This window comes from Capsicum annuum, chromosome 3 (assembly GCF_002878395.1).
Source record: "Capsicum annuum cultivar UCD-10X-F1 chromosome 3, UCD10Xv1.1, whole genome shotgun sequence".
NCBI classification, from domain to species: Eukaryota; Viridiplantae; Streptophyta; class Magnoliopsida; order Solanales; family Solanaceae; genus Capsicum; species Capsicum annuum.
The window spans coordinates 195,636,753-195,708,841 of NC_061113.1; positions in this window are offsets into that span (position 1 = coordinate 195,636,753).

Sequence of the window (72,089 nt, forward strand, 5' to 3'; positions counted from 1 at the left end):
ACAACACGCATAAAATAGCATAAGATTTTCCTTATTTTCTATACCACAATTTTTTGACCAGTTGGACTGGAATCACTATAGGACTTTCTATGCTTGTAATGTAGGCTTGGCGGTAGGTATGGTACATATGAGAAATAGTGACTCACCCTCCTTGACACTACACTTATATTATTGGCTCTACTACTTAACTATGTTTTTTATCATCCTTTTTGCTCCTTTATTACTTATTAGGGTTAGGTTTGGTTTCCTTCATTCATTGCATTTATTTTGTTCTTTTTTTCATTTTTTCTCACTTTTCTACCATATCCAACCCTACTTTCTTTTCTTTTCTTCAATTCTTTTCTTTATACGCATCTTGAACTATGTACCTCTATAATAGCCACCCTCAACTTAAAAAATTTTCTTGAGTTGAGGTATACATTGTCCAAGGAGTGACAAGGTCCAAAATAGATATAATGAATGACTTTGTACTTCACATGCTTTATTAATCCACTGGGGTTCCCACAATCCTAGTTATGGGGTTTAGCTAATCCTGTTTGTAAGTAAACATACATAATTCATTGATGAAAACATAAGTATAAACTTACGAAGAATAACAATGAAAACCCAAAATCGTAACTTAACTACAAATCCTAAAAATTAGGAATAATAATTACAAGATTAATAATGTATCTCAAAACTCAAAATCATGTCAAACGATATAAAGTGTGTAAACTATTGCAAAAAAAGTCCAAAAAGATCATAAAAACCTCAAGTATTTATAGACACAAAATAAAACATATCCTAACAGTTTGGAAATTTGGGTCGACCACAACCTACCATTGGTAGGTTGGGTTATAGGTACAACCTACCAATCGTGGGTTGACCCATGGAAATCTGAGTTGGCTTAAATAATTTAGAATATCAACCTATTAGAAAACTTAACACCTTTAGCTGGTACCTACCCCCTATAGGTTGACTAATAGAAACAAAAATTAGCTTGAAATATAAAGAACTCAATCTCTAGTCTACCTTCTATGGCTACCTATGATTGGTAGGTTATACATACCATCCGTAGTAGGCTAGTAGGTAGACTAGCATGTAGCCTTTTTAGCAACTCTTCATACCTTTTTTTGTCTTGAAAGAGAACCCTATTTTCCTTAAAAAAATCACTACAAACACACATTATTTTTAGTAAGAACATTTGCATTTCCTCAGTCAACTAACACAAGACAAACAAACACGATGCTTAACTAAAAGAAACCTAAAGCACCTAGTGCAGTCAACTCATTTCAGCTCAAATTTCTTACCCCCTCCAATTCATAACTTTCAAAACCACTGTGTGGATCAATGTAGCACAACAACATGACTAAAATAAATACATTAATAGAATTAAATTAAAAACAAATAAGTAGTTAATAATATATTCCATCTAACCTCACAGCAACAAAGACACAACTCTCGTATCATCATAATGCATTTCAATGTAGGGTTTACATCAAAACACTCACACTCTCAATGAAGTTCAAATAATGTGAATAAAATACCATAAGCTTGCCCTTATTTTCTATACCTCATTTTTGACCAGTTAGATTAGAATCACTATAGGACTTTTCTACGCTTGTAATGTAGGCTTGGGGTAGGTATGGTACATATGGGAAATAGTGACTTACCCTCCTTGACACTACACTTAAATTATTAGATCCACTACTTAACCATGCTTATTATCATCCATTTTTCTCCTTTATTACTTAGTAGGGTCAGGTTTGGTTTCCTTCATTCATTGATATATTTCTTTATTTTTTTCATTTTTTCTTTTTTTTCTACAATATCCAACCCTACTTTCTTTTCTTTTATTCAACACCTTTATTCATACCCATCTTGAACCATGCACCTCTATGATAGCCACCCTCAACTTAAAAAATTTGCCTGAGTTAAGGTACACAATGTCCAAGGAGGGACTAGGGCCAAATAGATTCATTGTAATCAAATGAGAAGGTGAAAAGGTTAAAACAAGAAAATAGGTCAAAGGTAGGCTCAAGGGATTAAGATATACATATTCTTATTTAGTCAGTCTTTTAGGCTAAGAGTGGACATATTCAAACATGGACTATGATTATGTCCCAACCAACTATCTTACTAGCTAGGCAAGACTAACCAGGTAAGTTGTAGATTAATAACACAAAGTGAACTAGGTAAATGCTTCACACACATAGTACATGATTACATTGTCAACTACTACCTATCCAGTTCATACAATGCTAAGCTAATGGTTATTTTGTCCCTAATACAAATGCCATACAAAGATTGAACAATGGTCACACATATATTCACAAAACACAGTTCAAAAAAATTTAGGAGGGGTATCATATTTTTCTAAAGCATAAAAACACTAAACATTTTTATTGAACCTAGGTTGATTATTTTGTTTCTAATTAAACAAAAAAAACATAAAATATATTCTACACAAAAAACAATACCTAAATATGTCATCTATACTATAATAACACACTCTAGGGAAAAGAGACACAATAATCGAAGCCCCAAGAGGACATCTAGACCCACAAGTAGCCCTACCCCCATCAAATAATCATGCATTATCATCGATGTATTAGGCCACCATAAATCAATGAAGTTAGGAACATCCCTGTGGCAACATAGGAGCATAAATATGATGTCAATCATAATTACACAATTTATCACAAATGAATAAATAACAAGACACCTTGGGTTAACACTCAAGAAGTTCCTGTCAAGTTATCCATAAGGTTGGCTTCCAAGTTCATCAAAACTATTTATTGCTAAAACCACCCTCATATCTATTGGCTGATTCATAGTTCTGCAAATATTTGAATGTGACTTTCTCATTATTCAGCTTGAATGTAATCTCACATCTTTCTATATCCACTAATTCTATACCCTTAGTTGAAAATAGTCTCCTAAAATTATGTACATCTCAAAATCAACCTTATAATCAAAGACAACAAACTTGTCAAGAAAGATAAATTTATCCACCATGACCAAAACATTAAATGGTATGCCCATGGGCTTTTTAACCATATGATCTGCCTTCAATAACTACATCATTGTTGGTTTGGGGGGTCTCAAGCCATTGTTTGAACACTAATAGCTACATCAAGGTAATTTTTACACTTTGTTCACTCAAATCCTAGGCAACCAGATGACTTAATTATATAAGGAATTGTGATGGCACCGAGCACATCTTTTTTTAACAGCAGACTGAGATAGAATCGCACTATAATTATGCAAATAACCAACATCCTCATAACTTATAGTTCTCTTCTTTGCCACTAAATCTTTCTTAAATTTTTCTTATCTAGACATCTATCTAGAGCTTCAAGAATTGGGATGTTCACGATCAACTCTTTTCGTATCAAAATAAACTTCTTACAATTGCCTTCATTGGCTTTCTCCTTTAATCTTTGGGGAGAAGGAAGAGGAGGTTGGGGAATAAGCTTCAATGGTAGTGTGACCTCCTCACCCTTTCCTTTATTTTAAAATCCTTTCTCTTCAACTGTAGGCTTCTAAGTTATCTCACCATTGATCACTAATTTCCTATTTTCATCTTTATCTGTATTACTAGGTGCTGTCGTAATCCACAGAAGTATCTTCAATCGAAGGTTGTGCAATTGCAAAGCCAACACAAGATTAGGGCCATCCTCTTCATTCTATGCTCACCCCAATTTGCACAAGCACCTTTCTCAAATGGTTAACCACAGGCATAGGTAGGTCAACAGTGGCCTTACAGCTTTGAGTAGTAATATCTAAACAATGATTATTATTCTTCAAATTTTGATTAATATTACTATTAAAATTGTTTTGTTGATATTGATTCAATATAGTCGACATCTACCTAAATTACTAATTAAGTTGATTAATCGCAATTGCATATGATTCTAATTCTTAGCTCAACCCTGATATATATGCGTTAATCTCCTTAAGGCAACTCTCTTATCTCTCTAAACCCTGAAAAAGATTAGAAAGCCATGGTTCTATTCTCAAAATTTTATTCTCAGCACAAAGATTCCCTGGTTTACATAAAGACCACTCTTCTCCTTGTAGGTATTCTTTCTTCTGTAGTCACTATCATGCTCTCTATTCCTATCTCTATATCTATCTCGTAGTAGTTTGAAACTTAATTTCCTTGCCTCAAGTTCCAAGTGTCTAGGTTATACCCTCAGCTCTTGGCTCAAAAACCTGTTATCTCTCTATCCAAGTACTTTTTTTCCTCCTCAAAATTACACTTATCATATCTAAAATATTTCCCTTATTCTTCCACTATATTTACCTTTTCTACTCTGATGGTTGCAAAATCTTAGTAAATAATCCATTATCAGTCCCCAGTTGAGCTACTTCTTTATCCAGTGTCTCATCTAGGGCTGTACGCTTACAAGAAGAACTAATAGCATAAGTATCAGTTGCCCTATCTATCTCTTGAGTATTCTACCTTCAATTGGTTTTAGTGATTCAGTGTAAAAGTTTGAAATCCTAGTCCCATTGAAGACACGTGAATTCTCTACCCATAATAGTAGCAGCCACAACCTTAGTATTTGCATTCAAAGATCTATAGAATATCGCTAACAAGTTCCTTCTAGTGATTCTGTAGTTTGGAATATTTATCAACTTATTCTTGAACCTCATCTATGTCTAGTATACTTCCATAGAACGTAACTATCTAAAATTATGGATCTCATCCTTCAATTGTATCATTCTAAAAGGTAGGAAAAATTAGCCCAAGAACTGTGTCCCTAACTCATTCCAAGTCGTAATGGACATATAGTCAGCACTCCTAACTATAGAGTAGCTTCTCTTGCAAGAGAGAATAGGAACTTCCTAAGCCATATGGCTTCCTGACGCACCCTAGAAAGATTGTACGAAGTGCAAATCCTAAAAAAGTTCATAAGATTCACGTTTACATCATCAATAGGCAAATCAGCAAATGGTCTCTTCAAATTTAGCAATCAGATCATTACGGTTGTAATATGAAATTTCATTCCTTAAGAAAACTATGGAGGAATGATAGAACCCGTATCAATTAGTTTAACATATCCCAAATCTTCTTTTGAATCATCATAAACTGGAAAGTACTAATAAGCATATAGTTGACCTGTATTCCTTTTAAGTTTATCTTTCTTAAATTCTGCTCAGTGATCTTCTTTCTCCTGTCTATCTCTCTCTTCATCGTGCTAAGAATGTGATAACCTAGTATTTTTTCAATCACTAAGTAGGTACTGATTTTCTCAGTAGTTTCTTGAATACCATGTAGAGGTGGTCGATTCAATGTGGCTAGGTCTTCACGAACCCCTTCATGTCGAGCTTATTGATCCTACTCTTCATCTTATGATTCAATTGTAAGATCTATTCAAGCTCAGGATCAAATAGAATTAAGAGATTTCCTTGAATTTGAGTGGTGGACATACACTGGCGTGTGCCATAGAATTAGTAGAAAACCAAAAACCAACAATCAAAACCAATAACTTTAACAACCTCAATCAATCATAAATTATTGTTTTTATTAGAAAAAGCACCAAAATTTAATGTTTCCCAAATTAAACCTCCAATAAAGTATAAAGTAGTCCCTTGTCAAACATGGAACCCAACCAACTTGGGATTAATCCCACTAGGAATAAGTCAGAAATATCTCACGAGCTTGTTGATGTAATTTGAAATTATAAAAATTAAAAAGGAGAGGTTTGTGAATGTAAATGTGACAGTTACAGTTTTGGGTAATTAAGGTTGTTATTGATATGAAATGATCACTAGGATTGTGTTAGACCTGACTTTATAACTCTGCAGACTTGTCGTGCTTGTCAAACTATCTTGATGCCTTATATGTAAAATCTAACAAGTTATGATCACCTAACCATCTCTTGACCTTAGTTTGGTGAATTTCACTCATCTTCTCTCAGACTCAAACTGTCGTATTACTAACCTTTATTTTATGAACTCAAATTAAATATCTCTTCTCTGTCTCAAATTTATTAGATGAAAGTTGATGGCTTCCAATTATTGTTGTGATCTCCTTTTCCTATTCTGTACCTCTATGTCAAGTAAGTATTGAATATGGGTGAGTTCCTAATGTTTGCAACCATTATGAAAGCAATTAAAGAGAAAAAATTCTAATACATGCAAGAACACCAATCAAGAATGACTTTGCACTTCACCTGCTTTGTGAATCCATTAGGGTTCCCATAATACTAGTTATGGGCTTTAGCTACTCATGTTTGTAAGAACATGAATAGATTTAATAGATGAAAGCACAAGGATGAACTTACGAATAAAAAGAATGAAAAACCAAAATCTTAAATTAATTGCAAAACCTAAAAAACAAGAACATTAATTCCAAGATTAATAATGTATCGCATCACTCAAAATAGTGTCAAAAGTGTATAAAGTTCATAAAATATTGTAAAAGAGTCCAAAAAAACATAAAACCCTCTAGGAGTATTTATAGATACAAAATAAAACATATCCTAAACAGTGTAGGAAAGTTGGGTCGGCCTCATCCTACCATTAGTAGGTTGTGCTGTAGGCGCAACCTACAAACGTAGGTTAACTCATTAAAATTAGAGTGGTCTTAAATCTTTTTGAATCTCAACCTACTGGTCAACTTACCACCCATAGATTTACTAGAAGGCTACCTACGATTGGTCGGTTGTATTATCATCTGTAGGTAGACTAGTAGGTAGCTTTTTCGGCTGCTCTTCATCCCTCTTTTTGTCTTTGCTCCAAAACATGTTTTCCTAAAAAATAAACACAAACACACATCATATCCAATAATAATACCTCAGTACTTGTATTATTTTCTTGTTCTAAGCATCAAAAGTGTCATGAAATCATGGCACATCATGTGTAATAACCTATTTCATCAGTATTAAAAGTCACCTCGAATAGAATTGGATTGCAAAAAAATTGAAACTATGATCTCAAATTAATAAAGGGTAATGCAACTGAAGATTTCAAAATTTAAAATTTTAGGTCGGATGGACATCATCCCACTATAGCAAAAAATTTTCTACAATAGTAACACTGCCATAGTTACTAGAAGGATACTATAAAGGGATGACTAGACCAGAGCCAAAGGTCTAATTTTTGTATTTTTCTTTCTTCTTATTTAGTTGTTAAAAGGATGAGGTTTTATCTAAGACACTACTAAGGTTGCCTCATAGCCTGAGAGTAATAAAGTAGTGATTCCATATTAATAAGGTAAAAATTCACTTTTATGGATTCTAAAGCTTGTGTTCATGCCTGCATAGTAGTTTTTTGGCATTCAGGTAGGCTAGGTCTAACTGAGTAGTTTAGACCCAGTTTAGAAAGCATAAGCATGACATACATTAATAGGCCATTGCATGCTTAGGCCTTTGGTCATAGTGTTAGGATGGATAAAATATTTAAAAACCTAGGTAATTAGGTGGTAATTTTTCATTGTTTAGGTATTGAATTTTTCCATTAAGTTATGTGCTTACAATGTTATTGTTCAACCAAGAATAATTTTAATAATAATGATGCACATGGAAAATAGGTTAAGCCTATTAGATACCTGAATTAGAGGTGGTTAGTGTTGGTTGATTCTGAAGAATCTATGATAGTAACCATAGGAATTTGAAATTAATAATGTATCAAATGCTAGGATAAATTGTTAAGGGGATGTTTTGCCACAGGTTATATGTGTAGATTGTTGGAGGCGGTTTTGCATAGTTGACTCCATCTTGAGTTCTACATGGTTGCTCATTATTCTCTGTATTACTTGATGGAATACATGTTTAAAAAAGGGTAAATTCTTAATTGGTATCCTGATTGATAATTACTATAATGAGTTGTTATGAAATCTTATTAGTTATACAATTATACTTATTGAATACTTATTGTTGTTGTGATCTTTGTGTTATCTTGATTATTCGTGAGATGTACCTATATTTTGACATCTTTATGGGATTTGTGATATGTGAGCAGATGCTAACACATTTGAGACTTTTAACTGAGAATAATTGCAAAGTCTTAAGCATCTTTTGTTGTTTTTGATTATTTTCTCTTTGATATTGCAATAAAAGTCAAAATGCATGAAAATACGTGAAATCTCCATCAAGAAGGATGATTTTTGGTGAAAGATGCAAAAAATTAAGTTCTGAAGATTTCTTCAAATGACTTGGTCTTATAAGCTGTTAGATCTGTGATAAGCTATCAGACCATGTCATCACACATAGGCAGAGAATAAGAAAATTAAAGATTTTCTGACAACATATCCTGATAAGCTATCAGATCTCTAATAAGTCATCAGGAATGTCGTCACTTAGAAGCAGAAGATAGAAATTGGAAGTAAGGTCTGACAACAAGTTTGATAACTTATCAGACTTGTAATAAGATGTCACACGGGTCATTAGACAGATGAAAAGGACCTGACGACATTCTCTGATAACTTATTAGATTTGTGATAAGTTACTAGACATGTCGTCATCTAAAAGAAAAATTCTGAATTTTTTAATTTTGGATTTTTCTTAAGTCACGAATATAAATAGCAGCTTTTAGGGTTCTTTGAGGGGCCGCATCATCTTTATCATATTGAAATGGCTGGAACTCATTCCAAAGGCCAGTTTATCTCTTTTTGGTCTCTTAACTTAGAATTCAATTTTTAATTCTTTGATTTAGTTGTGGGATATTCTTCTTAAATTTGGGAAGAGAATCAATTTTGGACTACATCTATTGTAAGTTTAATCACTTTGAATTGTGAATTCAGTTATTGTTATCGCGTTCTCTTTCATGTGGAACTAAAACCCATAACAAGGGACAGGGATCTATGATTATTACTCCATGGATTTAATAGTTGGCTAGGGTTTGAGTGATTGTGAGAACATTTTGATAATTTCTTTGTTATGATTGTTATTTATTGGTTGCAAACAATAGATCCCTCCTTATGTTGATTTGCTCGAACTGAGAAATAAACTAAAGGTAGCGAATTACCAATAAGGATTTGGGAAGGTTAAGTTCTTATCTAATGATTAATGTTACAAAAAAATTGATCAACTCAAGATAAAATTAGTATGAATAGAATGTTTTCCTAAGTTCGAGAGAATTAGGGAGTTCAACATCTAGGTAGGTTGAGAAGCACTTAGATAGACTGTCCAAACTGATAATTTGGTGTTTCCCATAAGTCACGAGAATCCAATATTGCAACTATTATTCTATGGAGGATTACTAATCATAGTGATCATAACCCTAGCTCCTCTCTATCATTGATTTGAACAATAGAAATTTTAGTTTTGAGATCTGAAGCAAATTTAAACTTTAACATTTTTTTGATCATTGAAAACCCCCATTTTATATTTTTGTATCATTTGTTTGAATTTAACTGGTAGCTTTAGTTTCAAACTAGTTTAATCGCCACTTACATTTTTCCCTGTGGATTAGACACTGACTCGAAAGTTGGGTAAATTTATTGATGACGACTGCTTTGTACCAAATTGACGTGTAAGTTGAGTGTTATCAATTGGTTATCATAAGGTTTTTATGCACTTTATATTTTGGGATTTAGTACAGAGATAAGAGATCGTACATTGCAGTTCATGTATAGTGAGTAACCATAACACCTTTAGAATAGTTGTACGGGTATTAGTGAGATTGATAATTCCTTAAGTAAACCGATCGATTTGTTTATTCGTCGTATATTATTCTATATTTGGTTTATTGAGTGAATCCAGGATTATATGTTAATTTTCTTTATTTGGTTTCTGGAGTAAACCAGGCTTATATGTTGAATTGCTATAGTTGGTTTCTTGAGTAAATGTAACACCCCAATTTTCTGAACCAGAATGCTACACGGTGATTATGACCCCGAAGGACCACAAGCTATTCCATGACTAATATCTATACCTATACACTACACAATATACATGTAAAATGTGGAAAACCTGAACAATAGGCCATATGGTTTAACTAAATAGAATATCGGATAAATAATAACATCCATATAGGGTAACAAATACCCAGAACATTTAAAGTCTAGATAAAAAATCTGAACTAAATCTGAAAGCCTCAAAATACTGTCTGAAATAAGGAGTTGAAAGAACATGTCTCTAACTAACTCCGTCTAACAAAATTGAACTGAAATAATGAATGAAATAAAATAATATCGTCCTCAAATGGATGAGGACTCACTACAACTCTGTGACTGGAATGCTACTGCTGATCTGGAACTCATGTCTCTGAACCTATGGTGTAATATGAAAGAAAGAACCATTAGTGAAAATGTGTCAGTATGACGGGGAGTACTGAGTATACAAGTGAGGGAGGCTAAATGCAAAAGGGTTTAAATGCATGAACAATGCTAACTGACTGACTGATATGAACGTAAGAGTACAAATATGCATACATACTAACTAACATCATGAATACATGATATCTAGATCTGCATGCTAATACATGGTTTACTGTTATCTAACATGACTAATACTGAAATTTTGATAACATGGATGACTGTGTCTGACATTCCAAAATCTGATGGAACTACCTGAGTTTCGTACTGTAACTGAATTGACTGTAACTGCCAATCTTGGTATATTGAAATCTAAAGAACTATTTGAGTTCTTTAACTGAGACTGGGACTAAAACTGTGGGAGCTAGTTTCTTAACGGACATGCCCCAATAACGCATATAGCTAGATTGGGGTCCAATCTCTTCCCCGACTGGAAGGGTGTTAATACCGCATCACTGGTAAGAAAAGTTGTAAGTGACCCTTAGATGGCAGGTACTAGAATAAGAATGGTGGGAACCCTAAACTGACAGGTTAAGCCACCTCATCAACCCTAATCTGCCAGGTTAAGATGTGTCAACCTATGCTGGCTACGAAGTTCTGGAACACAAGCTTGACTACTAAGAATCACACCCTAAACTAGCAGGTAAGTTCCCATCCCTGGGTTCACTCGGTGCTAACTTCTACTCCCATATGAAGAGAATAAACATGATTTAACTATCTGTACATGGACTGAGTAACTGACTTCCGTTGAATGATGAAATAGTACTACTATCTGAGAATTTATTAAGATCATGAGATTTCTGAGGTTTCCTGAGTCACATGACTGACTGGGTTCTATAGATCAGAGCTTGACTATGATTATCATGATAATGTCACATGGCTCTAGGCACACAGCTATATTTTTTGGGTAGTAGTACCCCCAGGACTCGATGGAAGAAAACTGACACACATAACTGACTTGATCATAAAATGGAGTCCACAATTCACCATATCATAAGTAGGGGATTTCTCATGAAGCATAGTTCTCAATATCTTACGTATGGAAGGTAAATTCATACAATATGTGTATACTTGCATAGATTCAATATCATGCTCAATCCATATCACAACAACGACGCATATCAATCACGTGGAATTCATGTGAAATCATAAAGCATAGAGCATCGACTTATCATTTAAGCACTATAAAATCAAGGGGCATGAATTCTATCATCCTAGGTCTTTTATCAAACACTTTGTAGGCATTATTTTAGCTTAGGTGTGTTCTTGAATCTCACCATATTAAACCACATAAATATCATGGCTTTCAACTAACAAACACATATACTTCATGCAAACACCTTTAGATATCATCTCGAAACTTAAACAACATTCATCAATATGTACATGGTCATATCACAACAAGAAAATCACAATATAATATTTAAAACATGGTCTTGAGCTCTATGAACGAAATGGATCCATAGATGAACACTACGCATACCTTAGATGGAAGATTCTTGATGATTGACGGAGAAATTTGCTTGAACTTGAATCCCCAATTAAAAACCCTAATGTGTTCTTGAGAGGATTTTGAGAAAAAGGGTGTGTTTTGGTGAAATAAGGGCTTAATTCTGTGTTTATGGAATATATATAGGGGTGGAAAAATGACCCAAATACCCTCTAGATGCGTCATTTAATTTCTATGAAAATTATCTGATTTGGATCCCCAAAGCGATGCGGAGATATCGTGTTGCCCCCCGTTTTTGACCTGGAAAATCACCGCGATGTGGTGGAATCATAGAGAGACACTGGAAATATACAAAAATAATTTTGCCTTACGGCGCAATGCGCCACTGGCTGAAATAACGCTGCTGAAACTTTAAATTCCCATAACTTCTTCACCGGGTGTCGGTTTTAGGGGAATCTGCTATCGAAGGAAAGCTTATTCAATTATATAAAATTTTGAGGGTATAAATCTTCAAAAATTCAACTTATAAAACAAGTTATGCTCGGTCAAAGATGACCTATGTGAAATCACACACGAAAACTTATAAAAAGTTCTTAGCTTGGCTTACTCTAAGTGACTCTTATGAACATGCTTAACACATCATAAGCTCTATTATCACTAGGATACTCATCCTAATTCATGTACTAAAATCTGAATCATAGGATTAGAGGTTTCATGTGTAGGAATAACGGTTCATTGTCTAGCTTAGAAATATACGGGGTATTACAATATCTGCCCCTTGAAAATATTCATCCTCGAATGAGACTGACTAAAATGGGGATAGACGATAAACTAAAGTACGTGCAAGACATAAACTACTTGAAAATGATCTCATAATTGACATGACTAATAAGCTAAACATAATGAGTAACTGATTCATGAATGCATTATTAAAATTTCTGATAATTGAGTTCTCCAACTGATAATGCATATTTGATGCATGATTATACACTAGCCTAATACATGAATTCCTGAATAAATATGCAATGGTACTTTATACTAGATTTGTGATGAAACATGAGAATAAACTGAATACCAAGTTGTATAGAATACTGAACGAGAAACTAAATAAGCTTAAGGAGAACTGTTACCTAGAGCTTGATCTGGATCGGCGGAGAAGAGGTAGGGATACTTGGTACGCATATCTGCTTCTGCTTCCCAAGTAGCTCCCTCAACAGAGTGATTTCGCTAAAGAACTTTGACTAGAGGGACTTCTTTGTTACTCAGTCTATGAGTCTGATAGTCTAAAATTTCGACTGGAATTTTCTCATAGAAGAGACTATTCAGACTATCAATGCTCTAAATAAGGACTACGACTGATGGATTACCTATACACTTTTTGAGCAAAGAGAAATGAACGAATGGATGAATTGAGTCAAGATCTGAAGACAATTCGAGCTCATAATCTACCTTGCCTAAGCGACTGAAAATCTTGAAGGGACCGACATATCGGGGACTGATCTTTTCCTTCTTGCCGAACCGCTTCACTCCCTTCATGGGAGATATCTTTAGATAGACATAGTCATCAACCTCTAACTCAAGATCCTTTTTATAAATATCAGCATATGACTTCTGTTGGCTCTGAGTATCCCAGATTCTTTCTCTGATTAATTGGACTTTCTCTAAGGCGTCGAATACTAGGTCAGGCCCTATAACTGAGGCTTACAAACTTTGAACCACCCGATTAGAGATCTGAAAGTCCTACCATAAAGAGCTTTGAACGAATCCATTTTAATACTGGAATGATTGCTATTGTTGTATGCAAACTCAATCAAAGGCAAGTGGTCATACCAACTTTCCTTGAAATCAATTGCACATGCCCTTAGCATATATTTAAGAGTCTAAATGGTCATTTCTGCTTGACCATCTGTCTGACGATAAAAAGTTGTACTGAGATGAACTTGGGTACCAAGACCCATTTAGAATGGTTTCCAGAAGTGCGAGGTGAACTGGGTACCTCTTTCTGAGATGATTGATAATGGAACATCATGTAATCTGCCCAACTCCCTGATATAGAGTTTGGCATAATCCTCATCTGAATAAGAGGTATGGACTAGAAGAAAATGGGCTAACTTGGTTATTCTTTTTACAATGACCCAAACTGAATTATGCTGATGATGAGTTCAAGGTAAACCCATCACGAAGTCCATGTTCACTTTTTCCCACTTCCAAGTAGGAATAGTGAACTCCTGCATAGAACCACTAGGTTTCTGATGCTTTATCTTAACTTGCTAATATGTAGGTCACTTATCCATAAATTGTGCAACATCTCTATTTATCCCACTCCACCAATAGATCTCCCGTAGGTCGCGGTACATCTTAGTGTCCCCTGGATGAATAGAGTACTGTGCACTATGTGCTTCTGTAAGAATTCTTTGCTTTAAATCATCTATACCTAGAACATAGAGATGCCCCTGAAAATGAATGACACCATCTCCCCCTTGGGAGAAAATCTCTACTTTCTAATTCTAAACTGACTCTTTTAGCTTGATAAGGATAGGAGCCCTATCATTCTTTCTTTTAACCTCGGAAACTAGAGATGACTCTGAACTATCCTGAACACATACACCACCCTCTAAAGAATTGACTAAGCGAACACCTAGTGTAGCAAGCTGATGGATTTCCTGAGCTATTTTCTTCTTGCTATCCTCAATGTGAGAAACACTATCCATGGAGAGTCTACTAAGAGAATCGTCCATAACATTAGCGTTGGCCAAATGATAAAGGACACTTATGTCATAATCTTTCAAGAGCTCTAACCACCTTCTCTGATAAATATTGAGTTCTTTCTGAGAAAAGATATATTGGAGACTCTTATGATCTGTGAAGACATCTACATGAACACCATATAGATAATGTCTCAAAATCATCAGGCAAATACTACGGCTGCTAACTCAAAATCATGAATAAGATAATTATTCTTATGGGGATTTAACTTCTTGGAGGCGTAGGCTATGACCTTACCATACTACATGAGGACCCAACCTAAACCTGCTCTAGATGCATCACAGTACACTATGAACCCATCTGAACCATCTGGAAGAGCTAAGACTAAAGCTGAGGTGAGTCGAGTCTTTAATTCCTGAAAACTCTTATCGCAAGGATCTGACCACTGAAACTTAACCTTCTTCTGAGTCAATATGGACATGGGGGGTGTAATAGAAGAAAATTCCTCAACAAACCGCCTGTAATACCCAGCCAAACTTAAGAAACTCCTGATATCTAATGGAGAGATAGGGAGAGGCTAATTTCTTACCATTTTGGTCTTCTGAGTATCTACTCTAATGCCATCACCGAAATTAATATGGCAAAGAAATGCTCCCGACCTTAGCTAAAACTCGCACTTACTAAATTTAGCGAATAGCTGGTGATCTCTAAGATTCTGACGAATAACTCTGAGGTAGTCTGAATGATCATGCTCTATGGGGAATAGACCAAGATATCATCTATGAATACTATGACAAACATGTCCAAGTAATCCTTAAACACATGGTTCATCAAGTCCATGAAAGCGGTTGGGGCATTGGTAAGACCAAAGGACATAACTAGAAATTCAAAGTAACCATACCGAGTATGGAAAACTGTCTTTGGGATGTCACATTCTCTAACTCTGAGTTGATGATAGCCTGATCTGAGTCTATCTTGGAGAAATAACTGGCACCCTAAAGTTTGTCAAATAAGTCATCTATTCTGCGAAGAGAATACTTGTTCTTGATCGTAACTTTGTTTAGCTGATGGTAATCAATACACATCCTAAGAGAACCGTCTTTCTAGTGCACAAATAAGACTAGTGCGCTCTACAAGGAAATGTTGGGTCTAATGAATCCCTTATCTAAAAGATCCTTCAAATGATCCTTCAGTTCTTTGAGTTTTGCTGGTGCCATTCTGTCTGGCGGAATAGAAATAGGTTGAATATCTAGAATAAGGTCAATGCTGAAGTCTATTTCCCTTTTGGAAGGAATTCCCGGAAGATCTTCACGAAAGACATCTGAATATTTGTTAACCACTGGGATTGATTCAAATCTAGGAGATTCGGAACCAGAGTCTTTAACATGAATGAGATGATAAAAACATCCCTTAGAAATCATTTTTCTTGTCCGAAGGTAGAAAATAAGCTGAACCCTGAAAGATAAAGTACTACCCTTCCACTCTAGGATGGGCTCATTTAGAAACTAAAACTAAACTATCCTAATCCTGTAGTCGACTGTGGCATAGCAGGAATAGAGACAATCTATGTCGAGAATGACATCAAAATCAGTTATCTCTAACTCAACTAAATCTGCTGACGTGGCTTTCTAAAATATCATAATCGGGCAGTTCCTGTATACCCACCAAGCTATGATGGTTTTACCCGTTGGGGTAGAGACTGAAAAGGGATCTGCTAAAATTTTGGGACTAATTCCGAAATCGCCTGCTATATAAGAAGTAACAAAAGACAAGGATGCACCTGGATCTAGCAAAGCATAAACATGTATATGAAATCTATAACGTACCAATAATGACATCAGGAAAATTTTCTTGATCCTGTCAGGTCTGAGAAGCATAGAGTTTGTTTGGGCGTTACCCACTAGTAGCACTGGAAGTAGCACCCTACTGATTTGGGTGACCTGACTGGGCTATGGAATGATTCTATTGACCCTATAGACTTGACTGCGGATACTCTCTAATCCTGTGACCTAGCTTGCCATAACCGAAACAAACATCGCTATTAGCTCTACAGGTACCCTTGTTGTTCTTACCACAAGTCTGACATAGGGGATTAGTTCAGGCCCTGCTGATACTTCCCTGAGACTTAGAGCCTGGTGTTCAATCTCTGTTGCCATCTCTAAATTTCGGTACAGAGGCACTAACGTAGGAAGGGGCTAGAACTGCTGGCTTAGGATGAAACTACGAACGGTTTCCTTCTTTTGATTTGGGTTAAGCAAAACTAAAATTGCCTGATCTTTCTCTCTTGTTCTGCCTCTCCCTAATCTTATTATTCTGCTCCTCTAATTATTGAGCATGGTTCATAAGCGTAGATAAAGTCATATCACTTTTCAGCATTGCAGACCTACACTCATTTACCATGCTGTCATTAACTCCTGACACAAACTTTTTTATCTTAGCCCTGTTGTCTGCAACCACATAAGGGGCATATCTGGCTAGCTGATTAAATCTAGGAGAATACTCTTTAACCATCATATTTCTCTTTCTGAGGTTGATAAACTCAAGAAATTTTGCCTCCCTTAGCTCTTGGGGAAAGAATCTTTCAAAGAAAGCCGTGATAAATTCCTCCCACTCTATAGGACCTATACTATCTACCCTCTCAGACATCCACTGCTTGTACTAAGTGTGAGCAACTTCCTATAACTAGTATGTGGCTAACTCGGCACTCTGACAAAAAGTAACTCCCAGATGTCTATGACCTTCTGGACTTGGTCAATGAATTCTTGAGGGTCTTCATCAGACTTAGACCTGAAGAAAGATGGAGGGTTCATTTGAGTGAAGTCCCAAATCCTAGATACGGATGAGTTAGCCAATGGATTGGATGGAATAACTGCTGGCTATTCATTTTAGGTGGCCATAGACTGAGCAAGTATGGTGAAGGCGGCCCTAAACTCCGCATGAAAAAGATGTTGGCCCAAAGGATCTTCAGGCAGAGGAGCGGGCTGGTTTCTTCTCTTTAGAGACATATTTTGAAATAAAAGAAGAGCGGATTAGACTAAGAGTTTAACTTAAGATTATGTTCACTAGCACTAGATAAATACTGAAAGAGGGGAAACTGTTCCCAAAACATCTCATAGCCTCTTGTACGTAAATGTGGCGTGCAACACACCCATGCACAAGACTCTACTAGATGCGGCTTTCAGACTTCCTAGGACTCTATTGAACCTTAGGCTCTAATATCAATTTTGTAACACCCCAATTTTCTGAACTGGAATTCTACACGGTGCTTATGACACCGAAGGACCACAAGATAACCTATGACTGATATCTGTACCTACACACGGCATAATATACATGTAAAATGCAGAAAAAATAAACAATAGGCCATAAGGTTCAACTAAATAGAATATATGATAAATGATAACATCCATATAGGGTAACAAATACCTAAAACACCTGAAGTCTGGATCAAAAATTTGAACTAAATATGAAATCCTCTAAATACTGTCTGAAATAAGGAGTTGAAGGAACATGTCTCCAACTAACTTCGTCTAACAAAACTGAATTAAAATAATGAATGAAATAAAATAATATCATCCTCAAATGGATGAGGATTCACTACAACTCTGCGACTGGAATGCTACTACTAATCTAAAACTCATTTCTCTGAACCTATGGTCTAATATAAAAGAAAGAACCACAGCACAAATGCGTCAGTATGACAAAGAATACTGAGTATACAAGTGAGAGGTAGGCTAAATGCAAAAGGGTTTACATACGTGAACAATGCTACCTGACTGACTGATATGAACATAAGAGTACAAACATGCATATATAGTAACTAAAATCGTGAATACATGATATCTGGATCTGCATGTTAATACATGGTTTACTATTATCTAACATGACTGATACTAAAACTTTGATAACATGGATGACTGTGTCTGATAGTCCTGAATCTGATGGAACTACCTAAGTATCATACTGTAACTGAATTGACTATAACTGACAGTCCTGGTATGTTAAAATTTGAAGAACAAATTGAGTTCTTTCACTGAAACTAGGACTGAAACTGTGGGAGCTATTTGCTTAATAGACATGCCCCAATAACACATATAGCTAGGTTGGGGTCCAATTTCTGCCCTGACTAGAATAGTCTCAATACCGCACCACTGGTAAGGACAGCTGTAAGTTACCCTTAGCTGGCATGTACTCGAATGAGAAAGGTGGGAACCCTAAACAGATAGGTTAATCCACCTCATCAAACCTAATATAGAAGGTTAATATGTTTCAACCTACGCTGGCTACGTAGTTCTGGAACACAAGGATGACTACTAAGAATCACACCCTAAACTGGCAGGTCAGTTCCTATCCCTGGGTTCATTCAGTGCTAACTTCTAATACGGACTGAGTAATTGACTTTTGTTGACTGATGGAATAGTACTACTATTTGAGAATTTATTGAGATCATAAGATATTTGAGATTTTTTGAGTCATATGACTGACTGAATTCTATAGATCATGGATTGACTGAGATTATCGTGATAACGTGACATGGCTCTAGGCACACATATATATTTTTTGGGTACTAGTACCCCCAGGACTCGATGAAATGAATCTGACACACATAACTAACTTGATCATAAAATGGAGTCCATTATTCACCATATCATAAGTAGGGGATTTCTCACTAAGCATAGTTCTCAATATCTTACGTATGGAAGGGAAATTCATACAACATATGTATAGTTGCATAGCTTCAATATAATGCTCAATCCATATCACAACAACGACGCATATCAATCACATGGAATTCATGTGAAATCATAAAGCATAGAGCATAGACTTGTCATTTAAAAACTATTAAATCATGTGACATAATTTCTATCATCCTAGGCTTTTATAAAACATTTTTCATGCATTCTTTTATCTTAGGTTTGTTCTTAAATCTCACCATATTAAACCACATAAATATCATGGGTTTCAACTAACAAACATATATACTTCATGAAAACACCTTTAAATATCATCTTGAAACTTAAACAACAATCATCAATATGTACATGGTCATATCACAACAAGACAATCACAATATAATATTTAAAACATGGTTATTCATTTCTATGAATGAAATGGATCCATAGATGAGCACTACGCATACCTTAGATGAAAGATTCTTGATAATTGATAGAGAAATTTGCTTGAACTTCAATCCCCAATTGAAAACCCTAATTTGTTCTTGAGAGAATTTTGAGAGAAAGAGTATATTTTAGTGAAATAAAGACTTAATTACATGTTTATTTAATATATATAGGGGTGTCAAGATGACCCAAATACCCCTCTAGATGTGTCATTTAATTTCTGTAAAAATTACCCAATTTGGGACCCAGGCGCGATGCGGAGATATCGTGTTGCCCCCTGTTTATGACCTGGAAACTCACTGCAATGTGGTGGATTTGTGGAGAGACACTATAAATTGACAAACGTCATTTTTTCTTATGGTGCGACGCGCCACTAACTTAAATGACGCTGCTGAAACTTTAAATTGCCATAACTTCTTCACTGGGTGTCCGTTTTATGCGAATTTGGTATCGAAGGAAATCTTATTCAAATCTTTACAATTTGATGGTATAAATCTTCTAAAATTAAACCTATAAATCAAGTTATTCTGGTTCAAAGATGACCTATGTTAAATCACACACAAAAACTTGGTGGATCCAAAAGTTCTTAGCTTGTCTTACTCTAAGTGACTCTTATGAGCATGATTAACACATCATAAGCGCTATTATCACTAGGCTACTAATCCTAATTCATTTATTTAAATATGAATCACAGGATAGGAGGTTTCATGTGTAGAAACAACATTTTATTTTTTAGCTTAGAAATATACCGGGTATTACAGTAAACTAAGGCTTAATTGGTATCATTATTATGTCGCTTCCTTGGGTGAACTATTTTATGTACTTAATTACTAAGGGTTATTTCTTTATGTAAGATGGGATGTATATTAATTGTCATTATTGTTGTTCTTGTGTATCCTAGAGTGGTCCAGGCTAATAGCAAGTTGGGCCATAACAGTGTGTTGTCTATTACTTTTGTGGTTAGGAAATGATGGGTCTAATTGATGACTTATGATTATTGACTTTGTTTATTTTCTATTTTGACTTACACTTAATTGAATCTCTAAAGTTGTTAGTTGACTGTTGATTTTGAGTATTGTTGGTGGTCATAGTTTACTTGACTTGTTATCATTGTTGACTCGTATAACCTAAAATTTTTATCATACTCTTTAATTTTATGAACCTAAGATATGGATACCACATATTTGTTTGTGTGGTATCCAAGCATGGGTATGGTCCGGGGCCTAGCGATTCTTGTATTTGAAGTTGAGTATATGGGGTGTTACTAAATGTTAATTAATCTAGATGGACTTAAATGAATCTAAAGGACTTTAGGGTGTCGATGTATAATTGGGTTACCAGAAAAAGGTTAAGTCTTACATAAGAGTCTTTATAGCCGAATGGCTAAACATAAGGAACCTTGAGGGTTGGGTATCATAGAACTGCAAAGTTAAGTACGGAATAAGATTTAACCAGGAAAAATAATGGGCACTTGGCGACTAGGGTTTGCAATGTCCAAAGCGTTAAGGGATTCTTTAATGAAAGATCTTTGTCTAAAGAACTCTCAATTTGTATGCTTCTTTTTGGATATTTATGTGATGTTTATATGATTTAATTTAGGTCCACCAGTGATGCTTACCAACACCTATGGTTTATTTTATTGATACTAATCTTACTATGCCCTTTTTAGGGTATATTCTAGTTATAGGATCGGTAGTTGTTTCATGCTCTACACAAAAAACAATCTTCGACATCTTCTGTTATTATTCCTATCATAGTTTTGTCTTTTGTCTTTAGTTTCTTCTTACAAGCTCTTATACCTGTTTAGATTAGGTCCTTGGTAAAGTCCTTATTTTTTATATAATCAAATTTTGATAAATTAATTATAATAAATGAGGTATTTACTATATCTTATTGACTTCTGCACATATTTTTAAATGGGTGGTAAGGGTTCTCCTATCTAGTTGTATTTTAGCATAGATGGCTACGCAATTTGGGTAGTTAGGTCATGATAGTTACTATCAAGCCTTGGTTACGAATCTCCTAGTATTAGCATAAATGTCAAGTAGAGTCCTGCAGATTAGTGTATTGAAATCCACCAATAATCTTCGGGAAGCTATGAGGCATTATAGAAAATATTTTCAGTTCTTTCTCTTCTTTCTTGTGGTTTGTGTGCTTGATTTCTAAGTGTTGAGTGTAATTGTATCTCTATATTTTAATTGGTATGTTGATGAGGTAAATGGATGCCATTTGACCCCGCTTCAAATGACATAAGAAAGGAAAATTAGAACTGAGAAGGTTCCAATTGGTATCTCGCGATTGAGGCGATGTAAACTTATAGATAATCAAGAAATGATTATGGACGAGGAAAATAAAAGGTAATAAAAAGGGATTATTAAACGATGAAACTTGATTTTGATACTTACAATCTTTTGTATTTCTTGAATGACAGAGAATATGTGAAATGTGATTGTTCAATTCCTATGAAATTTGTAGTTGGTAAAAGGTCAGAACTTTGTTACTTGTTCATAGCTAAGTGAATTACTTTTTATGTGATCTAAATGAAATTTATATGCAAAGTGTTGTACAAGGATTGAATAGTTGAAATAATAAAGGCATGCATGGTTTATGACTGAGGGAAAGTCATGTTTTAGGATAGTCGGAATTTAGTTAAGGACCATGGAAAAAAGGGCTATTGTTGCATAATAATGGAATTCGATAGTATGAAATTTTTTTTGTGATTCATAACTGGTTTTCATATAATGATATGCTAAGTTATTGTTTATTCATTGTTGGATTAGCTCTTGGGATTACATTAAAGGGCATAGCGCGATTTTATTTTTAAAATATTGAAACAGGGAAAGGGGAATGAGGGGAATTACAAAAAAATAGTAATATTTATGGGCTGCTACTATAAAGCCACCTAGATGTAATTCCCCAAGAGAGCCCCTATGGATTTCACACGGTACTTAGGTATACGAATAGCCCCAACTAACCCATGATATCTTTTTAGTTTAGAACTCAGGTAATTAGGCTGGCTACCGTATGAACAAAGCTAAAAATAAGCAACCTCATAACTTAAAGTGAATCTTTAACTTAGGAATCATTGTACAAACTTCTTGAACTCAAAATTAAATATTCAATGTTAGACAAGCCTCTACTAATTACTAGAGACCCACTGGGACAGACACTAGCTGACCTGAACATAAAACTGATATCAAATGGTAAAGTACTATCATCCATAAAGGAAATCTAATAATCTGGGCCCTCAGACTATAAGTGCTCACCATTAAGAGGAATGCAAGTAATGATGCCGACGTCAATCATGCTGCTATAAACGGGCACCAGAACCTACATTATAAGACAATATAGTACACGGACATATATGTGCATCAGTACTTCTGGAATGTACTGAGCATGTGGGCCTGAATGCATAAATAAGAAAACAATTGAATAAGTATACGAGCTTTCAAATGATGCATGCTAAACGTAAATGACTCACTTTGAACTTGAATGGACCTTAAGACTATGAATCATAAACATAGAGTAGAAAGAATACGAATAAAGTTAGTGAGCCATAATGCTTAGTTTCTTAAAATCTTTGCTTCTAACCTTGCTTATGGAAATTCTTCTAACCGTTATAAGCCATGTGAGCTACCATGGAGTCCAACATCTTACCCACGTTGGGGAGAGCTGTTCTACCCTTGACATCAAAATAAAACCTTCTCTTAGTGATCACTATTCATAACTTCATCCATATTAGGAAAAAGCATAACCTACGTTGGCTCGTATTTTCTAGGAATTTAGGATACGCTCATCCGGATTCCCTTCTTGGTGCTAAATACTACTCCTCTAATACTTATATGCTCATACTTAAGGAAATCCACCTTAAAATAGCATAAGGGTTTGTATATTAGTTATCAATTATGCTTCTCTTTACTTTAAATCATAATCAACATAAACAATGGTGGATTTCAAGTCTTGTCATAGAATCAAAACATAAAACTTTCTTGTAAGATTAGTGCTTATTTTTAAGCCTTAAGTCTCATATTTTCTTTCATATAACTTGTAATACAATATCATGCTTAAAAGTAAATTGGAAATCTTTAATCAATATTTTCAAATTAAACTCTTGATATTCAAATCATAATAAAGAATCTTTAAGTCAAAACATTAATATATGAGAAAATGTATCCACTTTAATACTTAAATCATAAGATAATTTCACAAACTCAAGAAAAGATTACTTGCGTATGAACCTAATTGAAAATCATATAACTTTAACTATAAAACAAGTTTTGCGCACAAGGATGAAAGAATATCCTTGTTCATAAACCCCAAATACCTGAAATTCTTGGCTTGGTGAGTAAATTTGACCTTTGAGACTTGGGAGATGATCTTGAGAAGAAGCCTTAATATTGTTCTTGAGGATGGAATGAGATATTTTGTGTTGTTTAATCGGTGGAAAAGAGAGGAAAAGTAATGCCTCTCCTTAGTGTAGGGTCATGGGTTGAGAGTTGTAAAGGGTAAAAGACAAAAAGGCCCTTAACTTTACTTTCCAAAATTTACTCGCCAGTCTTTATGAGTCTACCATACCACTCGTATACAATGGTATGCCTAGAATCCATGACTCGTAAGCTCGGAATTCTCTAGGACAGCTCACACTGATTAACCTATGAGTTCAACCTATGACTCGTATCATGGTCACAAGACTCTTAACCCCCCCTCCCCCCCCCCCCCTCCGCTAACTAGTTTCTTGAACAGATTCTCATAAAGTCTTCATTGATGTTCTCATGACTTGGCCTCATACGAATAGTACCCTTGTTGATGACTCCTAGGGTCAAGTCTTACATTTAATAACTTTCTCATCAATCCATACTTCTTTTGATATGATTTCAACATCCACTAGAATGTTGTGCATACAACTTAAGGAATGAGTCATATGATGGATAAAAAACTTTTATAGATAGGATATTACAATATCAATCCCTTGGAAACATTCCTCCTCATATGTGACATCATATAGTTCTAGGAAAAAGGATCAATCACATTAACAACCAACTTATAAAAAAAGTTTACAGATATCACATGGATCCAACCACACATCACATATAATATAACTCAAGATTACTTAAACAGACTTGGAAAGAGAAAGAGTCTTGGCTTAAAATAACTATTACCTTCGGTAGGAACTGAGCTGGAAGAAAAGAGATGAGGATAATTGGTCATCATATTTGTTTTAGCTTCCCAAGTGGCCCCTTCAATCGCCTAGTTTCTCGAGAGAACTTTTACAGATGCTACCTCTTTTTTCCTTAGCATTCAGACCTGCCTATTAAGTATATCAACTAGGATCTCCTTATACGACAAGTTATCCTTTACCCCTATACTCTCTAGGGTAACTATTAAGGAAGGATTTCTAATGCACTTCTTGAGTATCGAAATGTGAAACATTGGATGAATTGCAGTTAACTTTGATGGAAGATTTAACTCATAAGCCACCTTTCAAATATGCTTCACTATCTTATATAAACCAATAAATCATGGACTCAACTTCCATTTCTTTCCAAATCTCATTATTCCCTTCATAGAAGATACCTTAAGGAAAAACCCAATCGCTTACTTCAAACTTGAGTTCCTTTATTCTCACATCAGCATATGACTTCTGGTGATGCTGAGCAGTCTTCCACCTTTAACAAATTGACTGAACCTTAGTCATAGCCTCAAGAATAGAATCCAGCCAAATCAACACCGCTTATCCAACCTCAAACCATCCTATGGGTGATCTACACCTACGCCCATATAGTGCTTCAAACAGAGCCATATAAATGCTAGCATAATAACTATTATTACAAGCGAAATCAATTAACATTTAGTGGTCACAACAACTTTCTTTATATCTAAAACACATGTTCTCAATATGTCTTCTCATTTCTGAATTATACATTCGGCCTAACCATCGGTCTGCATATAAAAATAAGTACTAAGCTTAACCTTTGAACCAAGTCCTTTCTGAAAACATTACCAAAACTGCAAAATGAACTGCATACCTTTGTCTGAAATGATGGATAAAGGTATCCCTTTAAGCCTTACTAACTCATGGATATACATTTCGGAATAATCCTCTATTGTGTCTGAAGTCTTAACAGGTAGGAAATGAGCTGACTTAGTCATTCGATCTACTATAACCCAAATTGTACCATACTAACATATAGTATGAGGAAACCTTACAATAAAATCCATATTCACTACTTCCCACTTCTAAGTAGGGATACTAATTTCTCGCATCATACTTTCCAGACTTTGGTGTTCAACCTTTACTTGCTGACAATTCAGCATTTTCCCTCAAACTATGCTATATACCTCTTAATACAAGTCCACCAATAAATTTCTCATAGGTCTCGATATATCTTAGTATCACCTATATGAATAGAATACCTAAAACTATGAGCCTCAGCTAATATCCTTTCCCCTAATCCATCTATATTTGGAATATAAATTCTCAATTAATATCAAAGTACACCATCTCTCCCTTGGGAGAAAACCTCAACCTTCTATTATTGGACTTCTTCCAATATCTAATTAAGGATGGGATCATTCCGCTACTTCTCTTTCACTTTTTATAAAACCCTGTACAATTTCAAGCCTAACTCAGTCCTTTATAACTTAAAAGAGGCCCCAAATTTAGAAAATTTTAAGCTAAGTATTGACACTTAGTCTTATTTTGGCCTCGATATTCCCATGAACTTATTTTTGACCGTTACAACCTTAAAATATTGATTTTTAGGTTAATTCATGATCAGGAATGTCAGTAGGTGTTCTTGGATGAGTTTTAGATTTTTTAAACATCGTTCAAGGGACGTTTGGGAGTCCAAAATAATAGATCACCATGATTTTAATGCATCGCATCACCCATCGCATGAACCAAAACTTTTTATCAGTCTTTAGTGCAAATTCCAATAAGCCAACATGATATCAATGCATCGCATTGGCTATCGCGTCAACCATCGATGTAGCGTATTGCTAGCGCATCACTGGGCACGATTTCTACTCAATAAAAATCAACATGCAGAGGAGGTATTAGGGTCATTTTTAATTTTTATTCATCCCTAAAACATGAGATTTAACATTCTAAAAGGCAAAATAAATCACTTCCTCTTGATTTCTCGCAAGAACAAATCCTATGGCATTCAATTTCAAGTCAAAGTTTCAAGAACATACCATCAATATTCACAAATTTCTTTACCAAGGTATGTTAGGTGTTTATCCAAGGGTTTCCTTCCAACCTTGGAGTTCAAGAACCTCTTTAAAATTTCAAGTTTATTAATTTTCATGAATTCCATGATTTAACAATATTTTATTGATGTTCATGATAATTGTTTGGGTTTCAATCCATGATAAATTGTAAATTTCTTGTGAATTAAAGAGCATGTGGATATTGTTATGTGATCTCATGTTAAAACCCTTGAATTTACAAGTTGGAGTTGTAATCATGATGTTTATATATGTTGTTTATTAATAAATGCTTAAATTATGCCCTCCAGGTGTTTGATAGAATGTCCATGAGAGTGAAACAGTGAAATCATGACATAATAGGATGTGTACAAGTTTATGTCTTACATACGATTGATAAAATACCTCAATGAATGAATGAGTTATGACAAAGTGTCTAGCTATCATCCTTTCAAGATTGTGCTATGTTTTACTATCTATGCTATCGAGTCCTAGGGTTATTCAATACCCAAAAATCTAGCTGTTTATATAAAATTACAGTAACTTCAGAATAGTTTGAGTAATGTCACAAATAGTAGTACTTAGTTAGTTACAAAACTCAGTGAACTCAATATAGTTAAGCCAATTAACATGATCAGTAATAGTTTAGTCTAGCCTAGTATAGTCTAGTGATCAGTTAAGTGTCTATTTAGTGGAGAGTAGGATTCAGCACCAAGTGAACCCAAGGATGGGGGCTCACCTGCCAGTTGAGGATGTGGTCCCTAGAAGTAGTCCTTGCATTCCAGAACTATGTTGCCAGCGTAGGTTGAGATATCAACCTTCCAGTTGAGGGTTGATAAGGTATTTTACCTGCTAATTTAGGGTATATTTAAGGTACTTTCCAGATAATGGTGATTCTTCAGTTGTCTTTACCGATGGTACGGTACTGACACCCTTCCAATTGGGGTTATAGGTTGGACCCTAATTAGTTCAGTAAGGAGTATATCAGTTAGATAATTATCTCCTATAGTTCCAGTTTTACATTTAGACTCAGTATAGAACTTAGTTCAGTTCTACAGAACCAGGACTGTCAGACACAGTCACCCAGCTCAGTATAGAACTCAGTTTAGATCTACAAAATTAGGACTGTCAGAAATAGTTATGCGGTAGACAATAATACAATTATTAGTAAACTCAAATATTAGTCATTCATTTATCAGAACTCAGTACCCAACATTAATATGATCTAAGTTATAATATACGTAGTTATGTGCATAGTATTGGATAATCAATATTTACATCAATTTTACGTATATATGTACTCTTATTCAGTTATATTCATGTTACTCAGCCAGTTACTTTTCATGCATATGAACCCATGCATATCAACCTACCTCACTTTATATACCATTACATTTAAAGTACTGATGCATACCTTTTATTTTATGTTATGATGTCTTATATCATAGGTTCAGACGCACGGGATCCCAATCATACTTAGCAACCCAACCTACCAGCAGTAGATTTAATAGTGAGTCCTTAGAGTTTGAGGACAGAGTTATCATTTTAGTATGTTAGTAGTTCAGTATATTTAGTAGTCGGAATTAGTTGAGGGCTTGTCTTATCAACTCCATGTTCAGACAGGTAGAGGCTTTTAGACTAGACTATTTCAAACAGATGTTTAGTTTTTAGTATTTATTTATCAGTATTTGATTCCAGTTATGAACCTTATGGAAGATTCATCCTAATATCTATATTATTAGTGTTACTATTCAGTGATTGCAGCAGGTACCAGACATAGGTTAATGTATGGTCCTTTGGGAGTATGAGCACCGTGTGTCATCTGAGGTGCAGACTCAGGGTGTTACAAACTTTGTATCAGAGCCTAAGGTTCAACAAATTCCTAGGAAGTCTTAAATCGGCGTCTAGAAAAGTATTGTGCATGGGTGTATAGCATGCCACACTTATGGACAAGAGGCTATGAGGCATTTTTAGGAAAAGTTTCCTTTCTTTCAGTATTCATATCATTTGGTGAGCATTAGCTCAAGTTAAACTTTCTGTCTAATTCAAGTTTCTTTTCTATTTATATAATATCCCTCTCAAAAGGACTAATGAAAGAAGAACGGAAAACTAGCCAACACCTCCACTCGTATAGCCAGATCCCCTAGATGAGTATGTTTCCTATTCAGAATTTAGAGTATCTTTCACAAATTTGGCTCATTCTATGATAGCCCAAAATAAATGTCCAGTGTCTTTCCAGGCTAACCCAGTGGCTAATACTGCTACAGCTAGAATTTGGGACTTTACGTGAATGAATCCCCCATCATTTCAAGGTCTAAGTCATATTAGGACCGATAGGAATTTCTTGATCAGGTGTAAAAAGCCACATATATTATGGGGGTAACTACTAGTGAGAGTGATAATTTGATTGCATATCACTTGCAAGATGTGGCTCACTTATGGTTCAAGCAGTGGAAGGCAGAGAGGGCCGTAAATATAGGGTCCATAGAATAGAAAGAATTTGCTACTACTTATCTAGATAGGTTCTTCCTACTGGAGTTGAAGAAAGCAAAGTTTTTGGAGTTTTTAATCTGAAGCAGGGCAACATGATAGTGAAGGATTATTCTCTCAAGTTTACTTAGTTATCCATATACACTCTTCATGTGGTAGAAGATGCAAATCTAAGATAAGTAAGTTTGTGTCGAGTGTGTCTAACAGTGTGGTCAATGAGTATATGACCACAATACTGATTAAGGAGATGGACATATCCAGGATCATAGTCTAAGCTCAGCAGATAGAGAAGGCTAAAAATAACGAGAAGGAGAGGGAGAACAAGAGTAATAGAATAGGTAGATTCAACTTCACTCAGCCTAAGTTAGAGATTGGAAATAGTTCTCAGTTCTGCCCAAAAACATCCATTCTAGCTCCATCCTCAGCCAGTGCTCCAGTGCCAAAATTAAAGATAGTAATTAAGATAGGGATCTAGGCCCTAAAACTCAGGGTAGTATTAGCAGTTCCCGAATAAATTCTCTTTGCCAGAAATGTGACAGAAACCATTAAGGTGTCTGCAGAGCTGGAAACTATGTGTGTTTCGGATGCGGTTAGCCAGGTCATAGAATCAAAAATTATTCTCAGTCAAGTTATCAAGGTTAGTATAATCATCCTTTAGCTCAGTCCAGATGCTCGAATCAGTAAGGTGCCACTTCCAGTGCCACTAGTAGGCAGCGCTCAAACACACTTTATGCACTCCAGTCCCGACAAGATCAGGAAAATTCTCTTGATGTGGTCACTGGTACGTTACAAGTTTATCATTTACATATTTATGCTTTGCTAAATCTAGGAGATTCTTTGTAGTTTGTAACTCCTTATATAACTATTGACTTTGGAGTTTATTTCAAAATCCTAGTAGAGCCTTTCTCTACCCAGTGTGTAAATTTATCATAGACCGATGGGTATACAAGAATTGTTTGATTAGGGTATCTCAAAAAATTATATCAGCAGACTTAGTAGATCTAGAGATGATAGATTTTAATGTCATTCTCTGCATGGATTGGGTTCATTCATGCTATGCTTCAGTGCATTATAGAAATAGAGTTGTCCACTTTCAGTTCTCGAATGAACTTGTCCTATAATGGAGAGGTAGTACTTCTGTACTTAGGGTCAGCTTGTTTGCTACCTTAGGGTGAGGAAAATGATATCCAAAAGGTGTTTCTATCATCTCATTCAAGTTCAAGACTCTTGTTTAGAGACCCCTAATCTTGAGTCAGTAATAGTAGCATGTAAATTTCCAAATGTATTTCCTGAAGATCTTCCTGGGGTGCCTCTCAAAAGGGAAATTGACTTTGAAATTGGCCTTCTTCCAGATACTCAGCACATCTTTATTCTTCGATACAGAATGGCTCCAACAGAACTCAAAGAATTAAAAGAACATTTGAAATATCTCTTAGATAAGGGGTTCATCAGACCCAGTATTTCCACATGCAGTGCACAAGTTCTATTCATGACTAATAAAGATGATATTCTTAGAATGTGTATAGACTACCATTAGTTAAACAAAGTTACGATCAATAACAAGTATCCATTTCCCAGAATCGATGACTTATTTGACCAACTTTAGGGTGTCAGCTACTTTTCTAAGATAGACCTCCGATTAGGCTATCATTAGCTGAGAGTTAGAGAATGTGACATTTCAAAAACAGGTTCTAGAACTCGGTATAGTCACTTTGAATTCTTAGTCATGTCATTTGTTCTTACTAATGCCCCAGTAGGTTTCATGGGATTGATGAACCGTGTGTTCAAATAGTACTTGGACATGTTCATCATAGTCTTCATCGATCACATTCTTGTCTACTCCTGCAGTGAACATGATCATGCAGACCATTTTAGAATAGTGTTACAGACCCTCAGAGCCCATCAATTGTTCACCAAATTTAGTAAGTGCAAATTTTGGCTAAGTTCAATAGCTTTCATTGGTCATGTAGTTTCTGGTGATGGCATAAGAGTTGATCCCCAAAAGGCTGAAGTAGTTAGGAACTGGGCCAGACCAATCTCTCTGTTAAATTAACTTAGAAAAAAGTCAAATTCCAGTAGTTAGATTCTTGTGAGAAGAGCTTTTAGAAGTTGAAGACTCGACTTGCTATAGCTTCAGTTTTGACATTACCATATGGTTTAGATGGGTTTGTGGTATATTGTAATACCTCCAGAGTTGGTTTGGAGTGTGTTTTGATGTAGAGAGATAAGGTCATAGACTATGCCTCTAGACAGCTTAAGCCCCATGAAAAGAATTACCCTTCTAATTATCTTGATTTAGCAGCTATAGTGTTTTCCTTAAAGATTTAGAGGCATTATTTGTATGTACATATTGATGTGTTCATGGACCATAAAATCCTGCAGTATGTGTTTACTCAAAAAAACCTGAACCTACATCAGAGAAAGTGGTTAGAGTTTTAGAAAGACTACGACATAAGTATTTTGTATCATCCGGGCAAGGACAATATAGTAGTTGATGCTCTTAGTAGGATGTCTATGGGTAGTGTTGCTTACATGGAGGATGGTAAGAAGAAGTTAGTTCAGGAAGTTCACCAGCTTGCCTGACTAAGTGTCCGCTTACTAGATTTAGCAGAGGGTAGTGTATGGGTATAGAATAGTTTAAAATCATCTCTAGTTTCCGAAGTAAAAGAAAAGCAGTATACGGATCCCAGTATAGTTAAACAAAAAGAGTCAGTCAGAGATTAGAAAGTAGAGATTTTCTCCCAAGGGGGAGATGGTATATTACGTTGCTCGGGTAGACTATGTGTGCCATGTGTAGATGGTGTGAAATAACATATTCTTGCAGAAGCGCATATTACATGTTGCTCAGTTTACCTAGGGGCCACCAAGCTGTACCACGATACGTGGAAAGTCTATTGGTAGAGTAGGATGAAGAGAGACATTACCGAGTTTGTAGCTAAGTTTTCAATATGTTAGTAGGTTAAGATTGAGAATCAGAAGCCTAGTGGATCTATGCTGGAGTTCAGTATTTTGACTTGGAAGTGGGAGAAAGTGAACATGGATTTTATGATGGGTTTACCCTGTACTCATCGCCAGCATGATTCAATTTGGGTCATTGTAGATAGGATGACCAAATTAGTTTATTTCTTACTAGTTCATATCTCTTATTTAGCCAAGGATTACATCAAAATCCATGTTAAAGAGTTGGTCATATTGCACGGAATTTCGTTGTCCATTATTTTAGATAGAGGTACACAGTTCACCTCTTATTTTGGGAAATCCTTCCAAAAGGGTCTTGGTACCTAAGTTCACCTCAGTATAGCCTTTCACCCTCAGACAGATGGTCAATCCAAAAGGCCCATCCAAACTCTAGAAGATATGTTAAGAGCGTGTTCCATTGACTTTAATGGTAGTTGGGATGACCACTTGCCTTTGATTGAGTTCGCATATAACAATAGTTATTATTCCAGCATTTAGATGGCTCCGTTTGAGGCCCTTTATAGGAGAAAATATAGATCTCCCATCGGTTGGTTTGAAGTAGGTGAGGCCGCAGTGGTACGGCCTGACTTGGTATTCGATGCGTTAGAAAAAGTTCAGTTAATAAGGGAATGGCTTAAGACAGCTTAGAGTCGACAGAAATCGTATGTAGATAAGTGATAAAAGGATCTCAATTTTGAGATTGGTGATTATGTGTATTTGAAAATCTCTCATATGAAGGGAGTGAAGAGGTTTGGCAAGAAGGAGAAGCTCAGTCCCCGATATGTTGGTCCTTACTGAATTCTCAATCATTTCGAAAAGATAGCTTACGAGCTTGAGTTACCTTTAGACTTAGCTTTAGTATACCTAGTGTTTCATGTCTCTTTGCTAAAGAAGTTTATTGGTGACCCAACAGTTGTAATACCTATAAAGTGTATAGATGTTCAAAATAGTCTCTCTTATGAAGGAGTTCTAGTAGAAATCCTCTATTTTCTGGTTCACAAACTGAGGAACAAAGAATTTCCTCTAGTCAAAGTTCTTTGGCAAAATTAGTCCATTGAGAGAGCTACCTAGGAAGAAGATATGCAGACCAAGTATCTTCCCCTTTTCTCTGTAAACTCAAACTCAACTCCAGCTATTAGTTTTCCTTGACTTAGTACCATGCTCAAATTACCTTTACAAACTCTGTATCGGTTATAGTTGCATAACTTCCTCTAAATTTCTCTCAAATTTCTCACAAGAACAAACCCTAGGGCATTCAATTTCAAGTCCAATCTTCAAGAACACACCATCAATCTTCCCGAATTTATTTACCAAGGTATGTTAGGATTTCATCCATGGGTTTTGTTCCACCCTTGGAGTTCAAGAACCTCTTTAAAAATTCAAGTTTATTGTTTTTCATGAATTCCATGATTTGACTATATTGTATTAATGTTCATGATAATTTTTTGGCTTTTAATCCATGATAAATTGTAAATTTCTTGTGAATTAAATAGCATGTGGGTAATGTTATGTGATCTCATGTTAAACCCCTAGAATTTGCAAGTTGGAGTTGTAATCAGGATGTTTATATATGTTATTTATTATTATGTGCATAAACTATGCCCTCCAAGTGTTTGATAGAATGTCGCAGAGAGTGAAATAGTGAAATCATGACGTAATAGCATGTGTACAAGTTCATGTCTTACAAATTTTTGATAAAATACCTCAATGAATGAATGAGTTGTGAAAAAGTATCTATGTATCTTGCATTCAAGATTGTGCTATGTTTTAATATCTACGCTATCGAGTCCTGGGGTATTCAATATCCAAAAATCTAACTGTTTACCTAGAATTATAGTAACTTCAGAATAGTCTAGGTAATATCATGAACAGTAGTACTAATTCAGTTACAGAACTCAGTGAACTCAGTTAAGTTCATCCATTTAACACGATTAGTAACAAATCAGACCAACCTAGTACAGTCTAGTGATCAGTTCAGTGTTTATTCATTTAGGAGTAGGATTCAGAATTGAGTGAACCCAACGATGGGGGTTCACTTTCTAGTTGAGGGTATGGTCCCTAATAGTAGTCATTGTATTCCAGAACTTCATATCTAGCATAGTTTGAGAAATAAACCTGTCAGTTGAGTGTTGATAAGGTGTTTTAGCTGCCAATTGAGGGTACCACCATACTCATTTAAGGCACCTGCCAGATGAGGGTGACTCTTTAGCTTTCTTTACCTATGGCACGGTACGGACACCCTTCAGACTGGGTTTATAGGTTAGACCCTAATTTTGTTCATAGAGGGGCATGTCGGTTAAGTGATTATCTCTCACTATTTCAGTTTTAGATTAGACTTAGTATAGAACTCAATTTAGGTCTACAGAACTAGGACTGTCGACACAGTCACCCGGCTCAGTATAGAACTCAGTGCAGTTCTACAGAATTAGAACATCTGAAATAATCATCCAATTGAAAGTAATTCAATTATCAGTAAACTCAGATATCAGTCATTCAGTTACTAGAACTCAGTACCCAGTGTTAATATGATCTCAGTTATAGTATACGTAGTTATGTGCATAGTGTTTCATAATAAGTATTTATAGCAGTTTTAGATATATACATGAACTCTCATTCAGTTATATTCATGTTACTCAAATAGTTACTATTCATGCATATGAACCCATGCATATCTGTCTACCTCAATTAGCATAACAGTACATTCAGAGTACTAATGCATATCTTTTCTTTTGTGCTATGATGTCTTATATAATAGGTTAAAACATATGGGATCCTGATCATACTTAGCAGCCCATCCTATCAGTGCAGATTTAGTGGTAAGTCCTCATAGTTTAAGGATAGAGTTATCTTTTTAGTATTTTGGTAGTTCAGTATATTTAGTAGTCAGAGTTAGTTGGGGGATTATCCCATCAACTCCATGTTCAAACAGTTAGAGGCTTTCAAACTAGATTATTTTAGAGAGATCTTCAGTTTTCAGTATTTATTTATTAATATTTGATACCAATTATGAACCTTATGGAAGATTCAGCCTTATTTTTGCATTATTAGTGCTATTATTTAGTGATTATAGCAGGTACCAGTCATGGGTTAGCTTATGGACCTTCAGGATTATAAGCACTATGTGACGTTTGGGGTGCATACTCGGGGAGTTACAAACTTAGTGTCGGGGCCTAAGGTTCAACAGAGTCCTTGGGAGTCTAAAAGTCACATCTAGTAGAGTCTTGCGCATGGGTGTGTAGTGCGCCACACTTATTAATAAGAGGCTATGCGGTATTTTTAGGAAAAGTTTCCCTTCATTCAGTATTCATATCATGTGAGTAAGCATGATCTCAAGTTAAAATCTCTATCTAATTCAAGTTTCCCTACTGCTTACATAACATGCCTCCAAAAAGGATAACGGAAGAACGGGAAACTAGCCAGCACCTCCGCCCGTCCAAATTAATCCCCTGGATGAGTATGTTTCCCATGCAGAATTAAGAACAACTTTTACCACTTTTGCTCATTCTGTGGCAGCCCAGAATAAACGTCTAGTGGCTATCTAAGCCAATCCAATAGACAATACTACTGCAGCTAGAATTCAGGACTTCACCCGAATGAATGCCCCATCATTTATAGGTTCTAAGTTGGATGAGGACCGATAGGAATTCCTTGATTAGGTGCAACAAGTCATAGATATTATAATGGTGACTGCTAGTGAAAGTGTTGAGTTAGCCGTATATCAATTGCAGGATGTGGCTCACTTATGGTTCAAGTAGTGGAAGGAAGAGAGGGCCACAGATATAGGGCCCATAGAATGGGAGAAGTTTGCTTCTGCTTTTCTGGATAGGTTCTTCCCATTGGAGTTGAAGGAAGCAAAGATTTGGGAGTTTATTAATTTGAAGTAGGAAAATATGACAGTGGAGTATTCTCTCATTTTTACTCATTTAGTCAGATGTGCTCCTTATATGGTAGCAGATAGCAGATACAAGATAAGTAAGTTTATGTCAGGTGTGTCTAACAGTAAGGTTAAGAAGTGTAGGACCACAATACTGATTTAGGAGATAGACATATCTAGGCTCATGGTTCATGCTTAGTAGATAGAAGAGGCTAAGAATAAGGATAATGAGAGGGAGAACAAGATGGTGAAAACAGGTAGCTTCAACTTTGCTCAGCCTATGTCAGAGGGTTGAAATTGTTCTCAGTTTTGCTCAAAACTATCAATTTGAGCTCCATCCTCTGCCAGTTCTCTAGTGCTGAAATTCAAAGATGGTATTAAATATAAGGAATTAGGCCCTAAACCTTAAGGTAGTATTAGCAGTTCTCGAATAAATTCTCTTTGCCAAAAGTGAAGTAAAAACCATCAGAGTATCTGCAGAGCTGGCAACGATGTTGTTCGGGGTATGGCAAGCTAGGTCATAGAATCAGAGATTGTCCTCAGTCAGGTTTTCAAGGTAAATATAATCATCCTTCAGCTCAGTCCAGATTCCCCAACTAGCAGTGTGCCGCTTCTAGTGCCACCAGTGGGCAACGCCAAAACACACTTTATACATTCCAATCGCAATAGGATCAAGAAAATTCTCCTAATGTAGTCACTAGTAAGTTGCAAGTTTATCATTTATATGTTTATGCTTTGCTAGATCTAGGAGCTTCTTTTTCCTTTGTAACTCCATATATAACTATTAACTTAGGAGGCAGTTTCGAAATCCTAGTAGAGCCTTTCTTAGTCTTTACCCCAGTGGGTAAATCTATCATGGCCCGACAGGTATATAGGAACTATCCGATTATGCTATCTTAAAAAGTTACATCAGTAGACTTAGTAGAGCTATAGATGATGGATTTTGATGCGATTCTTGGCATGGATTACCTTCATTCTTTCTATGCTTCAGTGGACTATAAAAAAAAGTTATCCACCTTCAATTCCCAAATAAACCTATCCTAGAATAAAGAGGTAATACTTCTATACTTAGGGTCACCTTGTTTCCTACCTTAGGGAGAGGAAAATGATATCAGATGTTATGTATATCATCTCATTTGACTTTAAAAATCTAGTTTGGAGACCCCTAATCTTGAGTTAGTATCAGTAGCATATTAATTTCTAGATGTGTTTCCTGAAGATCTTCTCAGGGTGCCTCCCAAAAGGGAAATTGACTTAAAAATTGGCCTTCTTCGAGATGCTCATCCCATCTCTATTCCGCTATATAAAATGGCTCCAGCAGAACTCAAAGAATTAAAAGAACAATTGAAAGATCTTCTAGATAAGGGGTTTATTAGAGCCAGTGCTTTCCCATGGGGTGCATAAGTTCTATTCATGCATAAAAAAGATGATTCGATTAGAATATGTATAGACTACCATTAATTAAATAAAGTCACAATCAACAACAAGTATCCACTTCCCATAATTGATGACTTATTTGATCAACTTTAGGGTGCCACCCACTTATCTAAGATAGACCTGAGATCAGGCTATCATCAACTCACAGTCTGAGAATGAGACATTTCAAAAATGACTTTTAGAACTTGATATGGTCACTTCAAATTCATAATCATGTGATTTAGTCTTACCAATATCGCAATAGCTTTAATTGTCTTGATAAACTGTGTGGTCAAATAGTAATTAGACATATTTGTCATAGTCTTTATCGATGACATTTTTGTATACTTTCACAGTAAACATGATCATTCAAACCATCTCAGAGCCCATTAGTTGTTTGTCAAATTCAGTAAGTACAAGTTTTGGCTAAGGTTGGTAGCTTTCCTTGGTCATATATTTTTTAGTGATGGAAAAAGAGTTGATCCCCAAAAGACCAAAGCAGTGAATAACTGGACCAGACCAATCTCTCCATCAGATATCAGGAGTTTCTTGGGTTTGTCTAGCTATTACTAAAGGTTTGTTAAGAGATTTTCATCCAGTGCATGCCCCATGTCTAGATTGACTCAGAAAAAAGTCAAATTTCAGTGGTCAGATTCTTATGAGAAGAGCTTTCAGGAGTTGAAGACTCGACTCGCTACAACTCCAGTTTTGATGTTACCAGATAGTTTATACATAATTATGGTATATTGTGATTCCTCCAGAGTTGGTTCTGGGTGTGTTTTGATGCAGAGAAGTAAAGTAATAGCCTATGCCTCTAGACAACTTAAGCCCCATAAAAAGAATTACACCAGTTATGATCTTGAGTTAGCAGCTATAGTGTTTTCCGTAAAGATTTGGAGGCATTATTTGTATGGAGTACATGTTGATGTGTTCACAGACTGTAAAATCCTACCGTATGTGTTTACTTGAAGAGACTTGAACTTGCATCAATAAAAGTGGTTAGAGTTATTGAAAAACTATGACATAATGTTCTGTATCATCCAGGCAAGGCCAATATAGTAGCTGATACTCTCAGTAAGATGTCTATGGGTAGTTTTGCTTACGTGGGGGATAGTAAGAAGAATTTAGTTCAAGAAGTTCATCATCTTGCTCGACTAGGTATCTGTTTAGTCGATTTAGCATAGGGTAGCGTATGGGTGTAGAATAGTTTAGAATCATCTATGGTTTCTAAAGTAAAAGAAAATAAGGATAGGGATCCCAATATTATTAAACTAAAAGAGTCAGTCAGAGATAAGAAAGTAGAGATTCTCTCCCAAGGGGGAGATGGTGCATTTCATTGTCAGGGTAGACTATGTGTGCCTTGTGTAGATAGTGTGAGATAGTAGATTCTTGAATAATTGCATGGTGCACACTACTCAATTCACCTAGGGGCCACCAAGATGTGTCGCGAATTATGAGAAGTCTAATTAGGGAGTGGGATGAAGAGAGACATTACAGAATTTTTACCTGAGTGCTCAACATGTCAGCAGGTTAAGATCGAGCATTAGAAGCCTAGTTGATCTATGCAGGAGTTCATTATTCCCACTTGGAAGTGGGAGGAAATGAACATGGATTTTGTGATGAGTTTGCCCTGTACTCATTGCCAGCATGATTTGATTCAGGTCATAGTAGACAGAATGACTAAATCAACTTATTTCTTACTATTTCATACCTCTTATTTAGCCAAGGATTACTCCAAGATCTATGTTAAAGAGTTGGTCAGTTTTCATGGAATTCCGTTGTCCATTAATACAGATAGAGGTACACAGTGCACCTCTTACTTTTGGAAAGCCTTCTAAAATGGTCTTGGTAACCAAGTTCACCTCAGTACAGCCTTTCACCCTCAAACATATGGCCAAGTAGAAAGGACCATCCACACTCTAGAATATATATTAAGAGTATGTCCATTAACTTTAAAGGTGGTTGGGATGACCACTTGCCTTTGATTGATTTCGTGTATTATAAAAGCTATCATTCGAGCATTCAGATGGCTCCGTTTGAGGTGCTCTATGGGAAAAGATATAGATCTCCTATCGATTAGTTTGAATTAGGTGGGCCCACAGTGGTAAGGCCTGACTTGGTATTTGATGCCTTAGAAAAAGTTTATTTAATTTGAGAACAACTTAAGACATCTTAGAGTCGATAGAAATCGTATGCAGATGTATGAAGAAAGGATCTCGAGTTCAAGATTGTTGTTTATATGTATTTGAAAGTATCTTTTATTGAAGGGAGTGAAGAGGTTTGGTAAGAAAGGGAAGCTCAGTCCCTGATATGTTGTTCTTTACAGAATTCTCAGCCGTTTTGGAAGTGTAGCTCACGAGCTTAAGTTTCCTTCAGACGTAGCTTCAGTACACCCAGTGTTTCATGTCTCCTTACTAAAGAAGTGCATTGGTCACCCAACAATTGTAATACCTATAGAGGGTATATATATTCAAAATAGTCACTCTTATGAAGAAGTTCTAGACAAAATCCTCGATCAGTTTGTAGACTGAGGAATAATGAAGTTCCTCTAGGAAAAGTTCTTTAGCGGAATCATTCCATTGAGGGAGCTACTTGGGAAGGAGAAGCAGATATGCAGACCAAGTATCCTCACCTCTTTTCTGCTAACTCAGACTCATCTCAAGGTAACTGTTTTCCTTGATTTTACTTAGTTCCATGCTCAAATTACCTTTACAAACTCTATATCGGATATAGTTTCATAACATTTTCAGATCGTGCATACCTTTATGAAATGGTTCAGTTATGTGTAATGTCTTAAGAATTTAGTCATGCTTCAGTTATGTATGTTCAGTATGAAATTCAACATATCAGTAGTTTCATTCATGTAATCATGCTTCAATTATGCATGTATAGTATGTAAACTCAGTCTATCAGTACTCTCAGCTTAGCCAGTCTCATTCGAGGACGAATGTTCCTAAAGGGGAGATATTGTAAGAACCCATAAAATTTCAAACCTAACTCAGCACTCTATTGCATAAAAGAGGCCCCAAACTTACAAAATTTTAAGCTAAGTATTAACAATTAGTTTTATTTTGGCCTATGTAACACCCCGCTAAATCGTCCATGCATTATTCTTATTTATTTTGGCTTCCTAAGTAATTAAATTTTATACCATATAGAATTTCCTTAATATTAACCCTTCATCAAGTCAGAAATTGAATGAGCTTACCATCGATAGAAGATTTGCCCAAATCCGATATTCGGGTAAGAAGATATTGCTAAATTTAAGTCTTAGTCATAAAACACCGTCATTTTGGTGCTTAGCGCATCGCGGAGGGTGTCTATTTACCAATTATCAAATTCTAGTAGCCTAGTGCGATTGTGGAACATCGCGCTATCCTAACCGGTGGGACAACGTTATGGCTCCGCGTCGCAGTGACCCCAAGAATCCCATTCATCAATTTTCAGTAAGCCAATGCGGTAGTGGTGCGTCGTGGTGGTCTAGAAAATTAGGCTCCTATCAATATTTTTATTCCATCTCATTAAGTGTATATTAGGTATTTTCCACCCTCTTATCTACATAAACACAGGATTATATTCCCAAGTGACCTCATTATTCATACTTTCATCAAAAATTCACAAGAACACTCTCTAAGGTTTCAAACTGAAAACTCAATTAACTCAAGATTCAACCATGGGTTTTCAAAATTGAGTTAAGACTTGGAATCCCCAAATCATAGGCTTCAATAATAACCCATCAAATTTCTAAATTGAGGTATGTGGGGTTTATCCTAAAAAACTACAGTGGTTTGTAAACACTAGAACATGATTTAAAGGTTATCAAGCATGAATTTAAAAAGGGGTTTTGAAATACATAATTTTATTGTGCAATATGAATGTTTAATTGTATTGTTGATTTGGTCTTTATACCTTTCCCCCTTAAATTGATTTAAACCTATATGAATATGTATGATGTTGAAGATTTGATAGAGAGCATTATTATTGAAATCCCTCTCCTTGATGATTTAGAGTTGATGAACTTGTTGGGAATGATTTAAGATTCTTGTTTAATGTTTTGAAGGGGATCTTTTCAATATTGAAGTGTTTAACATGAATTTAATGATACTGAGAGGGAGTTTCTTGATATGATTTTGTTCTTGTGTTAAAAATAAAGAATTACATATGATGGATATCTTTGTCATGACCACCTTGTGTATTTGAAATGCTGAAAAAGAGAGTTTATTGCATATGTTTACAAGAGCTTTAATAAATAGTTTCTTTGAAGTTGTTTATTGATACAATGGTACCAGATTTATGTTTTGAAACAGAGACTATTATGAGCTAATAATGGCTCAGAGATGTGATTTCCAAGTCATGGTATGACGATACCATAAGTATGTATGCCATAATAGAGTATGTTTTTCAGAGTTTGATTCAAAGAATGCATGTTTTAAAAAGTTAAAAATAGGCTTAAAGAGGGTTAGGTGGCTACCCGAAAAAGGTTTAAGTTCAAGTAACTCTTAACCTAAAACCATGATTTGCTGATCTGGGTATATTATTTTACGCTGGCGTTGGTCGTGTGGCATAGCAGAGTTAGAGACTCCAACCCTTGTGGTACACTTGGGTTGGGGGCTTCCCTACTGAGTCAATGGCAGATTAAATATAGCCCATAGTATTTTAGAGTTGTAGGGCATACCACCTAGCACAGAAGTAAAACAAAGAGTGTCACAGAGTTCAGATGATTTACAGAGTCTTTTAGAAATACCCTTGAGACTTCTTACTATACGAAATATTTATGAAATATTTCAAATTACTCTCATATATATTGAATATAAATTATTAATTTGGATTTTCTCTGCATACCAGTATAATTGTATTGACCCCTACCTCCTGGGTTTGGAGGCTCAGTCTCGGGGTCTAGCTAATCAGTAGAGTATTCCAGAGGGAAGTAATCCATGCAGTGGTGAGAATTCTTTGTTTTCGAAGGCCTGTCATCTCAGATTATGTTATTCATTTGTTTTGGTCTACTGGGGGCGTTGTCCCAGCTTTTCAGAAAGTTATCTTTAGATCATGTAGTACATATTTCATAGACTTTTCCAGAAGTTTTTTAGTTGATTTTAGATTTCATTCTGTATGGTTAAACTAAATCCAAAGTATGACCATATTTTTGAAGTAGATTAAAATTCTGCATTTTCTTTGATTATATGAATGTTGTGCATGATTACCAGATCAGATATAGTAGGATTTCTAGGCCTTCATGGTTTGGGATGTCCGTCACAGCCAGGCCCTAGTTTGGGTCATGACAAACTTGGTATGAGAGCATGGTTCATGGTCCCAGGGTGTCTGCGAAATTGCATCGAGTAGAATCTTATTTATGGGTGTATAGCACACCACACTTAAAAGCAGGAGGCTACTAGGAATTTAGGAATGTTTCTTCTCTTTGTGGTTTAGTTCATGCTTCGGAGTCTGAATTGTCCCCTAATAAATGGTCCTTTGTGTTTCAGAAAAATAATTATGCCTCCCCATCGTACTATTTATCAGAATGCACAGACAGATAAGTTTTGTCCTACTCATAGGATGAAGACCCAAAACAGATCTCAAACTCCAGAGATTGATACTACTCCGGGAGTCCCACCTACTTAGACTAGCCCACCTAGGGCACCCAGAGCTCCCCAAATGGGGACTAACCGCACTCAGTCTCACGAGGGAGAGGTATCTAATGTAGAATTCAGACAGTCCATTCATATGCTTGCACAGTTGGTAGCCACACAGAATCAATAGTTGGAAGATATTTGGTCTACATCTATTACGTCTGAGGCTCCAAGAGTGGGCCAGTTCATGAGAATGAACCCGCCCAAGTTTACTGGTACTAAGGTAGAAGAGGATCCACAGGATTTTATGGATGAAATAGAGAAGATCTTTAAGGTGATGCATATAGATGAGGTATAGGGGGTTGAGTTAGCAGCTTACCAGCTTAACGATGTAGCGAACCAATGGTTTAACGAGTGGGAAGATTCACAGGGTGAGAATATTGAGCCCATAGTTTGGGGCGAGTTCGTGGAAGCCTTCCTCGATTGGTTGTTTGCTCTCGAGCTGAGAGAGGCCAAAGCTAAAGATTTTATGAATCTAAAGCAGGGAAAAATGAGTGTCTAAGAGTACACTCTTAGGTTTAACAAACTAGCCCGTTATGCTCCAGAGATGACTAGTAACATGAGAGCCCAAATGAGAAAATTTGCATTCGGCCTTTCGGATGACTTAGAGCTTGAATGTCAGAGAGCAATGTTGAACCAAGACATAGATTTTGCCAGACTATCAGTCCATATATAGTAAGTTGGGGAAAAGAAAAAGAAAATTGTTGAATTTAGAGAGAAGGACAGGCAAGCAAAGAGAGCCAAGACAGTAGACCAGAACCACAGTCAGCAACAAAGTGGAAATTAGGGTAACAAATGGTAAAAAAAGAAGTTTTGGGGTAATGGACAGTCTGCAGCCAGTGCTTTGGTGTCCAGACCCCCAGACGAAAAGCGCCCTCATGATTTTTAGTCCAGGCAGGGGACGAGGATGCAAGGTTTGTAGTCTTAGGGAAATGTAGCTTAGACCTCTAAGAAATACCCTGACTGTGAGAGATGTGGGAGGAACCATCCAGGGAGATGTCAGTTTTGCTCTATGGTGTGTTATTCATGTGGCCAGCCAGGCCATATCCAGAGAAATTGTCCGGCAGCAAATGAATATTGGTGGAGCCAAGTCATAGGCTAATTCTTCTATACCACCACCGCCTTAAAAGGGTGCCACTTCAGCCGCCAAAAGTGCCCGCAACCTATTGTACACCTTGACTAACCTCCAGGAGGTAGAAGCCTCACCAGATGTAGTTACTGGTACGTTGTAAATCTTTTCCCATGATGTATATATGTTACCTGATCTCGGGTCTACCCTATCTTATGTGACACCTTATGTGGCTGTTAGTTTTAGGTTCGAGCTCGATGTGATTGCTGAACCTTTTTCTGTTTCTACTCTAGTGGGAGATTCTATTATGGGTAGGAGGGTGTATAAATATTGTATGGTGTCTTTTTATGGGTGGGACACTGTGGCAGACCTCGTAGACTTATACACGGTTTATTTTGATGCTATCCTAGGGATAGATTGGCTCCATTGTGTTATGCAATGTTAGATTGTACAACTTGAAAGGTTACTTTTTCCTTCCCAAATGGACCAGTAATAGAATAGGAGGGACATTCCTTAGCACCTAGAGGGAACTTTATATCTTACCTCAGAGCCCGTAAACTCATTTCTAAGGGTTGCCTGTATCATCTTGTTCGAGTTAAAATTCAAATACCAAAAGCCTTTTTCTTTAATCTGTCCCTCTGGAGAATGAGTTCCCAGAAGTTTTTCCTGATGATCTCCCAATCATACCACCTGATAGGGAGATAGATTTTGGTATTGATTTATTGTCTGATACCCATCTCATTTCTATTCCGACATATAGAATGGTTCCTACAGAACTGAAAAAGTTAAAAGAACAGCTAGCAGATCTTCTAGGCAAAGGTTTCATCCATCCTAGTGTTTCTCCCTGGGGTGCACCTGAACTCCTCGTGCAAAAGAAAGATGGTTCCCTGTGTATGTGCATAGATTACCGCCAGTTGAATAAGGTCACTGTTAAAAATAAATATCCTCTTCCTAGAATTGATGACCTTTTTGGCCAACTTCAGGGTGTTAGATGTCTTTCAAAGATAGACCTTCATTCGGGATACCATCAGTTGAAGGTAAGAGAGTCAGATATTCCCAAAATAGCCTTCCGAACCAGATATGATCATTATGAATTCTTAGTCATATCTTTTGGATTGACTAACGCCCCTGTAGCTTTCATAGATCTGATGAATAAAGTGTTCCATCAATTTCTAGACCTATTTTTGATAGTTTTCATTAATGATATTTTGATTTATTTTGAGAGTGAGGAGGATCATGCCAATCACCTCTGAATTATCCTTCAGACTCTCAAATATCACAAGTTGTATGCAAAGTTTTCCAAGTGTGAATTCTGGCTTAATGCTATTTCTTTCTTGGGGCATATTGTTTCTAGTTACGGGATTAAGGTTGATCCCCAAAAGGTTGAGGTGGTGAGAAAATGGCCCAGACCCATGACTCCAACCGATATTTAGAGCTTCTTGGTTGGGCAGGGTATTACAAAAGATTGTTAGAGAGCTTCTCTTCCATAGTTGCACCTCTCATTAAGTTGATGCATAAAATGGTGAAGATTGTGTGGTCTGGCTCACATGAGAATAGTTTTGCAAAGTTCAAAGATAACTTGACAACTGCTCCTGTGTTGACTCTTTCGAAAGGTACAAAAAGGTTTGTTGTGTACTGTGATACGTCCTATGTGGGACTTGGGTGTGTACTTATGTAGCACGGTAAAGTGGTGGCTTATTCATCTAGGTAGTTAAAAGTGCATGAGTGAAATTACCCCACCCATGACTTTGAGTTAGTGGTTGTGGTGTTTGCACTTAAAATCTGGCGACATTATCTCTATGGGGTACATATTGATATATTTACTGACCACAAGAGTTTACAGTATATTTTCTCGCAGAAAAAATTAAACCTTGGGCAAAGACGGTGGTTGGAGATTTCAAAGCATTATAACATGAGCCTGCACTACCATTCGGGCAAGGCAAATGTGGTAGCCAACTCCCTTAGTAGGTTATCTATGGGTAGCCTTTTGCATGTTGAAAAAAGGAAGAGAGAGATGGTGAAGGATATTCACCGACTTGCAGATCTAGGAGTATGACTCTTGGATTCGGAAGATGGGGGAGTGGTTGGTCATGAGGTACATAAATCATCCCTTTGTGTAGAAGTTAAAGAGAAGCAGGTTGAAGATCCCATCTTAATGCAGATCAAGAAAGATGTGGGACATCAAAAGGTGATGTCTTTTGAAATTAATGGTGATGGAATTTTGAGATATCAGCGTAGACTATGTGTGCCAGATGTAGATGGGTTGTAAAAGAGAATCCTTGATGAAGCTCACACTTCAAGGTACGTTGTTTACCCATGCTCTACTAAGATGCATTATGATCTAAAAGCTATATATTGGTGGAATAATATGAAGTGTGATGTGGCTAAGTTTGTTGCCAAGTGTTTGAATTGTCAATAAGTTAAGGTAGAGCATATGAGACCAGGTGGTACATCCCAAGAGATAGCTTTTCATTTATGAAAATGGGAGATGGTCAATATGGACTTTGTCATGAGACTTCTGAGATCTCAAAATCAGTATGACTCTATTTGGGTAATTGTAGACCGGCTGACCAAGTTAGCTCAGTTTTTACCTGTGAGGACCAACTATTTGGGAGATTATTATGCCAAGCTTTACATTGAGAAAATAGTCTACTTTCATGGAGCACCTGTATCCATCATATCTGACCGAGGTACGTAATTCTCTTGTCAGTTTTGGAGATCTTTTTAGAGGGATTTAGGTACCCAAGTGAATCTGAGTACTGTATTCCACCCTCAGACTGATGGGCAAGCTGAGCACACCATTCAGACCCTTGAAGATATGTTGAAATCTTGTGTGATTGACTTCAAGTATAGTTGGGTAGATCATTTGCCATTGATAGAGTTTGCTTATAATAACAGCTACCATGCCAGTATTAAGATGGCTCTGTTTGAAGCTTTGTATGAGAGAAGATGTAGATCACCGATAGGGTTGTATAAAGTGGGTGACACTCAGTTATTTGGGCCAGATCTTGTTCATCAGGCAATGGAAGATGTGAATATTATTAGAGAATGACTGAAGACATCCTAGAGTAAACAGAAATCCTATGCCGATGTTAGAAGAAGGGAGCTAGAATTTGAAGTTGGTGCTTGGGTATTTCTCAAAGTCTTCCTTATGAAGGGAGTTGTGCGATTCGGGAAGAAAGGTAAGATGAGTCGTCGCTATATAGGGCTATACTAAATTTTAAGAAGGATAGGTGGGGTTACGTATGAGTTAGTGTTGCCTACAAGTTTGGGTTCTGTTCATCCGGTATTTCACATATCCATGTTGAAGAAATATATTAGAGACCATTCATTAGTGTTGCCTGTAGAGGGGGTCAAAGTGATAGACTCATTATCCTATGAAGAGGAACCTATTGCAATATTAGATCATCAAGTCAAAAAGTTGAGGAGCAAGGAGATAACTTCGGTTAAAGTGTTGTGGAAAAATCAGAAAGTTGAGGAAGTAACTTCTGAATGAGAAGATGACATAGGAGATAGATACCTGGACTTATTTGATCTGGTGAATGAAGAAATAGAAGGTACAATCCTTGTCTTATTCTTTCATGGTCTTAGTATGTTTGAAATCGTGCTTGTCTGTATTCCGCATCATCATTTAAGGCTGAATGATCCCAAGGGAGGGATAATGTAACACCCTGCCAAATCGTCCATACATTGTCTCATTTATTTTGACTTTCTAAGTGAGTAAAGTTTAAACCATATAGAATTTCCTTAATTTTGACTCTCTAGAAAGTGGGAAATTGAATGAGATTTGCCTAAATCTGATACCCGTACAAGAAGTTATGGCTAAATTTAAGTCCTAGTCGTAAAATACCATCATTTTGGTGCTTGGCGCATTACGGAGGGGGTATATTTAACAATTGTCAAATTCCAGTGGCCTAGCGCGATTGTGGCACGTCGCGCTGAAGTTCCAGGTCCCAACCAGTGGGACAATGCGATGACTCCACATCGCGGTGATCCCAAGAATCTCATTCGTTAATTTCAAGTAATCACCGCAATAATGGCGCGTCGCAATGCCCATAAAATTGGGCTCCCAATTATATTTTTATTCTATCTCATTAAGGGTATATTAGGTATTTTCCACCCCCTGATAAGCTTAAACACGAGATTATACTCCCAAGTGACCTCATTATTCATACTTTCTTCAAAAATTTACAAGAACACTCTCTAGGGTTTTAAACTAAAAACTCAATTAATTTAAGATTCAACTGTGGGTTTTCGAAACTGAGTGAAGATTTAGAATCCCCAAATCGTAGGCTTCAAGAATCACCCATCAAATTTTTAAATTGAGGTACATGGGTTTTATCCTAAAAAAAAATATGGGCTTGTAAACACTAGAATATGATTTAAAGGTTATCAAACAAGAATTTACAAAGTGGTTTTGAAATACATGATTGTATTATGCATTATGAATGTTTAATTGTATTGTTGATTTGCTATTTAGGCCTTTCCCCTTTAAATTGATTTAAACCTATATGAATATGTATTATGTTGAAGATTTGATAGAGAGAATTATTATTGAAATCCCTCTCTTTGATGATTTAGAGTTGATGAACTTGTTGGAAATGATTTAAGATGCTTGTTTAATGTTTTGAAGGGGATCTTTTCAATATCTAAGTATTTAACATGATTTTGATGATGATAAGATGAAGTTTCTTGATATGATTTCATTCTTGTGTTAAAAAGAAAGAATTGCATGTGATGGATATCTTTGACATGACCACCTTGTGTATTTGAAATGTTGAAAAACAGAGTTTCTTACATATGTTTACATGAGCTTTAAGAAAGAGTTTCTTTGGAGTGATTTATTGATATAGTGGTACCATAATTATGTTTTGAAATAGAGATTATAATATGCTAATAATGGCTCAGAGATGTGATTTGCAAGTCAATGGTATGACGATACCATAAGTATGTACGCCATAACAGAGTATGTTTTTCATAGTTTGATTTCAGAGAATGCATGATTTAAAGAGTTAAAACTGGGCTTAAAGAGGGTTAGGTGGTTTCCCAAATAAGGTTTGAGTTCAAGTAACTCTTAACCTAAAACCATTATTTGCTGATCTGGGTATATTATTTTATACTGGCGACGATCGTGTGGTATAGCAAAGTGAGAGACTCCAACCCTTGTGGCACACTTCGATTGGGGTCTTCCCCACTGAGTCAATAGTGGATTCCATATAGCCCGTGGAATTTCAGAGTTGTAGGGCATACCACCTAGCACAGAAATAAAACAAAGAGTGTCACAGAGGTCAAATAATTTTACAGAGTCTTTTAGAAATGCCCATGAGATTTTTTACTATGCGATACGTTTATGAAATATTTTAAATTGCTTTCATATATGTTGAATATAAATTATTATTTTTGATTTCTCTGTGTACCAGTACAATTGTATTGACCCCCTACCTTCCAGGTTTGAAGGCTTGGTGTAGGGGTGTGGCTAATCAGTAGAGTATTTCAGAGAGAAGTGATCCATGCAGTGGTGAGCCTTCTTTGCTCCAGAAGGCTTGTCATCTCAGATTATGTTATTCCTTTGTTTTGATCTACTGGGGGCCTTGTCCCAACTTTTCAGACAGTTATCTTTAGATCATGTAGTAGAGATTTCGCAGATTATTCTAGAAGTTGTTTAGTTGATTTTCGATTTCATTCTGTATGGTTAAACTGAATCCATAGTATGACCATGTTTCCGTATTAGATTAAAATTCCACATTTTTTTATTAAATAAATTTTGTGCATAATTCCCAGATCAGATAGAGTAGGACATTCGGGCCTTCATGGCTTGGGATGTCCAGCACGGCCAGGACCTAGTTTGGGTCGTGAGATCCTAGATATTCCTATGAACTTATTTTCCACCCTTACGACCTTAAAATGTCGATTTTATGTTTATTCATGATCAGGAATGACAGTAGGTGTTCTCATGCGAGTCTTGGATTTTTCAAACATTGTTGGAGTCAAGTAAGGGAGTCCTAAATAGTGGATCGATTCGATCTCAACGCTTCACATCACCCACCATGTTGACCAAAATTTTTGATCATTCTTTAGTGCAAATTCTAGTGAGCCAACATGATATTGACTCATTGCATTGGCTATCGCATCAACCTTTGATGCAGTACGTCGCCCAATGCGTCACTGGGCATGGTTTATTCTCATTAAAAATCCACATCCAGAGGGGTATTTTAGTTATTTTTCATGTTTATTCAGCTCTAAAACACGAGATTTAACATTCCAAAAGACAAAATCACTCACTTTTTCTCAATTTCTCTCAAATTTTTCTCAAGAACAAACCCTAGGGCTTTCAATTTCAAGTCACAACTTCAAGAACACACCATCGATATTCACACATTTTTTTACCAAGGTATGTTAGGTTTTTATCCATGGGTTTGATTCAACCCTTGGAGTCCAAGAACCTCTTTAAAATTTCAAGTTTATTGTTTTTCATGAATTCAATGATTTGACTGTATTGTATTGATGTTCAAGATTATTGTTTGGGTTTCAATCCATGATAAATAGTAATTTTAATGTTAATTAAAGAGAATATGGGAGATGTTATGTGATCTCATGTTAAAACCCTTGAATTTGCAAGTTGGGGTTGTAATCATGATGTTTATATACGTTTTTTATTATTATGCGCATAAACTATGCCCTCCAAGTGTTTGATAGAATATCCATAAGAGTGAAACAGTGAAATCATGTCATAATAGCATGTGTACAAGTTCATGTCTTACAAATGTTTGATAAAATACCTCAATGAATAAATGCGTTATGACAAAGTGTCAAGCTATCATAATTTCAAGATTGTACTATGTTATACTATATACGCTATTAAGTCCTGGGATATTCAATACCCTAAAATCTAGCTGTTTACCTAGAATTACTGTAATTTTAGAATAGTCTCAGTAATGTCATGAACAATAGTACTCAGTCAGTTATAAAACTCAGTGAACTCAGTCCCGTTCATCCAGTTAACACGATCAGTAATAGTTCAGTCCAGCCTAGTAAAGTCTAGTGATCAGTTTAGTTTCTATTTAGTTGGGAGTAGGATTCAGAACTGAGTGAACCCAACGATGGGGGCTCACCTTTCAGTTGAGGGTTTGGTCCCTATAAGTAGTTTATGTGTTCCAGAACTACGTAGCCAACATAGGTTGAGATATCGACCTACTAGTTGAGGGTTGATAAGGTATTTTACCTGCCAATTGAGGGTACCACCATTCTTATTCAAGGCAGCTGCCAGATGAGGGTGACTCTTTAGATATCTTTACCTGTGGAACTGTACTGACACCCTTCCAACTGGGGTTATAGGTTCAACCCAAATTAATTTAGAGATTGCCATGTCGGTTAGATGATTATCTCCCATAATTTCTATTTTAGATTCTGACTCAGTATAGAACTCAGTTTAGTTCTACAGAACCAGGACTGTTAAACACAGTCACCCAGCACAATATAGATCTCAGTTCAGTTCTACAGAATTAGGATTGTCAGAAACAGCCACCCAGTTAACAATAATACAATTATCAGTAAACTCAGATATCAGTCATTCAGTTATTAGTACTCAATACCCATTATTAACATAATCTTAGTTACAGCATATGTAGTTATGTGAATAGTATTGCATAATCAGTATTTACAATAATTTCAGATATACATGTACTCTCATTTAGTTATATTGATGTTACTCAGCCAGTTACGACTCATGCATATGAACCCATGCATCTCAGGCTACCTCAATTAGCATACAAGTACATTTAAAACACTGATGCATACCTTTTATTTTGCACTACTATGTCTTATATCATAGGTTCAGACATATGGGCTCCTGATCGTACATAGGAGCCCAGCCTATCAACAGCAGGTTTAATGGTGAGTCCTCATAGTTTGAGAATAGAGTTATCATTTCAGTATTTTAGTAATTCAGTATATTTAGTAGTCGAAATTAGTTGAGGGCTTGTCCCATCAACTCCATGTTCAGACAGCTAGAGGCTTTCAAACTAGGCTATTTTAGACACATATTCAGTTTTTAGTGTTTATTTATCAGTATTTGATTCCAATTATGAACCTTATGGCAGATTTATCCTAATTTCTGAATTATTAGTGTTATTATTCAGTGATTGCAGTAGGTAGAAGTTATGGCTTTGCTTGTGGTCCTTCAGGATTATGAGCACCATGTGACATTCGGGTTGCAGACTCATGGCATTACAAACTTAGTGTTAAAGCCTAAGGTTTAACAGAGTCCAAGGGAGTCTAAAAGTCATGTCTAGTAGAGTCTTTTGCATAGGTGTGTAGCATGCCACACTTATGGACAAGAGGCTATGAGGTATTTTTAGGAAAAGTTTCCCTTCTTTCAGTATTCATATCATAGGAGTGAGCATGAGCTCAAGTTAAACTCTCTGTCTAATTCAAGTTTCCTTTCCATTTATAGAATATGCCTCCTAAAAAGACCAATGCGAAAAGAATGGAAAACCAGCCAGCATCATCGCCCGTCCAGCTAGATCCCCTGGATTAGTATGTTTCCCATGCAGAATTCAGAGCAGCTTTTACCACTTTGGCTCATTCTGTGGTAGCCCAGAATGAACGTACGATGGCGTTCTAGGCTAACCCAGTGGCCAATACTGCTGGAACTAGAATTCAGTACTTTACCTAAATGAATCCCCCATTATTTACAAGGCTTAGGTCAGATAAGGACCAATATGAATTCCTTGATCAGGTGCAAAAAAGTCACAGATATTATGGGGTGATTCCTAGTGAGAGTGCTGAGTTGGCTGCATATCAGTTGCAGAATGTAGCTTACTCATGGTTCAAGCAGTGGAAGGAAGTGAGGGTCCTCAATACAGTTCCCATAGAATGGGAGGAGTTTGCCACTACTTCTCTGGATAGGCTCTTCCTACCGGAGTTGGAGGAAGTGAAGGTTTAGGAATTTATTAATCTGAAGTAGGGCAACTTGACAGTGAAGGAGTATTCTCTCAAGTTTACTCAGTTAGCCAGATACGCTCCTTATATGGTAGCAGATAGCAGATCTAAGTTGATAAAGTTTATTTTAGGTGTGTCTAATAATGTGGTCAAGAAGTGTAGGACCGCAATGTTGATTAAGGAAATAGACATATCAAGGCTCATGGTCCATGATCATCAGATAGAGGAGGCTTAGAATAAGAAGAAGAAGAGGGAGAATAAGAAGAATGGAATAGGTAGTTTCACCATTGCTTAGCCTAAGTTAGAGGGTATAAATCATTCATAGTTCTGCCCAAAACCATCAATTCCAACTCTGTCCTCAACCAGTGCTCCATTGCCAAAATTAAAATATGCTAATAAAGGTAGGGAGCTCAGCCCTAAACCTCAAGGTAGTGTTAGCAGTTCCCAAAAAAATTCTCATTACCAGAAATATGGCAGAAACCATCAGAGTGTCTACAGAGCTGGCAAGAATATGTGTTTCGGGTGCGGTAAGCCAAGTCATAGAATCATACCTTGTCCTTAGTTAGGTTCTCAGGGTTAGTATGATCATCCTTTATCCCAGTCCAGATGCCCAAATCAGCAGGGTGCCGCTTCCAGTGCCACCAGTGGGCAGCTCCCATACACACTTTATGCATTCCAGTCTTGACAGGATTAGGGAATTTCTCCTGATATGGTCACTGTTATATTGTAAGTCTATCATTTACATATTTATGCTTTGCTAGATCCAGGAGCTTCTTTTTTCTTTGTAACTCCTTATATAATTGTTGACTTTGGAGTCAGTTCCAAAATCCTTATGAAGCCTTTCTTAGTCATTACCCCAGTACGTAAATCTATCATAGTCTGACTGGTATTCAGGAACTGTCTGATTATGGTATCTTAAAAAGTTACATCAGCAGATTTAGTAAAGCTAGAGATGATAGATTTTGATGTCACTCTCAGCATGGATTTGCTTCATTCATGATATGCTTCAGTGGACTATAGAAATAGAGTTTTCCACTTTTAGTTCCCGAATGAACCTTTTCTAGAATGAAGAGGTAGTACTTCTGTACTTAGGGTCAGCTTGTTTCCTACCTTAGGGAAAGGAAAATTATATCCAAAGGGTGTGTCTATCATTTCATTTGAGTTCCAGACTCTAGTTCAGAGACCCCTAATCTTGAGTCAGGATCAGTAGCATACGAATTTTCAGATGTATTTCCCGAAGATCTTCCTAGGCTGACACCCAAAAGGGACCTTCACTTCAGAATTGACCTTCCTCCAGATACTCAGCCTATATATATTCCACTATACATAATGGCTCCATTAGAGCTTAAAGAATTAAAATAAAATTTGAAAGATCTCCTAGATAAGGGATTGATCAGACCCAGTGTTTCCCTATAGGATGCAAAGTTCTATTCGTGCATAAGAAAGATGATTCTCTTAGAATGTGTATAGACTGTCGTCAGTTAAACAAAGTCACGATCAAGAACAAGTATCCACTTCCCAAAATCGATGAATTATTTTTGACCAACTTCAGGGTTTCAGCTACTTTTCTAAGATGGACCTCAGATTAGGCTACCATCAGCTTAGAGTTTCGAATTCTTAGTTATGTTGTTTGGTCTTACCAATTCCCTAGCAATTTTCATGGTCTTGATAAACCATGAGTTGAAACAGTACTTGGACATTTTCGTCATAGTCTTCATCGATGACATTCTTGTCTACACTTACAGTGAACATGATCATCCAAACCATCTCATAATAGTGTTACAGACCCTCAGAGCTCATCAGTTGTTCACCAATTTCAGTAAGAGAAAATTTTGGCTAAGGTCAATAGCTTTCCTTGGTCATATAGTTTCTGGTGATGTCATAAGCATTAATTCCTAAAAGATCGAAGTAGTGAGGAACTGGACCAGACCAATCTCTCCATCAGATATTTGGAGTTTCTTGGGTTTGGCTGGCTATTACTGACCGTTTGTTGAGGGATTTTCATTCATTGCATCCCCTATGTCTAGATTGACTTGGAAGAAAGTCAAATTCCAGTGGTCAAATTCTTCTAATAAGAACATTCAGAAGTTGAAGACTCGACTCGTGACAGCTCCAGTTTTCATGTTACCAGATAGTTCAAATGGGTTTGTGGTATATTGTGATGCCTCCAGAGTTGGTTTGGGCTATGTTTTGATGTACAGAGGTAAGTTCATAGCCTATACCTCTAGACATCTTAAGCCCCATGAAAAGAATTACCCCACTCATAATCTTAAGTTAACAGCTGTAGTGTTTTCCATAAAGATTTAGAGGTGTTATTTGTATGGAGTACATGTTGATGTGTTCATAGACCATAAAAGCTTTTAGTATTTGGTTACTCAGAAAGACCTAAACCTACGTCAGAGAAGGTGGTTAGAGTTGTTGAAAGTCTATGGCATGAGTGTTCTGTATCATCCTGGCAAGACCAATATAGTAGCTGATGCTCTCAGTAGGATGTTTATGGGTAGTTTTGCTTACGTGGAGGATGGTAAAAAGAAATTAGTTCAGGAAGTTCACCAGCTTGCCCGACTAGGTGTCCGCTTAGTCAATTCAGTAGAGGGTAGCGTATGGGTGAAGAATAGTTTGGAATCATCTCTAGATTCCAAAGTAAAAGAAAAGTAGGACAGAGATCTCAGTATAGTTAAACTGAAAGAGTCAATCAGAGATCAGAAAGTAGATGTTTTCTCCCTTGGAGGAGATGGTGTGTTATGTTACCATGGTAAACTATGTGTCCCATGTTTAGATGGTGTGAGATAGTGGATTCTTGTAGAATATCACGGTGTGCACTATGCAATTCACCCATAGGCCACTAAGATGTATCGTGACTTATGGGAAGTCTATTGGTCGTGTGGGATAAGGAGAGACATTACAGAGTTTATAGCTAAGTGATCAACATGTCAGTAGGTTAAGGTCAAATATCAAAAGCCTAGTAGATGTATACAGGAGTTCAGTATTCCCACTTAGAAGTAGGAGGAGGTGAACATGGATTTTGTGATGGGTTTACCCCGTACTTGTAGCCAGCATGATTCGATTTGGGTCATTATTGAAAGGTTGACCAAATTAGCTCATTTCTTACCAGTTCATACTTCTTATTTAGTCAATGATTATGCCAATCTCTATGTTGTAGAGTTTGTCAGATTGCATGGAATTCTTTTGTCCATTATTTCAAATAGAGGTACACAGTTCACCTCTTATTTTTGGAAAGCCTTCCGAAAGGGTCTTGGTACCCAAGTTCACCTCAGTACAACCTTTCACCCTCAGACAGATGGTTAAGAACAAAGGACCATCAAGACTCAAGAAGATATGCTAAGAGTGTGTACCATTGACTTTAAAGGTAGTTGGGATGACCACTTGCCTTTGATTGAGTTTGTGTATAACAACAGCTATCATTCCAGCATTCAGATGGCTCTGTTTGAGGCTCTCTATGGGAGGAGATATAGATCTCACATCGGTTGGTTTGAAGTAGGTGAGGCCACAGTGGTAGGGCCTAACTTGGTATTCGATGCCTTATAAGAAGTTCAGTTAATCAGGGAACGCCTTAGGACATCTCATAGCTGACAGAAATCATATCCAGATGTGTGAAGAAAGGATCTCGAGTTTGAGATTAGTGATTATATGTATTTGAAAATCACTCCTACGATGAGTTTTAAATTTTTCAAATATTCTTTGAGGCATGTTTTGGAGTCCAAAATAGTGGATTGACACGATCTTGATGCGTCGTGTCACCTATCTCATCGACCAACACTTTTCATCAGGCTTCAGTTCAAATTCCAGTGAGCCAACACAATATCGATGCATTACATTGGCTATTGCATCCCGTTGGCTATCGTGTCATCCTTTGATTCGGCTCGGTGCCCAGCACATTACTGGGCATGGTTTTTTATTACTAAAAATCTGCGTCTAGAGGGGTATTTGGGTCATTTTCCCATTTTTATTCAACCCTAAAACACAAGATTTAACATTCCAAATGGCAAAATCACTCACTTCCTCTCAATTTCTCTCAAGAACAAACCCTAGGGCATTCAATTTCAAGTCCAAGCTTCAAGAGCATACCATCAATCTTCACAAATTTTTTTACCAAGGTAAGTTAGGTGTTCATCCAAGGGTTTCCTTCCACTCTTGGAGTTCAAGAACCTCATTAAAATTTCAAGTTTATTGTTTTTTGTGAATTCCATGATTTAACTATATTGTATTGATTTTCTTGAAAATTGTTTGGGCTTCAATCCATGATAAATTGTAAATTTCTTATGAATTAAAGATCATATGGGTAATGTTATGTGATATCATGTTAGAACCCTCAAATTCGGAAGTTGGATTTGTAATTATGATGTTTATATATGTTGTTTATTATTATGTGCATAAATTATGCCCTCTAGGTGTTTGACCGAATGTCCATGAGAGTGAAACAGTGAAATCATAACATAATAGCATGTGTACAAGTTCATGCTTTATAAATGTTTGATAAAATAACTAAATGAATGAATGAGTTGTGACAAAGTGTCTAGCTATCATGCTTTCAAGACTGTGCTATGTTTTACTATCTACGCTATCGAGTCCTGGGGTATTCAATATACAAAAATCTAGTTGTTTACCTAGAATTACAGTAACTTCAAAATAGTCTCAGTAATTTCATGAACAGTAGTACTCAGTTAGTTATAGAACTCAGTGAACTCAGTCCAGTTCAGCCAGTTAACATGATCAGTAATAGTTCAGTCCCGCCTAGTACAGTCTAGTGATCAGTTCAATATTTATTCATTTGGTAGTGGGAATAAAAACCAAGTAAACCCAATAATAGGGGCTCACCTGACAATTGAGGGTGTGGTCCCTAGCAACAGTCCTTGCATTCAAAAACTACGTAGTCAACGTAGGTTGAGTATCACCATGCCAGTTGAGGGTTGATAAGGTGTTTTACATTCCATTTGATGGTACCACCGATCTCATTCAGGGCACCTGCCAGATGAGGGTGACTCTTCAGCTGTATTTACTATGGCACGGTACTAACACCCTTCCAACTGGGGTTACAGGTTGGACCCCAATCAGTTCATAGAGGGCCATATCATTTTTAGATTCAGACTCAGTATTGAACTCAGTTTAGTTCTACATAACTAAGACTGTCAAACACAGTCACCTAGCTCAGTAAAGAACTCAGTTCAATTATACATAATCGGGACTATTAATAATATTCACCCAATTGACAGTAATACAGTTATTAGTAAACTCAGATATTAGTTATTTAGTTATCAGAACTTAGTACCCAGTGTTAATATGATCTCAATTATATTATACGTAGTTATGTGCATAATATTGCATAATCAGTATTTATAGTAGTTTCAGATATACATGTACTCTCATTTAGTTATATTCATATTACTCAGCCAGTTACTGTTCATGCATATCAACCTACCTTACTTAGCATACCAGTACATTCAAAGTACTGACACATACCATTTCTTTTGTACTATGATGTCTTATATCATAGGTTCAGATGCACGGGCTCCTGATTGTACTTAGCAGCCCATCCTATCATCAGCAGATTTAGTGGTGAGTCTTCATAGTTCAAGGACAGAGTTATTATTTCAGTGTTTCAGTAGTTTAATATATTTAGTAGTCAGAACTAGTTGGGGTCTTGTCCCATCAACTCCATGTTCAAATAGCTAGAAGCTTTTAGACTAGACTATTTCAGACAGATGTTGAGTTGTCAGTATTTATTTATTAGTATTTGATTCCAGTTGTAAACCTTATGGTGGATTAAGCCTAATTTCTGCATTATTATATTATTATTATTAGGATTTGGTCCTCTGGGATTACGAGCACCATGTGACATCCGGGGTGCATATTCGGGGTGTTACACTTCCACGACCAATGATGGTTCTTAACCATTCTGAACTACTACCCCCATCATCAGTGTCAAGCGAACAAAATCCCAAATGGTCTAATTTATGCACCTCTTTGGAAAATTCTCGTCCTTCCTCCTTCACATAGGCCATACTACCTATGGACAATCTTCTTAGTGCGTCAGCAACCACATTGGATTTACTCAGATGATAAAGAACACTCCTGTCACAATCTTTTAACAACTCTAACTACCTTCTCTGGTAAATATTCAAATCTTACTAAGTAAATACATACTGAAGGCTCTTATGGTAAGTCAAAACAATAACATACACACCATATAGGTAGTGCCTCTTAGTTTTCAAAGCAAACACTACAACAACTAATTCTAAGACATGAGTTGGGTAGTACTTTTCATGATCCTTAAGTTTCCTAGAAGCATAGGCTATCACTTTCCTATTCTGCATCAATACGTGACCTAGCCCAACTCTAGAAGCATCATAATATACCATAAATCTATCTAACCCTTTCGGCAAGGCAAACACTGGATCTGAAGTCAATCTATCTTTCAACTCTTGGAAACTCTTTTCACACATATCTTACCTCATAAACTTTACTTTCTTTTATGTCAGTTTAGTCGATGGCGAGGCTATTGAGGAGAACCCTTCAATAAATCTTTTGTAGTACACAGCCAAACCCAAAATGCTCCTACTATCGAATGGAGTGATGGGTCTAGGCTAGTGCTTTACTGCATCGATCTTTTGAGGATCTATATGAATACCAGCCCCTGAAATAACATTCCCCAAAAAGATAACAAATTCCAAGAAAAAATCATATTTACCAAACTTCGCATGCTATTGATAGTCCTTAAGGGTTTGCAGTACTATCCTAAAGTTATCGGCATGCTCTTCCTCACTCTTGGAATACACCAGCATGCCATCTATAAATATAATGACAAACATATCAAAATACCGCTTGAATAGCTTATTCATCAAATCCATAAAGGCTGCAGGAGCATTTGTCAGTCCAAATGACATATCCATAAACTCAAAATGACCGTACCTCATTCAAAAAGTTGTCTTCAATGTCTTGCTCCTTAACTTTCAACAGATGATATCTCAATCTATGGTCAATCTTAGAGAATCACCGGGCAATCTAAAGCTTATCAAACAAATTGTCGATTCTAGGAATAAGATACTTATTCTTGATAGTGACCTTGTTTAACTGTCTATAATCTATACATATTCTGAGAGTATCATATTTCTTGAGCATGAAAAGGATCGGAGCACCCCATGGAAAAATATTGGGTCTGATAAAACCCTTATCTAAGAGATATTTAAGCTGGTCTTATAACTCTTTAAGTTCAGCCAGAGCCATAGGCTATGGAGGAATGGATATAGGTTGTATATCAGAAAGAAGGTTCATACCAAACTCTATTTCTCTATCTGGAGGTACCCCTAAAAGATCTTTGGGAAAAAACTCTGAAAACTCATTTAATACCCAAACTGACTGAACTGTCGGAACTTCAAACTTAGTATCTTTGACTTGAACTAAATTGTAAATACACCCTTTTGATATTAACTTTCTAGCCTTAATGTAAGAGATGAAATGACCTTTGGGAGATATAGAACTACCCTCCCACTCAAAAACTGCTTCATTAGGAAACTAAAACCTCGACACGTGAGTACAAAAATCTATCAATGTGTAGAATGAATAGATCCAATCCCTACCCAAAATAACATCGAAATCTACCATCTATAACTCTATTAGGTCCGCTACTATGATATTATGGACGATGGTGATAAGACACTCTCTATAGACTCATCTGGCAACAACTGAGTCACCCATTAGGGTGGAAACTGAGAAGTGCTTAAAGATATTTTTAGGACCTAGCCCAAAATTTACAACAACCATAGGAGTTACATAAGAGAAATTGGATCTCGGGACTAACAATACATAAACATCAAGGTGAAAGGCATGAAGCATACCAGTGACTACATCTGGTGAACTTTTTTACTCTTGATGTGATGCCAAAGCATAAAACTAATTTTGGCATTGACCACCAATGGTATTGGAAGACGTGCCCTAGGGAGAAACTGGGCATCCTGGTCGGGAGCTGCACTATTATCCTGAGTCTGGGATGAATATCTCTGCTTTCCCACTTAGCATATGGGCACTCCTTGATTCTATGGCCCATTTTACCACAACCATAGCAACCCATTTTTCCCATCAAGAACTCACCAAGATGGTTCTGCCATACTTTACACATATTGGGATATTGGGCCTCCCAACTACACTATTCTGAGATATGGAATTTGAAGTCCTGCCCCATTGCTCCTTCCTTGTTCTAGGGGCAGGAAAAATAGCTAAAGATGGCACAGGTACTGATAAATGACCCTAAAACTGTGAACAGTTTCCCCCTTCTAACCTTGGCTGGCTAAACTCAAAGTGTCCAGTCCTAGCTCTTTTATATCTCTCTTCTCTTTTCTTTAACTTTTCTACCTCAATTTATTAAACATGAGTCATCAATCTTGCAATATCCATACCTCCAATCAGCATGGTAGTCCTACACTCCTTGACCATAAAATTAGACACCCCAGTAACAAACTTGCTCTTACAAGCTTTAGAATTAGCTAATAACTTGAAATTATACTTAAACAACTGAGTGAACTTAAGGTTGTACTCCTTCACCATCATAGAGCCGTGCTTCAGGTTTTTGAACTTCTCTACCTTAGCCTCCCTCATCTCATGCGGAAAGAACCTATCTAGAAAAGAATTCTGGAACACCTGCCAACTCATAGGAGCTGCATTCTAACCCTAATCATCCTTCCACATCGTAATCCAATCATAAGCAATATCTTCTAACCTATAGGATGCCAACTCTACACTATGTACTTCAGTATCATGCATAATTTGAGTTATCTCTCTCACCTCATCAATAAGGAGTTGCAATTCCTCATCCACCTTTGACCCATAAAACTTAAGAGAATTCATCCTCATAAAGTCCTAAATCTGGGATGCTGCTAAATTACCATTCTCTTAAAGTGGGACAACTTTCTACTGGTTCCCCTGAACATTGGCTGTCACAGCTTGGTCCAATGCTTGAAAAGTAGCCCAAAACTCAGAATGAGACACAAATTTTCTAGGAATTTAGGATACGCTCATACGCATTCCCTTCTTGGTGCTAAATACTACTCCCAGCATACTTATATGCTCATACTTAAGGAAATCCACCTTAAAATGGCATAAGGATTTTTATATTAGAAACCAATTATGCTTCTCTTTACTTTAAATCATAATCAAGATAAACAATGGTGGATTTCAAGTCTTGTCATTCAATCAAAAGATGAAACTTTCTTGTAAACTTATTGGTTATTCCTAAACCTTAAATCTCATATTTTCTTTCATATATTTTGTAATACAATATCATGCTTAAAGCTTAATTGGAATCTTTAGTCAATGTTTTCATGTTAAAGACTTGTGTTTTCAAGTTAAATTCTTGATATTCAAATCATAATAGAGAATCTTCAAGTCAAAACATAAATAGATGACAACATGTATGTACTTTAATACTCCAATTACATGATAATTTCATAAACTAAAGACAAGATAATTTGGGTATGAGCCCTAATTGAAAATCATATAACTTTAACTTTAAAATAAGATTTGGGCACAAGTGTGAAAGTACAACCTTGTTCATAAACCCCATATACCTACAGTTCTTGGCTAGGTTACGTAGACTTGACCTTTGAGACTTGGGAGATAATCTTGAAAAGAAACCCTAATCTTGTTCTTAGGGATAGAATGGGAGATTTTGTGTTTTTTAATCCATGACAAGGAGGGGGGAAGTAATGACTCTCCTTTGTATAGGGTTGTGGGAGTTATAAAGGGTCAAACACAAAAAGCCCCTTACCTAAACTATTCAGATTTTACTCGCTAGTCTTTACGAGTCTACCATACAACTCATATGTAATGGTATGACTAGACTCCATGACTCGTAAGCTTGGTAATCTCTAGAAGGGTATACACTGATTAACCTAGGAGTTCAACCTACGACTCATATCATTCTTCCACGATTCTTAACCCCACACTAAATCTTGGACATGTTCTCATGCAGTCTTCACTGATGTTTTCACGACTTGGCCTCATATGACTCGTACCCTTCTTGATGGCTCCTAGAGTCAAGTCGTACCTTTAACAGATTGCTCATCAAGCCTTACTTCTTATGATACAATTTCAACATAGAACTCATATGTTGTGCGTATGACTCAAAGAATGAGTTGTATGATAGGCAAAACACTTTTTAGATATGAGATATTACAATAGTGGTATTGACTCGCTACGGCAATCTTACTAAAGTGATAATTATTCCACTATAAAAACATTACCCAAACGGTATTAAAGCCACTATAGAGAGATAGGCGAGGTAGAAACTGTCACAACTCAAATGAGGACCTAGTCGTAACAGTTGTCTCAAGCCCATCGTGGATCAGAGACCCCCCCATAGCCAAACCATCTGGGCATAATATAGTTAAATAGTGGAAGACAACCAAAGTACAAATATAAGAATTTAATGCAACTCAAATGTAACTAAGAGTTCAAAATAATGACCAAACATATAATTTGTCCAAAAAGCCTCTTAACAAAATCGAATATCATACTAGGTTGGGACATGCCCCCGACTACAAACAAAAAGAAATCCAAAAGTGACAATTTAAGGAAACATAATGAAACTAAGAAGTAACAAGCCTTTCAGAAGATGGAGGCTCACCACTTCGAGCAGACCAACCGACTCACCAAATCACCTATCACTACATAAGAAAAGAGAAAAACTCATAGGATACTACATTATGAAATGACGCAGCGTCTGGGACGGTTAGTGAGATGAGCACAAGAATGTAACTCAGCGTAAGGTATAAAATAATGCCATTTCAAAACAATCCAAAACTCTATGTACATGTTCACATTCATACATACATACATATATAAATTTTCGAGATAGGGTACAGGGTTTAAACATGAGATTTAAAACCATTCTCCTGGGTTGTGTAGCTCTGTCCGTCCTAAGGCCACCCATAGTTATATGGGTTTAACTCTTCCTACTGAAAGGGTCCCATTGAATATTAGTCGTATAAATCAAAGAAATTAGAGGAAGAACCAGAGACACCAAGGCTCCAACCATATTAAATATATAATGTATGAACTATGCACATAATCATGAAGACCCCTGTTCTAGCAAATGTAGTTTCCAGTATTGTTCCCGCTAGAAGTGAGCTACCCAAGCCCCTTTAATCCCAAACTAAAACCATTAACATATATTCATATTCATTAACTGTGGAATTTATTAATTAGGCATTTACCATTGGTATTGGCATACCAAATAAAGTTTAAGTTGCAAGCCCATTCCATTATGCCATATCAAAATAATTAACCAAATCGACTACAAAGTTTCCAATTTAAAACCAATCCATAGCCACCATGGCCTTTCAAACCCAATTTATGTTCCATTAACCTTTTATGCAATGCAAGGTTACAAAAGTGAAGTAGATTATGTATGTATCCATGATTTTGAACTAATTTCACAAGTTGGGTTGAGGTTAAAGTCATTTCCAAACCATTAAACCATACAATTTTGGAAAACCCATGTTCCTGTTCCAATTTCGAACACCCATGAATTTATCTAATTCGAAAACCATAATTTAAATCTTCAATATCATAATCATAATGTGGGAAAATAGTTCACGTAATAACCATTCCAAATCTCTCAACCCATATTCAAAAACAAACAATTAAACCATATGGATAATAGATAAACATAAGCTTTTATACAAAATTAATATAGGGAAGAAATACATACTTCAATACAATAAGAATTTTAGAGAAAACACCAGGAATGGAAGCCTAGATAAACATGCCCTTAAAACCCTAGCTTTTCTTGACTTTGAAGTTTGAGAGGAGAGAGTTGTATTTGATTTTGATAAGCTGATGATAATAGGCCTAAATGAGTGTTTTAAGTTAAGTAGAGTTAAGGAATAAAAAGACCATTTTGCCTTTATTAAAAATAGGCAGGAAAATAGCACCCAGTCTTTACGGGTCTAGTGACGACTCATGATGACTGGTGATGAGTCATCACCTTGTCTTGTTGCTTGAAGCCCCAAACCCTTACCCTTCACTATTATGGTCAAAAGTCACACTTCATGACTTGTAACCAAACCTTATGACTCACATGGTCTAAGTCATGGTCAAGACAATATCCTAGTGCATCATTACTTGTATGACTACAATTGGCACCCTATGACTCATGAATAGTGACTACGACTCATCATTCGAGCTATACTCTGAATAGTAATTAGTTTTCCAATGAAATTCTAGTGTTCGAAAACTTGGGGTATTACATTACACCCTCTCCCTGGGATCACTAATCCATAAATGAGGAGTTAGGATACCCTTTAGCATGAACACAAGAAACAATACCAACAGAACCTAAATATAAAATCGAATTTCCAAAAGAAGGAGAATGAACAATCATACCTCAAGCATTTTCATCACATGCAGGGAATAAAAATAGATATTTGGACTTCATGTCCTCTTCAGCTTCCCAAGTAGCTTCTTCCACCTTCTGATTTCTCCAAAGCACCTTCTGATTTCTCCAAAGCACCTTCACCGAAGCCACGTCCATAGTTCTTAACCTACTAACTTTCCTATACAATATCTCCACTGGGACTTTCTCATAAGACAAGGATTTTGAAATAGCAAAGTCCTGCACAGGGACAACCAAAGAAAGATCACCCACACACTTCTTCAACATCGACACATAGAAGACATAAAAAATAGAACCAAAATCACAGGCAAATCCAAATCATAAGCAACATTCCTAACTCTCCTCAAAATTTGATACAGACCAATATAACGGGGGTCTGAGCTTCATCTTCTTCCCAAAACTCATTACTTATTTCAGAGGAGAGACCTTTAAGAACACCTAATCACTAACATTGACCTCTAACTCTCTTCACCTCACATCTGCATAAGACTTCTAGCGAGCTGAGCATGCATAAGCCTCTCTCTAATCACTTTCACCTTCTCCATGGCTTGGTGAACTAAGTCAGGACCAAACAATTTAGTCTAACCCATCTTAAACCATATAATAGGAGACCTACATCTCCTACCATAAAGAGCCTCAAACGAAGTTATCTAAGTACTCGAATTATAATTGTTATTCAACACAAACTCAATAAGAGGTAAGTGATCCACCTAACTACCTTCAAAATCAATCATAGTATCTTAGCACATCTTTTACAGTCTGAATAGTCTTCTCCACTTATCCATATATTTGAGGGTGGAAGCGGTGCTAAGGTTAACCTTAGTCCCAAAACCTCTCTGAAAAAAATTCCAAAAGTGGGAAGTAAATTATGTGTCTTGGTCTAAAATAATGGAAACTGGTGCATAATGCAACTTGACGATCTCCTGAATAAACAATTTAGCATAATCCTCTCAAGAGTAGTTAGTCCTTACAGGCAAGAAGTGAGCAAAATTAGTCATCCTATCCATAATAACCCAAATCAAATCATACTGGTTGCGAGACCACAGAAGACCCATAATGAAATCCATGTTGATCACCTCCCACTTTTACATGGGCAACTCTATCTCTCGAGATATGCCACTAGACCTCAAGTGTTCTACTTTAACCTTTTGGAAGACCACGTACTTAGCCATTAAATTTGCAACATTTCTCATTATATTGTTCCACCAATATATCTCCTTCAAGTTATGGTACATCTTAGTTGAACTTGAATAAATTGTACACCTATACTTGTGAGCCTCTATCAAAATCCTTTCCAGTATCCCATCAATATCAAAAATAGACAACCTACCTTGATACCTTAGGATGCCATCACTATTAATCTCCAAAGTCATAACCTTATGTTGACCCACATCATCCTTAATCTGTATAATATAGGATCCATAACCTATTTTTTTACCTCAGCACTAAGAGATAACTTAACCACCTCTTGAACAATTACCCCTCCATCCTCAAAATCCAAGAGACAGACTCTAAATTTAGCTAATCGGTGAATATCCTTCACCAATCCCCTCTTTTCCTCATCTATATGAGATAAGCTCCCCATGGACTATCTGCTAAGAGCATCACCAACCGTATTAGCTTTACCTAGATGTTAGTAGAGACTCATATCATATTCCTTAAGAAATTGAAGCTACTACCTCTGCCTAAGATTCAACTCCTTCTGACTAAACATATACTCCAAACTCTTATGATCTGAATGGATATCCATGTGCATGCCATACAAATAATGGCGCCAAAACTGTAAAGCAAAAACCACAGTCGCCAACTATAATTAATGAGTTGAATAATTCCAATCATGAACATTGAGCTTTCTAGAATAATAGGACACACCCTTACCATGTTGTACCAAGACACAACCTAGTCCCACACGGGATACATTATAAAATACAATAAAACCATAGTACTTATGGGCAAAGCCAAAATCAGAGTAAAATCCAACTTTCAAAGATACCTCATAAGTGTCAGACCATAAGACCTTAACCTTTTTCTAAGTTAATTTCATCATTGGGGCAGCAATAGAAGAGAAACTCTCTACAAATCTCTTATAATACCCAGTCAAGCCCAAGAAGCTTTGAATATCGGTTGGAGTCATAGGTCTAGGCCACTTCTTAACTGACTCAACCTTTTATGGATCTACCTTGATCCCCTCACTAGAAACGATATGCCCAAGAAAAGTCATAGCATTCAGCCAAAACTAACACTTAGAAAATTTTTATACAATATTCTTAAGGGTCTACAACATAATTCGGAGGTAATTGGAATGATCCTCCTCACTCTTAGAATACACCAAGATATTATCAATGAAGACTATCATGAACAAATCCAAAAATTTCCTAAATACCCGATTCATAAGATCCATAAATATAGTTGGTGTATTAATCAACTCAAATGACATAGCCAAAAACTCTTAATGGCCATACTAAGTTCAGAAAGTAGTCTTAGGAATATCCACCTCCTTAATCTTCAACTAATGATAGCCCAAATGAAGATCAATTTTTGGGAAGCATCTAGCACCCTGAAGTAGGTCAAAAAGATCATCAATCCTAGGAAGAGGATACTTATTCTTCACAGTAACCTTATTCAACTGTCGATAATCTATATACATCTAAAGAGATCTATATTTCTTTCGGATGAAAAGTATAGGATCACCTTACGGAGAAACACTAGGATAAATAAAGATTTAATCGAGAATATAGATTTAATTGCTCTTTTAACTCCTTCAACTTAGTCAGAGCCATCTCTTAAGGATGAATGTAAATAGGGTGGGTATTCGGTGGAAGATCAATCCCGAAATCTATCTCTTTATTAGAAGGAATGCAAGGAAGATCATCGGGAAAAACTTTAGGAAACTCACTAACCACCGAGATAGATTGCAAAGAGGGACCCTCCTAACTTGAATCCTTGACCTGAACTAAATTATATAGATACCCTTTGAAAATCAACTATTGGGCTCTAAGATAAGAAATAAACCACCCTTTGGGTACTAAAGAACACCCCTCCCATTCGACCATTGCTTTATTAGGAAATTAGAAATTAACCTTTTTGGGTCATATAATCCAAAAAAGCATAGCACGAATAAAGACAAACCATCCCCAATATAACATCAAAATCTACCATATCCAGTTGTATCTAATCCACCAATGTCTCCCTATTAAGGATGGAAACCATACAACCCTTATAGACCTTTCTAGCAATGATAGAGTCACCCATCTAAGTAGACACAGAAAAGGGGTTACAAATATTCTTAGGACCGAAACTGAAATGCAAAGCTATATAAAAGGTCACATAAGAAAGGGTAGACTATGGATCAAACCAATGATACACATCATGAGAGAAGAGTTTTAACGTACCAGTGACAATATCTGGGGATGCCTTAAATTCCTGACAAATGGCAAGAGCATAAAGATTATTCCAGCCAGTGCTGCTAACCGAAGTAGCACCCTTTGGTGTAGGAGCCAAAAAAGGGGCAACCAAAACCTTATTAGCCCCAGTGGCAGTACAGTTCCTCTACATATGCCATGGCTGACCATAATTGAAGTACAGGTCCCTTCCCTCATCACAGTAACCACGATGAAGTTGTATAGAAAATATACAAGGAGGATAAGATAGGGCTGACTGAGTTCCACTAGCTTAAGACTAGGTACCCTATGCCTTAGGACCACTGCTGGACTAAAAACTACGATCACCTAACAGCTTAGGATAAGGAGTACTAGCCAAAGAATATGAACCAAAATTTCATTAAGTCATATTTTTCGTCCACTACCTACTATCTCTCCCACTATTCTGTTATGTTGCACCCTACTCTGAATACCTAAACTTCTTATTCTGCCTTATTCCCATCTCAGCTTGTCTCTTTTTTCACCTTTCATTTGAAGCATGTAAACCACAAGCCTAGAGAAATCTATGTCATTGTTCAACATTGCAGCCTTACATTTCAATACCAAGTCACGGGAGAACCTTAAAGCAAACTTCCTCATATTAGATCTATGGATAGATACCAATTATAAAGCATAACAAGACAACTGCTACAATTTTAGGGTATACTCATTCACACTCATCTTGCCCAAATTCAAATTCACAAATTCCTCGATCTTAGATTCTCTCAACTCCTAAGGAAAGAAATGATCAAGAAAGCCCCCTGAGAACTCCTCCCACCTGGTCGGCTCAGCATCATCACCCCTCAACTACTCCTACCACTCATACCACTAATAAGCTAAATCATTCAGTTGATATGCAGCAAACTCTACACCTTCAAAATTAGTAGCATAAATATCTCTAAATATATTCTCTATCTCATCCATAAAACCTTAATGATACTCTTAAACCTTAGAATATATTGTGGTTAGAGGGACCCAACCTCTTTAACTGGCCAACTCAAGTGACCTCAGAGATGGAGCAACAGAATCAACACAATCAGACTGAAGAGACTGAGATGCCATAAAATGAGTAAGAAAATAAATCAACTGGCAAAACTCTGCATTAGATACATCACCCTGAGGCATCGGGATGTGATTATCATCAGCCTGGGAAGGTCGAGAAGGACTAGTAGGAATTCATAAAACTCCATATGGGGCATTTAAATCTGGAGAAGAAACCTTAGATCAGGTCTGCACTCCATAGACAGGTGAGTTCCATTTAAATTGTCCTTAGTGAGATAGAGTTTCCAATAGAGTTTCTACTGATATCAACTCTTCAGGGAGGCATGATCTAAAATGCGAGAAAAATAGGAGTTAGGGAATTTTAAGTCACCAGATTCTATAGCCCAAACTAGAACACGAAAAAGGAAAATATTCCCAAAGGCCTCATAGCCTCCCTCTTATAAGACTGGTATGCTACATACCCATAAAAGGGACTCTACTTGACACGTCTTTATAGACACCCAAAGACCCTAAACTATGCTTTAATACCAAGCTTTTCACGACCCAAACTAGGGCCTATTCATGATGGGTATATCAAGCCCACCATGGATCAGAGACCATCCCCTTAGCCAAACCATTCATACAAAATATAGACAAACAACAGAAGACAACCAAAGTATAATGATATAAAATTTAACATAACTCAAATGTTACTAAGAGTTCAAAACAATAACCAAATCCACAATCTGTCCTCAAAACTGCTAACAAAATCAAATATCATTCTAGGTCAGCACATTTTCTAGACTATAGCCAAAAATGAATCCAAAAGTCACAGTCAAAGGAAACATAATAAAACCAAGAAGTAACAGGCCTTCTAAAATATGGAGGTTGACCACTTCAAGTGGATCAACTAACGCACTAAATCACCTAACACTATAGAAGGCAATAAAATATCCCGTAGGACCTTACATTATGAAATGATGCAGCGTTCGGGGACGGTTATTGGGATGAGAACTAGCATGTCACTCAGGGTAACAGATAAAATAATGCCATTTCAAAAAAATCCAAAACTCCATGTATATATCCACATACATACATATATGTATATAAAATATCGGGATAAGGTACAGGATTCAAACATGATATTTAAAACTATTCACCTAGACTGCATAGCTTTGTCCGTCTTCTCCTGCTGAAAGGGTCCCACTACTTGTTAGCCACTCAAACCAGAGAAATATGAGGAAGGGCCAGAGATACCAAGGCTCTAGCTATCCCAAATATATAATACATAAACTACGTACACGATCATAAAGACCACCATACCAGAAAATGAGGTTTTTAGTATCAGTTCCCTTAGGACCTCCACCTTCCACGATAAGCTACAAAACCCTCTTTAAGACCATATTAAAATAATTTACACAAATTCCCATCTATTAACCAAGGATTTATTAATTAGGCATTTACCATTGGTATCATCATACCAAAAAAAAGTTTAATCTTGCAAGCCCATCCCATTATGCCATTTCTAAATTAATAAACCAAATCGACTCTAAATTTTCAAATTTAAAATGAATCCATGTCCACCAAGGCCTATGAAAACTAATTTATGTTCCATTAAACTTCTACGCAATGGAAGGTTTCAAAAGTGAAGTAGATTATGTATGTATCCATGTTTCAGAATCAATTTAACAAGTTAGGTTGAGGTTAAAGCCATTTCTAAACCATAAAATTTTTGAAAACCCGTGTTCGCCTTCCAATTCCCATACCTATTCATTTATCCAATCCAAAAACCATAATTTAAAACATAAATATCATAGTCAAACCTTGGGAAAATAGATCATGTAATAACCATTCCAAATCCCTCAACCCATATTCAAACTTAAGCAATTAAACCACATGGATAATTGTTAAACGTAAGATTTTGTACAAAATTAATTTAGGGAAGAGATATATTCCTTAAGACACCAAGAATTTTTTAGAAAAGACCACTAATGGAAGTCTAGATAAACAAGCCCTTAAAACCTTAGTTTTCCTGACTTTGAAGTTTTAGAGGAGAGAGTTATGTTTAATTTTGATAAACTGATGATTAGGGTTAAATAAGTGTTATAAGTCATGGGAGTAGTGTTAAGGAATGAAAATTCCACTTTGTCCCTTATTAAAAATAGGTAA